The 72089-nt window shown below is 43.0% G+C and overlaps 1 protein-coding gene and 1 long non-coding RNA gene across 4 annotated transcripts; one reads left to right on the forward strand and one right to left on the reverse strand.

Moving 5' to 3' along the window:
* Window positions 1-29879: 29879 nt before the first annotated feature.
* Window positions 29880-36926, forward strand: LOC125508265. Of its 2 annotated transcripts, XR_007283340.1 has the most exons (3): window positions 29925-30139; window positions 30256-30440; window positions 33074-36926. It is a non-coding gene; the product is annotated as an uncharacterized LOC125508265 (long non-coding RNA). The 2 variants fall into 2 exon arrangements; XR_007283339.1 differs by having other exon boundaries at window positions 29880-30440.
* Window positions 36927-61781: 24855 nt separating this feature from the next.
* Window positions 61782-63542, reverse strand: LOC125555786 (transcription factor bHLH68-like). Of its 2 annotated transcripts, XM_048718631.1 has the most exons (3): window positions 62710-63542; window positions 62159-62211; window positions 61831-62066 (listed from the first exon to the last, which is right to left on the reverse strand). In XM_048718631.1, the coding sequence occupies exons 1-3, from the start codon at window positions 63204-63206 to the stop codon at window positions 62032-62034; spliced, it is 585 nt and encodes a 194-aa protein (XP_048574588.1). In that variant the 5' UTR covers window positions 63207-63542; the 3' UTR covers window positions 61831-62031. The 2 variants fall into 2 exon arrangements, with proteins under 2 accessions (XP_048574589.1, XP_048574588.1); XM_048718632.1 differs by lacking the exon at window positions 62159-62211 and having other exon boundaries at window positions 61782-62066.
* Window positions 63543-72089: the final 8547 nt, after the last annotated feature.

A 72089-nucleotide genomic window follows, 5' to 3' on the forward strand; every position in this document is an offset into this window, starting at 1 on the left:
TTGCAGCTCGTCCAAAATAACCTCAACAGAACTAGTCCACGATTCCTCTTCAAAACCCACCCCCTCAGACCAGCGAATGCTTTTAGGTATGTCAATCAGATCAGTGCATTTGGCCTTAACAAAAACCTTGCCTCTATGAGCATCTTCCTTTTCCCAATTAATGATACGGCCAAACTTAGCTATGGCCAGAGTAATATCTTCAGTATTGTAGTCGTCAAACGGGACCCCCACAATCAATAGCCAGCAAATTCTATGAAAGTTAAGCCTCCTCCAGTTTCTACCCTGATCATGCGGCACAAAAAACATAAAAAAAACATCTCCAAAAGCATGCAGACTCTGACAAATGAGTCTATCTCTATCTCTAATGTGGATGAACTGCACATATGCCTCACCAAAAGAGCAAGGCCAGATACTACCATGGCCTACTTGTTCTACGCCCTCCAAGAACTCCTCAACAACCTCATAGACATTTTGGAAATGTACCTCATCCGGAAGCGACTGGATAGTCACAATCGCCCACTCTTCATGGCGGAAAGGATGGCACGACAATACCACACGAGCTACTCCATTATGGCCCTCAATCTGTTGAATCTGAAACCCAGGAGGGACGAATGGATGCGGATCAATCAGAATATTGGCCATCGCTGGAGAGACCTCACCGGAGACGCGCAGCTGGGGCGGGGTTTGTGGCGAGCTTGTCGAAAAAGAGTTGGTGGGCAGAACAGAGGCAGAATGTGAAGAGGCAAGGAGCGGTCTCGGCTGGATGTTTGGAAATAGTCCTGAGACGAGCTCCTAAATGATGTGACTTGACAGTGCGGCTCACTGGCCCGAAACAAGCCACTAACCACCCCCGGGGCCCAAGCCCACTCTAGTGGGATGGGTAAGGAGTCAAAACGGAGAAAAGGCCACAGCCCAGGGAGGTTTGGCACCGGACAATTGCGCGCCAAATGGCCCAGTTCCCCGCATGCATATCACACGACATGCACGTAGGAACGAGAATCACATGGATCAGAGTAAACGGATTGCACCGTTCGAGACTCATTGACAGGCTCAATAAGACATGGTGTAATTGAGCTTGAACCCTGATTTGGCTCATCATGAATGTGCCCCGATAACCGCTCAAAAATTGACCGGCGGCAGCGGGGGGGAGGCACAAGGACTCCGGCGATCGCCACCGGCCGGAACCATGTATTTACCATTCTTTCCGACTAAGGTCCATTCACGATCCTCATCGGCATAAAAAGCAGCCTCTTCACGGATCCAGTTAGGACCCCTATTGCCCCAAAGACTAAAAGCAATATCAAACTCCTTTTCGCTAACTCTACCAGCACTGTAAATAGCAAAACCCACAGATTTTGAGGCCACCGAGAACTTGAAGGAGTGATCCTTAAGATGACGAACACGAAAACCCATGGCATAGCCCCCAAAAGAAGCTTGAAGCGCCACACTAACCGTATGCACATCCAACTTGAAGGAAGCTCGGTAGAACAAAATGACAAGGATGAATTCCTTGCGCCTGAATCCAGGAGAGAAAACCACGGGGTGCCCAAACTTGGATCTCATCTCCACCTGGAAAAGCTTGCCACGATCAAAATTGAGGGCAAAAGGAGCCCTGGTGCTGACCAGAGAGGGAAGGAGCACGGGAGGTGGACCACCGAGGCTGGAGTGACCAAACGACGGGAATGAGGTGGCCGCCGGGGCCGGAGTGGCCACCGGTGCAGGTCATCGTCCTAGTCGTCGGCCAAGTCACAACGGTTAATAATTGTCTTACATATTCAGGATAAATTAAAATGCCACATGCGGCAAGGCCCAGAACACTCACGACGTACATATGCATACAATTATAATAAAATATAGGCGAAAAGGCTGAGTTGGTGGCCTTCCGACGGCGGTGTTCTCGGACTCCATGATCATCATAGCACCCTTGCGGCCGTTCACTCCAAGTGTCCCGACCCGCCTCTGCCTATGGAGCGGCTGGCGCCGGGAGGCTCTTGGAGCTGTTGGGCCTCTTCCAGAAGAGCTTGACAGAATGCAATTGCACGCATGATATCTCCACGAAGCTGCTCCATTTCCATGTCTCTGGCCTGGTAGCAAATTCCCTCCATCACCTACATCCTCAAGATAACACGTTGGCGATGTTCTACTTCGTCGGGGACGTAAACTCCACCAAGGATGCGCTCGAGCCTAGCCACCACATCATCGGGATCGAGGTTGACACGGCCGCCGTGGGCAATGATGAAGCCACAGGCTTCCTGTCTCTTGACTGAATCGCAGAGGTCCTCTGCCCATTCCTTGCGGGGCATCAGGCTCTCGATGAGCACTGGTGACGGCGGCTCTTTGGGTGGGTCGTCGATCATGCCGCCGAGCAGCTCTGGATCTTTTGCATGGTGGATGGAAAACTGCTCATCACACCTCTTCTGCAATATGTCGATTGCGCGCCCAAGGATTGTCACGCCGATATCGCTGCCGATGGGCCATGGTGCCTGCATCGGCCGATGAAGCTCTTGCTCCCCGACCTACTCCAGCTCGTTCTCCTCGCCGAAGATGTAACACAGGTAGGCGTCGACGTTGAAGCTTTGGTCGTTGTCTGGCACATGCTTGCAATAACTAATGGTAGATGGGTGAGGACTAGATCTGCGCAGAGTGTCGCAATGGTGCGTTGCCACCTGGGTTATATGCAGCAAGCCATTAGCTGGTGGCGGGAAACTGATGAGGGAATAGGCGTGGATTTTATAATTCACCCATGTGGAGCGCGAGAAGACTAAGTGGAACACACACACAACCCGAATACCGTATCCGATGCCATGTGTTATTTATCACACATGTGTTAACATAAGGAAACGTTTGTGTAACTTACTAATCATCGCACACGAGTACTCGCAGACGCATCGTGTGTGATACTCCTAGCCACCACAAGCAACTAGTTTGCATTTTTCAAAGTTTTTTGTACACACAGAATCACACACGAACTAACTGTATTAACCGTCTATGTTGTAATTTCTCATCGCAAACAGTTCATCTAAGTCGGTTGTTTGTCACGTATCACACACGTCTTGTTAAATTGAATTGTTTCTGTTGTGTTCCCTAATCGAAAACAGTTCGTCCGAGTGAACCGTATGACGTATATCACACACACCTTGATCTGGCTAACCATTTCTGTTGCACTCCCTAATAGAAAACAGTTCATCGGAGTGAACTGTATACCGTATATCACATGCACATTGATATGGCTGCCCGTTTCTGTTGTTCTGCCTCATCGCAAACAGTTCGAATGGATTAACCGTGTGCCCTGCATCGCATGTGCAACTAAAATCTGAACCGTGTTTAATGGCTCCGCCATCGCAAACGTTTTGCACCTTTTTTGATGTTTTTTTACATCCCCATTTGCGATTAATGCATCGCACATAGTTTCGTCAAAGGGTCTCTGATCGTAGTGTCGCGTTAGCAGCATCCTGTAGTAGTGCTAACTCTGTAGACAGGACAAGGTGCATTAAATGCACCGCTTAGTGTCACATCATGGATGTAGCCCGGCAAGCCTTGCCGCGCCATTCTGCCACCTTCTCGCCTGCCTGTGTGACATGCCCATGGACGGTTGTCATTTAGGGGTGATCTTCCTCAGAAATGGCCACCACGTGCCAAATGATAGCCACTTATTCACTTGGGGGCTCGACACCGCACTGATAAGTGACTTGCGTCGCTATGAGGTGGAGCGGTGGAGCCTTGGCAGGGAACCAGGCCTATAGTGTCCCGGCAACCCTTGCCGGGGAGGTCCTGTGACTTGTTCTTGGAGTGGCCTCGACCCGACAAAGCTCGCCTGCCTGGCAAGGGAGGTTTTTCCTTAGCGATATTTTGCTCCTTTGGCTTGTCTTGGTCTTCTTGATCCGCCCTTTGATTTCTCAGAGAGCTATCTCTTCTGCTTAGCCTTGTCTTGGATATTGTAACCTTGCCCTTGAGCTTGTGTACAGTCCGGGTAACATACACCAGGGTTTGTTGCACCAACAGGAGCCCCCCGGCCTGGCCCGAACACGCTGCCGAGTGTCGTCGGGGTAGGCCCTATCTGGTACACAGGCAGAGAGCTTGTGGTAGCTCATTCCTTGAGATTTTATTTGCTTCTTCATTAACCTGTGCTTGAGTCAATTTCCTGTTTTCCCGCGCGTCATGTGATGCCAAACATGGTGGGGCCATCTCCGTAATGGCCCTTGAATGACTTTAACCCACGGGGGAGTAATTGCCAATTCACTCATCCCACCATACCCTTATCCTTTGCCACGTATATCACATCCAGCGAGTGGGGTAGGTAATGGAGGCGCGTGGTGCGAAAAAATGCTTCATGGCACAGACCTGAACCTCTTGGATTGGTGTAAGAGGGTGGCCAATGTGTTCGGCCATTGTCCGCAGCTCGGGCAGGTCGAACTCAATGGAGCCACCCTGAGTAGGTGGAGGATCAGCCTCTGGCCCCGGCTCACCTATAAAAAGGGGAGCACTTAGGGGGGTTGGAGGTATCCATCCATGCACTTCCGCCTTCTTCTTTGTCATGCTGAGGGGGGAAGATCGGGGCCAAGCTCCGGTTCTTTGTTCGGGAATGATGGCCTTTGGAGGCTAGCGCCATTGCTCAGGAAGTGAGTCCGGTCCAGGGCCACGGGAAGCGTGGTGATCGCGGTTTGTGACGACATGTGGGAAAACGCCGCATCGACCACGGTGTGGAGAGTGCCGAGTTTCTCCATGATGGAGAAACGCTTGCCCTCCCCACGCGAGCTCACCGCCCAAGGAGGGAGCATCATTCCTGCCGTAAGTTGGTGGAGTTCGCCGACCCGTCAGCGGAGCCATTAGGGCCTCTAGTGCTCACCCGCGGTGATGTGCTCGGGATATTGAGTAATCCCGGTATCGCTCCTTTTGGCGAGGTTGGGTATGACGCTGAAGACGGCGGCGCCTCCTGCCCGCCAAGGTAGGTAGTGGTGCTCCTCGTGCACCTGGAGTGCCGTCGCCACCGTCAGTCACTTCAGGGGAGGCGACGGGCCAACGACTCAGCGTCCTCCCTGAGAGACAGTGACGAGGAAAGAATAGGTGGGGACAGAGAAGGCGGGTGGCAGGCCATCAGGTCGGAGTATGATGGCACCGACGCCTTCGTCTCGTATTGCTGGCCCGCTGCTTCATCTTTCCGCTCCTCCCCTCCCTCCCCGGCACCATCCTCACCGGCTTCTTCGGGCGGTAGCCGAGGAGGGGATGTTCTCTTCGTGCCCTCGCCTCCTCTAGCAGTTTTCTAGCTAGTTGCCGGCAGGCGCTCCCTGCCGTGGCCTGTGCTGGGGTGTCTTGTTAGCCCTGATGGTGGTGACCAGGGCACCGCCGATCTTCTACCCCCGTCCTCCTCCTTCTCAGCCTCGCCACTCCCGATCTTGTCAGGCTGCTCCCCGTGGGGCCTGACGGGGTTCGGCTGGGCTTCTGTGCAAACACTCTTTTGCCTCCTTCGCCTCCCGCTGTAGTTCCTAGGAGGAGAGGGACAAGAAAGGGATTACAGGGCACTTATCTTTTTTTAGTTTAAAATATGTAGGCACTTGCCAAACTTTAATCTTAATCATGTAATCTTCTTTATCCATGTTCATGCTCTGTAAGATCTGTACTTGTTTATCTGCATTTTAATGATAAAGACAAGTCTTGCCGGGTACTTGTGCATGTATTACGTCCATGCAGAGGTGGAATGCCTCTAAAAGGATTTAGGGTATCATCCACTGGGCATCAAAATTCGTCACCAGTGATCATAAAATGCAACCAAGAAGCAGATTACAAAAACTGGGCATCAAAGGTCCTGCCATTGTAGCACAACAAAATAATACTAAACCAATACCACTTCCAAAACAGTTCAAGAAACATTAGCCTTGGGCGGGAGCTGCTGCGCAAGCAGCTGAGCAAGGCAGTGATACCGGCGTAGCATGTCGGTCATATCTTCCAGCCGTAGCTGTTTAACAATGAGGTTCTTGTTGCAAATATGCCCTAGAGGCAATAATAAGATAGTTATTATCATATTTACCATTCATGATAAATGTTTATTATTCATGCTAGAATTGTATTGACCGAAAACTCAAATACATGTGTGAATACATAAGCTACACCGTGTCCATAGTATGCCTCTACTAGACCAGTTCGTTGATCAAAGATGGTTAAGGTTTCCTAACTATATACATGGGTAGTCATTTGATAACGGGATCACATCACTAGGATAACTAGCAAAGTGGCCCGCTCGATGCACGGGCTAGAATTTTAAAATGTTTAATGATGATAGCCTAATATTTCATTTGTCCAAAGAATTTTTTAAACCAAATGTGATATCATTTTCAAATATAATCATTTTGCAATCATATTTTTGTCTGTGGTGTGTTTATGTATTTATTGATATATAATATATTTGTTATCACATCATCATTTTCTTGCTAATTACATGGCTTACGTACACTTTCTTTTATCATCAGTCGCGTTGGTCAAATTTTAGTTTTATCATTTCTCTTATGTTCCTTAGTTTTTTTCTCTTCTGTATAAACATAAGTTTAGTAGTTCTCATTGTTTTGATGTGGTCATAGGCAAATTTGCTAATGCTATTTAAGATTGACATATTATTTTTAGTGATTTTTTCCTGTAAATGATTTAGTTTATTTATATAATATACATATCCATAAAAACTCTTTTGGTAGGTATTTGCTTCCAATGATTTTAGTTTTTTAGGGTGCTAGTGGATTTAGTTATGACACGTACAGTTAACAGTACGAAAGGTGGCTTATATTTTCCTGTTACATAGTTTGATCTCGTAGTGTGACAGTGCCCACACTACTACATGCACAAAGCGTTATTGGTTTAATGGGTCCCAACAATATATTTCCTCACTTTCCCAATTCTATAGTCTTCTCGACTTCTTCTTCCCCATTCTCCACTTTCGCACAGTGACATGTTCCTCTGGCCTTAGGCTGCAAGTGGGATTGCATATGGGAGTCCCACCTTGAGCCCACTTAATCCCAATACAGTTAGTGGGAATAACCGGACATCCCGTCACAAGATACAAAAATTATATGGGCACAAGTGGGATCCCAGTTAGCAAATGCACATACACACTAGTTTAGCATTCGTATGTTACTCACACTCTCACACCCTCGCTAGCCCTCGTAATCCTTGCTATAGCTACAGCCAACGATGTCTCCTCCCGCATGCTCCCATCTACTCATCTGCGACGCACTACGACGACAGGTTGTACCCGGCGCTCTGACTTTTCATGCTCGCCAACGTCCCAGACCTCCACAAGTACCATTCAAGAACGTCATCTGCACAGCCGTCACGCACCCAGTCTGTGGTGACCACCATCTCCGCCGACAGCTCCGCCTACCTCCACGGGAGATCCCTCAGCGTGCCCGACCATGTTGCCGTCTCCGACTGCATGGGTCTCCTCATGGCCACCATGGAGGCATGGACGACCTCGTGGCCAATACCGTAGACGGCCAGTACCATGAACCTGCAGTCCATGGCGAGCCGACCAATCATGGAGCATGAGTGCACGACATGACGGTCCGGTCCGGTCGCGGACTGAGCCAGCCTTTGGACCGGCCGCGAGCAAGCAGGCTCGGGACCCGACTGACGACTGAATGGTCTCCTACTTCGAGACCGGACCAGCGTGCTCTAGCTCGAGCTGGACCGAGCGGCTCATTCGATGGTGGTGCAGGAGCAGTCCTCCGTGCATGCATGAGACACGAGGAGATGCCATGCAGCACAGGTGCAGCCGTGCGCCTGTGCATGCAGCTATGGAGCTCTCCATTATCGGCCCGTGCTCTTCCTTAGTTCCTCCACACCTCGTTGATGCCTCTCGCGAGTAGGCGAGTTGCGTCTCCCGTGTCCTTCATCTTCAAGGAGTCAAGGACGTGGTCAATCGTGGTGCTTGGAGACACCCGTCGGCGGCTGATATGTCTCTAACGTATCTATAATTTTTGATTGCTCCATACTATATTATCTACAGTTTTGGATATTATTGAGCTTTATTATACACTTTTATATTATTTTTGGAACTAACCTATTAACCGGAGGCCCAGCCCAGAATTATTGTTTTTCTTGCCTATTTTAGGGTTTCGAAGAAAAGGAATATCGAACGGAGTCCAAACGGAATGAAACCTTCGGGAATGTGATTTTCTCACCGAACATGATCCAGGAGACTTGGACCCTATGTCAAGCAACCAACAGGAAGGCCACGAGGTAGGGGGCGCGCCTACCCCCCCCCCCCATAGGCGCGCCCTCCACCCTCATGGGCCCCCTGTTGCTCCACTAACGTACTTCTTCCTCCTTTATATACCTACGCACCCCCAAATAATCAGATACGGAGCCAAAACCCTAATTCCACCACCGTAACTTTCTGTATCCACGAGATACCATCTTGGGGCCTGTTCCGGAGCTCCGCCAGAGGGGGCATCGATCATGGAAGGCTTCTACATCAACACCATAGCCTCTCCGATGAAGTGTGAGTAGTTTACCTCAGACCTACGGGTCCATAGATATTAGCTAGATGGCTTATTCTCTCTTTTTGGATCTCAATACAAAGTTCTCCCCCTCTCTTGTGGAGATCTATTCGATGTAATCTTCTTTTGCGGTGTGTTTGTTGAGACCGATGAATTGTGGGTTTATGATCAAGTTTATCTATGAACAATATTTGAATCTTTTCTGAATTCTTTTATGTATGATTGGTTATCTTTGCAAGTCTCTTCGAATTATCAGTTTGGTTTGGCCTACTAGATTGATCTTTCTTGCAATGGGAGAAGTGCTTAGCTTTGGGTTCAATCTTGCGGTGTCCTTTCCCAGTGACAGTAGGGGCAGCAAGGCACGTATTGTATTGTTGCCATCAAGAATAACAAGATGGGGTTTATATCATATTGCATGAATTTATCCCTCTACATCATGTCATTTTGCTTAAGGCGTTACTCTGTTCTTATGAACTTAATACTCTAGATGCATGCTGGATAGCGGTCGATGTGTGGAGTAATAGTAGTAGATGCAAGCAGGAGTCGGTCTACTTGTCTTGGATGTGATGCCTATATACATGAGCATACCTAGATATTTTCATAACTATGCTTAATTCTGTCAATTGCTCAACAGTAATTTGTTCACCCACCGTAAAATACCTATGCGCTTGAAAGAAGCCACTAGTGAAACCTATGGCCCCCGGGTCTATCTTCATCATATTAATCTTCCAATACTTAGTTATTTTCATTGCCTTCTATTTTACTTTGCATCTTTATCATAAAAATATCAAAAATATTATCTTATCATATCTATCAGATCTCACTCTTGTAAGTGACCGTGTAGGGATTGACAACCCCTTATCGCGTTGGTTGCAAGGATTTATTTGTTTTGTGCAGGTGCGAGGGACTCGCGCGTAGCCTCCTACTGGATTGATACCTTGGTTCTCAAAACCTGAGGGAAATACTTACGCTACTTTGCTGCATCACCCTTTCCTCTTCAAGGGAAAACCAACACAGTGCTCAAGAGGTAGCAAGAAGGATTTGTGGAGCCGTTGTCGGGGAGGTCTATGCAAAAGTCAACATACCAAGTACCCATCACAAACCCTTATCTCCCGCATTTCATTATTTGCCATTTGCCTCTCATTTTCCTCTCCCCCACTTCACCCTTGCCGTTTTATTCGCCCTCTCTCTCTAACCTCCCTCTCTTTCTCTATTTGCTTCTTTTTGCCCGTTTCTTTTTTGCTTGTGTGTTGGATTGCTTGCTTGTCACAATGGCTCAAGATAACACTAAATTGTGTGACTTTACCAATACCAACAACAATGATTTTATTAGCACTCCGATTGCTCCTCTTACCGATGCTGAATCTTGTGAAATTAATGAAGCCTTGCTGAATCTTGTCATGAAAGATCCGTTTTCCGGCCTTCCTAGTGAAGATGCCACTACTCATCTAAATAGTTCCGTTGATTTGTATGATATGCAAAAGAATAAAGATGTGGATAATGATATTGTTAAATTGAAGCTATTTCCTTTTTCGCTTAGAGATCGTGCTAAAGCTTGGTTTTCGTCTTTGCCTAAAAATAGTATTGATTCGTGGAATAAGTGCAAAGATGCTTTTATCTCTAAGTATTTTCCTCCCGCTAAGATCATCTCTCTTAGAAACGATATTATGAATTTTAAGCAACTTGATCATAAACATGTTGCACAAGCTTGGTAGAGGATGAAATTAATGATACATAATTGCCCTACTCATGGTTTGAATTTGTGGATGATTATACAAATTTATTATGCCGGATTGAATTTTGCTTCTAGAAATCTTTTAGATTCGGCCGCGGGAGGCACTTTTTTGGAAATCACTTTAGGAGAAGCTATAAAATCCTAGATAATATTATGGTTAATTATTCTCAATGGCACACTGAAAGATCTACTAATAAAAAAGTGCATGTGATAGAAGAAATTAATGTTTTGAGTGGAAAGATGGATGAACTCATGAGATTATTTGCTAATAAAAGTGTTTCTTCTGATCCTAATGATATGCCTTTGTCTACTTTGATTGAGAATAATAATGAATCTTTGGATGTGAATTTTGTTGGTATGAATAATTTTGGTAACAACACGTATAGAGGAAACTTTAATCCTAGGTCTTATCCTAGTAATTCCTCTAATAATTATGGTAATTCCTAAAACAATTCTTATGGAAATTATAATAAGATTCCCTCTGATTTTGAATCTAATATTAAAGAATTTATTACTTTGCAAAAGAATTTCAATGCTTTGATTGAAGAGAAATTGCTTAAGATTGATGAGTTGGCTAGGAACGCTGATAGAATTTCTCTTGATGTTGATTCTTTGAAACTTAGATTTATTCCACCTAAGCATGATATCAATGAGTCTCTCAAAGCCATGAGAATTTCCATTGATGAGTGCAAATAAAGAACCGCTAGGATGCATGCTAAGAAAGATTCCTTTATAAGAGCGTGTTCTTCTAGTTTCCATGAAAATAAAGATGAAGATCTAAAAGTTATTGATGTGTCCCCTATTAAATCATTGTTTGCAATATGAAACTTGATAATGATGGGACTGATTATGATCCACCTTTACCTAGAAGGCGTTCCAAAAATTTGGAGTTTTTAGATCATGATGCTAAATTTGATAAGAGTAGGATTGAAGAGATCAAAACTCTAGATGTTAATGAACCCACTATTTTGGATTTCAAGGAATTTAATTATAATAGCTGCTCTTTTATAGATTGTATTTCCTTGTTGCAATCGGTGCTAAATTCTCCTCATGCTTATAGCCAAAATAAAGCTTTTACTAAACATATCGTTGATGCTTTGATGCAATCTTATGAAGAAAAACTTGAGTTGGAAGTTTCTATCCCTAGAAAAATTTATGATGAGTGGGAACCTACTATTAAAATTAACATTAAATATCATGAATGCTATGATTTGAGTGATTTGGGTGCTAGTGTTTCGACGATTCCAAAGACTTTGTGTGCTTTGTTAGGTTTCCGTGATTTTGATGATTGCTCTCTAAACTTGCACCTTGCGGATTCCACTATTAAGAAACCTATGGGAAGAATTAATGATGTTCTTATTGTTGCAAATAGGAATTATGTGCCCGTATATTTTATCATTCTTGACATAGATTGCAATCCTTCATGTCCTATTATTCTTGGTAGACCTTTCCTTAGAACGATTGGTGCAATTATTGATATGAAGGAAGGAAATATTAGATTCCAATTTCCGTTAAGGAAAGGCATGGAACACTTTCCTAGAAAGGAAATTAAATTACCTTATGAATCCATTATGAGAGCCACTTATGGATTGCCTATCAAAGATGGCAATACCTAGATCTATCTTTGCCTTTTTTTATGCCTAGCTAGGGGCGTTAAACGATAGCGCTTGTTGGGAGGCAACCCAATTTTATTTTTATTCCTTACTTTTTGCTCCTGTTTAGTAATAAATAATTTATCTAGCCTCTGTTTTGTTTGTGTTTTTTGTGTTTAATTAGTGTTTGTGCCAAGTAGAATCGTTGGGAAGACTTGGGGAAAGTCTTGTTAATCCTGCTGTAAAAAACAGAAACTTTAGCGCTCACGAGAACTGCTGCCATTTTTATTTGGAAAGTGATATTTAGTTAATTCTTTTTGAAGATGATTAATAGATAAATTCCTCACGTCCATAAATTTATTTTAGAATTTTTGGGGGTTCCAGATATTGCGCTAGCTACAGATTACTACAGACTGTTCTGTTTTTGACAGATTCTGTTTTTCGTGTGTTGTTTGCTTATTTTGATGAATCTATGGCTAGTAAAATAGTTTATAAACCATAGAAAAGTTGGAATACAGTAGGTTTAACACCAATATAAATAAAGAATGAGTTCATTATAGTAACTTGAAGTGGTCTTTTGTTTTCTTTCGCTAACGAGCTCACGAGATTTTCTACTTTAAGTTTTGTGTTGTGAAGTTTTCAAGTTTTGGGTGAAGATTTGATGGATTATGGAACAAGGAGTGGCAAGAGTCTAAGCTTGGGGATGCCCATGGAACCCCCAACATAATCTAAGGACACTTAAAAGCCAAAGCTTGGGGATGCCCCGGAAGGCATCCCCTCTTTCGTCTACTTCTATCGGTAACTTTACTTGGAGCTATATTTTTATTCACCACATGATATGTGTTTTGCTTGGAGCGTCTTGTATGATTTAAGTCTTTGATTTTTAGTTTAACACAATCATCTTTGCTGTACACACCTTTTGAGAGAAACACACATGATTCAGAAATTATTAGAATACTCTATGTGCTTCACTTATATCTTTTTGAGTTATATAGTTTTGCTCTAGTACTTCACTTATATCTTTTAGAGCGCGGTGGTGGATTTGTTTTATAAAAACTATTGATCTCTCATGCTTCACTTAGATTATTTTGAGAGTCTTAAATAGCATGGTAATTTGCTTAAATAAGCCTAATATGCTAGGTATACAAGATTAATAATAAAATTCTCTTATGAGTGTGTTGAATACTAAGAGAAGTTCGATGCTTGATGATAGTTTTGAGATATGGAGGTAGTGAAGGAAATATGCCCTAGAGGCAATAATAAAGTTATTATTTATTTCCTTATATCATGATAAATGTTTATTATTCATGCTAGAATTGTATTAACCGGAAACATAATACATGTGTGAATACATAGACAAACAGAGTGTCACTAGTATGCCTCTACTTGACTAGCTTGTTAATCGAAGATGGTTATGTTTCCTAACCATGAACAAAAGAGTTGTTATTTGAATTAACGGGATCACATCATTAGAAGAATGATGTGATTGACATGACCCATTCCATTAGCTTAGCACCCGATCGTTTAGTATATTGCTATTGCTTTCTTCATGACTTATACATGTTCCTATGACTATGAGATTATGCAACTCCCGTTTGCCGGAGGAACACTTTGTGTGCTACCAAACATCACAACGTAACTGGGTGATTATAAAGGATCTCTACAGGTGTCTCCAAAGGTACATGTTGGGTTGGCGTATTTCGAGATTAGGATTTGTCACTCCGATTGTCGGAGAGGTATCTCTGGGCCCTCTCGGTAATGCACATCACATAAGCCTTGCAAGCATTGCAACTAATGAGTTAGTTGTGAGATGATGTATTACGGAACGAGTAAAGAGACTTGCCGGTAACGAGATTGAACTAGGTATTAAGATACCGACGATCGAATCTCGGGCAAGTAACATACCGATGACAAAGGGAACAACGTATGTTGTTATGCGGTCTGACCGATAAAGATCTTCATAGAATATGTGGGAGCCAATATGAGCATCCAGGTTCCGCTATTGGTTATTGACTAGAGACATGTCTCGGTCATGTCTACATTGTTCTCGAACCCGTAGGGTCCGCACGCTTAACGTTTCGATGACAGTTATATTATGAGTTTATGAGTTTTGATGTACCGAAGGAGTTCGGAGTCCCGGATGAGATCGGGGACATAATGAGGAGTCTCGAAATGGTCGAGACGTAAAGATCGATATATTGGACGACTATATTCGGACATCGGAAAGGTTCCGAGTGATTCGGGTATTTTTCGGAGTACCGGAGAGTTACGGGAATACGTATTGGGCCTTATTGGGCCATACGGGAAAGAAGAAAAAGGGCCTCAAGGGTGGCCGCACCCCTCCCCTTGGTCTGGTCCGAATTGGACTAGGGAAGGGGGGCGCCCCCTTCCTTCCTTCTTCTTTTCCCTTCCTCTTTTCCTATTCCATATGGGAGGTGGAATCCTACTAGGACTAGGGAGTCCTAGTAGGACTCCACACTTGGCGCGCCCCTCCTAGGGCCGGCCTCCTCCCCCTTGCTCCTTTATATACGGGGGCAGGGGCACCCATAGACACACAAGTTGATCCATGTGATCATATTCTTAGCCGTGTGCGGTGCCCCCTTCCACCATAATCCTCGATAATATTGTAGCGGTGCTTAGGCGAAGCCCTGCGACGGTAGTACATCAAGATCGTCACCACGCCGTCGTGCTAACGGAACTCTTCCCCGACACTTTGCTGGATCAGAGTCCAGGGATCGTCATCGAGCTGAACGTGTGCTAGAACTCGGAGGTGCCGTAGTTTCGGTGCTTGATCGGTCGGGCCGTGAAGATGTTCGACTACATCAACCGCGTTGTGGTAACGCTTCCGCTGTCGGTCTACAAGGGTACGTAGATCACACTCTCCCCTCTCGTTGCTATGCATCACCATGATCTTGCATGTGCGTAGGAATTTTTTTTTGAAATTACTACGTTCCCCAACAGTGGCATCCGAGCCTAGGTTTTATGTGTTGATGTTATATGCACGAGTAGAACACAAGTGAGTTGTGGGCGATATAAGTCATGCTGCTTACCAGCATGTCATACTTTGGTTCGGCGGTATTGTTGGACGAAGCGGCCCGGACCGACATTACGCGTACGCTTATGCGAGACCGGTTCTTCCGACGTGCTTTGCACAAAGGTGGCTAGCGGGTGAAAGTTTCTCCAACTTTAGTTGAACCGAGTGTGGCTATGCCCGGTCCTTGCGAAGGTTAAAACAGCACCAACTTGACAAACTATCGTTGTGGTTTTGATGCGTAGGTAAGATTGGTTCTTGCTTAAGCCCGTAGCAGCCACGTAAAACTTGCAACAACAAAGTAGAGGACGTCTAACTTGTTTTTGCAGGGCATGTTGTGATGTGATATGGTGAAGACATGATGCTAAATTTTATTGTATGAGATGATCATGTTTTGTAACCGAGTTATCGGCAACTGGCAGGAGCCATATGGTTGTCGCTTTATTGTATGCAATGCAATCGCGCTGTAATGCTTTACTTTATCACTAAGCGGTAGCGATAGTCGTGGAAGCATAAGATTGGCGAGACGACAACGATGCTACGATGGAGATCAAGGTGTCGCGCCGGTGGCGATGGTGATCATGACGGTGCTTCAAAGATGGAGATCACAAGCACAAGATGATGGTGGCCATATCATATCACTTATATTGATTGCATGTGATGTTTATCTTTTATGCATCTTATCTTGCTTTGATTGACGGTAGCATTATAAGATGATCTCTCACTAATTATCAAGAAGTGTTCTCCCTGAGTATGCACCGTTGCGAAAGTTCTTCGTGCTGAGACACCACGTGATGATCGGGTGTGATAGGCTCTACGTTCAAATACAACTGGTGCAAAACAGTTGCACACGCAGAATACTCAGGTTATACTTGACGAGCCAAGCATATACAGATATGGCCTCGGAACACGGAGACCGAAAGGTCGAGCGTGAATCATATAGCAGATATGATCAACATAGCGATGTTCACCAATGAAACTACTCCATCTCACGTGATGATCGGACATGGTTTAGTTGATTTGGATCACGTAATCACTTAGAGGATTAGAGGGATGTCTATCTAAGTGGGAGTTCTTAAGTAATATGATTAATTGAACTTAAATTTATCATGAACTTAGTCCTGGTAGTATTTTGCAAATTATGTTGTAGATCAATAGCTCGCGTTGTTGCTTCCCTGTGTTTATTTTGATATGTTTCTAGAGAAAATTGTGTTGAAAGATGTTAGTAGCAATGATGCGGATTGGATCCGTGATCTGAGGTTTATCCTCATTGCTGCACAGAAGAATTATTTCCTTGATGCACCGCTAGGTGACGGACCTATTGCAGGAGCAGATGCAGACGTTATGAATGTTTGGCTAGCTCAATATGATGACTACTTGATAGTTTAGTGCACCATGCTTAATGGCTTAGAACCGGGACTTCAAAGACATTTTGAACGTCATGGAGCATATGAGATGTTCCAGGAGTTGAAGTTAATATTTCAAGCAAATACCCGAGTTGAGAGATATGAAGTCTCCAACAAGTTCTATAGCTAAAAGATGGAGGAGAATCGCTCAACTAGTGAGCATGTGCTCAGATTGTCTGAGTACTACAATCGCTTGAATCAAGTGGGAGTTAATCTTCCAGATAAGATAGTGATTAACAGAATTCTCTAGTCACCATCACCAAGTTAGTAGAACTTCGTGATGAACTATGATATGCAAGGGATAACGGAAACGATTCCCAAGCTCTTCGTAATGCGGAAATTGACGAAGGTAGAAATCGAGAAAAACATCAAGTGTTGATGGTAGACAAGACCACTAGTTTCAAGAAAAGGGCAGAGGGAAGAAGGGGAACTTCAAGAAGAACAGCAAGCAAGTTGTTGCTCAAGTGAAGAAGCCCAAGTCTGGTCCTAAGCCTGAGACTAAGTGTTTCTACTGCAAAGGGACTGGTCACTGGAAGCGGAACTACCCCAAGTGATTGGCAGATAAGAAGGATGGCAAAGGTGAACATAAGTATATTTGATATACATGTTATTGATGTGTACTTTACTAGTGTTTATAGCAACCCCTCAGTATTTGATACTAGTTCAGTTGCTAAGATTAGTAACTCGAAACGGGAGTTGCAGAATAAACAGAGACTAATTAAGGGTGAAGTGATGATGTGTGTTGGAAGTGGTTCCAAGATTGACATGATCATCATCACACACTCCCTATACTTTCGGGATTAGTGTTGAACCTGAATAAGTGTTATTTGGTGTTTGCGTTGAGCATGAATATGATTTGATCATGTTTATTGTAATACGGTTATTCATTTAAGTAAGAGAATAAATTGTTGTTCTGGTTACATGAATAAAACCTTATATGATTACACACCCAATGAAAATAGTTCGTTGGATCTCGATTGTAGTGATACACATAATCATAATATTGAAAACAAAAGATGCAAAGTTAATAATGATAGTGCAACTTATTTGTAGCACTGCCGTTTAGGTCATATTGGTGTAAAGCGCATGAAGAACTCCATGCTAATGGGTTTTTGGAATCACTTGATTATGAATCGTTGATGCTTGCGAACCATGCCTCATGGGCAAGATGACTAAAACGCCGTTCTCCGGAACTATGGAGCGAGCAACTGACTTATTGGAAATAATACATACTGATGTATGAGATCCGATGAGTGTTAAGGCTCGGCGGGTATCATTATTTTCTGACCTTCATAGATGATTTGAGCAGATATGGGTATATCTACTTAATGAAACACAAGTCTGAAATATTTGAAAAGTTCAAAGAATTTCAGAGTGAAGTGGAGAATCATCGTAACAAGAAAATAAAAGTTTCTACGATATGATCGCAGAGGTAAAATATTTGAGTTACGAGTCTGGCCTTCAGTTAAAACAATGTGAAATAGTTTCACTACTCACGCCACCTGGAACACCACAGCATAATGGTGTGTCCGAACATCATAACCGTACTTTATTAGATATGGTGCGATCTATGATGTCTCTTACCGATCTACCACTATCGTTTTGGGGTTATGCATTAAAGACAGCTGCATTCACGTTTAAAAGGGCACCATCTAAGTACCATCTAAGTCCGTTGAGACAACACAATCTGAACTGTGGTTTGGCAAGAAACCAAAGTTGTCGTTTCTTAAAGTTTGGGTGTGCATGCTTATGTGAAAAAGTTTCATCCTGATAAGCTCAAACCCAAATCGGAGAAATATGTCTTCATAGGATACCCAAAGGAGACTATTGGGTACACCTTCTATCACAGATCCGAAGGCAAGACATTCGTTGCTGAGAATGGATCCTTTCTAGAGAAGGAGTTTCTCTCGAAAGAAGTGAGTGGGAGGAAAGTAGAACTTGATGAGGTAACTGTACCTGCTCCCTTATTGGAAAGTAGTTCATCACAGAAATCTGTTCTGTGACTACTACACCAATTAGTGAGGAAGCTAATGATGATGATCATGTAACTTCAGATCAAGTTACTACCGAAACCTCGTAGGTAAACCAGAGTGAGATCCGCACCAGAGTGGTACGGTAATCCTGTTCTGGAGGTCATGTTACTTGACCATGACGAGCCTACGAACTATGAGGAAGCGATGATGAGCCCAGATTCCGCGAAATGGCTTGAGGCCATGAAATCTGAGATGAGATCCATGTATGAGAACAAAGTATGGACTTTGATTGACTTGCCCAATGATCGGCGAGCCATTGAGATTAAATGGATCTTCAAGAGGAAGACGGACGCTGATAGTAGTGTTACTATCTACAAAGCTAGAATTGTCGCAAAAAGGTTTTCGACAAGTTCAAGGTGTTGACTACGATGAGAGTTTCTCACTCGTATCTATGCTTAAGTCTGTCCGAATCATGTTAGCAATTGCGCATTTTATGAATCAGCAAATGGATGTCAAAACTGCATTCCTGAATGGATTTCTGGAAGAAGAGTTGTATATGATGCAGCCGGAAGGTTTTGTCGATCCAAAAGGAGCTAACAAAGTGTGCAAGCTCCAGCGATCCATTTATGGACTGGTGCAAGCCTCTCGGAGTTGGAATAAACGCTTTGATAGTATGATCAAAGCATATAGTTTTATACAGACTTGCGGTGAAGCCTGTATTTACAAGAAAGTGAGTGGGAGCACTACAGCATTTCTGATAAGTATATGTGAATGACATATTGTTGATCGGAAATAATGTAGAATTATTCTGCAAAGCATAAAGGAGTTTTTGAAAGGAAGTTTTTCAAAGAAAGACCTCGGTGAAGCTGCTTACATATTAAGCATCAAGATCTATAGAGATAGATCAAGACGCTTGATAAGTTTTTTTTCAATGAGTACATACCTTGACAATATTTTGAAGTAGTTTAAAAATTGGAACAGTCAAAGAAAGAGTTCTCTGGTGTGTTACAAGGTGTGAAATTGAGTAAGACTCAAAGCCCGACCACGGCAGAAAATAGAAAGAGAATGAAAGTCATTCCCTATGCCTCAGCCATAGGTTCTATAAAGTATGCCATGCTGTGTACCAGATCTATTGTATACCCTACACTGTGTTAAGCAAGGGAGTACAATAGTGATCTAAGAGTAGATTACTGGACAACGGTCAAAATTATCCTTAGTGGAATAAGGAAATATTTCTCAATTATGGAGGTGACAAAAGGTTCGTCGTAAAAAGTTATGTCGATGCAAGTTTTGACACAGATCTGGATGACTCTAAGTCTCGATCTAGATACATATTGAAAGTGGGAGCAATTAGCTAGAGTAGCTCCGTGCAGAGCATTGTAGACATAGAGTTCGCAAAATACTTACGGATCTGTATGTGACAGACCCGTTGACTAATATTATCTCACAAGCAAAACATGATCACACCTTAGTACTCTTTGGGTGTTAATCACATAAACGATGTGAACTAGATTATTGACTCTAGTAAACCCTTTGGGTATAGGTCACATGACGATGTGAACTATGGGTGTTAATCACATGGTGATGTGAACTATTAGTGTTGAATCACATGGCGATGTGAACTAGATTATTGACTCTAGTGCAAGTGGGAGACTGAAGGAAATATGCCCTAGAGGCAATAATAAAGTTATTATTTATTTCCTTATATCATGATAAATGTTTATTATTCATGCTAGAATTGTATTAACCAGAAACATAATACATGTGTGAATACATAGACAAACAGAGTGTCACTAGTATGCCTCTACTTGACTAGCTTGTTAATCGAAGATGGTTATGTTTCCTAACCATGAACAAAAGAGTTGTTATTTGAATTAACGGGATCACATCATTAGAAGAATGATGTGATTGACATGACCCATTCCATTAGCTTGGCACCCGATCGTTTAGTATGTTGCTATTGCTTTCTTCATGACTTATACATATTCCTATGACTATGAGATTATGCAACTCCCGTTTGTCGGAGGAACACTTTGTGTGCTACCAAACGTCACAACGTAACTGGGTGATTATAAAGGAGCTCTACAGGTGTCTCCAAAGGTACATGGTGGGTTGGCGTATTTCGAGATTAGGATTTGTCACTCCGATTGTCGGAGAGGTATCTCTGGCCCCTCTCGGTAATGCACATCACATAAGCCTTGCAAGCATTGCAACTAATGAGTTAGTTGTGAGATGATGTATTACGGAACGAGTAAAGAGACTTGCCGGTAACGAGATTGAACTAGGTATTAAGATACCGACGATCGAATCTCGGGCAAGTAACATACCAATGACAAAGTGAACAACGTATGTTGTTATGCGGTCTGACTGATAAAGATCTTCGTAGAATATGTGGGAGCCAGTATGAGCATCCAGGTTCCGCTATTGGTTATTGACTAGAGACGTGTCTCGGTCATGTCTACATTGTTCTCGAACCCGTAGGGTCCGCACGCTTAACGTTTCGATGACAGTTATATTATGAGTTTATGAGTTTTGATGTACCGAAGGAGTTTGGAGTCCCGGATGAGATCGGGGATATAACGAGGAGTCTTGAAATGGTCGAGACGTAAAGATCGATATATTGGACGACTATATTCGGACATCGGAAAGGTTCCGAGTGATTCGAGTATTTTTCGGAGTACCGGAGAGTTACGGGAATATGTATTGGGCCTTATTGGGCCATATGGCCGCACCCCTCCCCTTGGTCTGGTCCGAATTGGACTAGGGAAGGGGGGCGCCCCCTTCCTTCCTTCTCCTTTTCCCTTCCTCTTTTCCTATTCCATATGGGAGGTGGAATCCTACTAGGACTAGGGAGTCCTAGTAGGACTCCACACTTGGCGCGCCCCTCCTAGGGCCGGCCTCCTCCCCCTTGCTCCTTTATATACGGGGGCAGGGGCACCCATAGACACACAAGTTGATCCACGTGATCATATTCTTAGCCGTGTGCGGTGCCCCCTTCCACCATAATCCTCGATAATATTGTAGCGGTGCTTAGGCGAAGCCCTGTGACGGTAGTACATCAAGATCATCACCACGTCGTCATGCTAACGGAACTCTTCCCCGACACTTTGCTGGATCGGAGTCCGGGGATCGTCATCGAGCTGAACGTGTGCTAGAACTCGGAGGTGCCGTAGTTTCGGTGCTTGATCGGTCGGGCCGTGAAGACGTTCGACTACATCAACCGCGTTGTGCTAACGCTTCCGCTTTCGGTCTACAAGGGTACGTAGATCACACTCTCCCCTCTCGTTGCTATGCATCACCATGATCTTGCGTGTGCGTAGGATTTTTTTTTTGAAATTACTACGTTCCCCAACAGGTAGTGATATTAAAGTTGTGCTAGTTGAGTAGTTTTGAAATTGAGAAATACTTGTGTTGAAGTTTGCAAGTCCCGTAGCATGCACGTATGGTAAACGTTATGTAACAAATTTGAAACATGAGGTGTTCTTTCATTGTCCTCCTTATGAGTGGCCGTCGGGGACGAGCGATGGTCTTTTCCTACCAATCTATCCCCCTAAGAGCATGCGCGTAGTGCTTGGTTTTTGATGAATTGTAGATTTTTGCAATAAGTATGTGAGTTCTTTATGACTAATGTTGAGTCCATGGATTATACGCACTCTCACCCTTCCATCATTGCTAGCCTCTTCGGTACCGTGCATTGCCCTTTCTCACATTGAGAGTTGGTGCAAACTTCATCGGTGCATCCAAACCCCGTGATATGTGTGACGCCCCCGATTTAATCGTACACTAATCATACCGCAAACGTGTACGATCAAGATCAGGGACTCACGGGAAGATATCGCAACACAACTCTACAAATAAAATAAGTCATACAAGCATCATATTACAAGCCAGGGGCCTCGAGGGCTCGAATACAAGAGCTCGATCATAGACGAGTCAGCGGAAGCAACAATATCTGAGTACAGACATAAGTTAAACAAGTTTGCCTTAAGAAGGCTAGCACAAACTGGGATACAGATCGAAAGAGGCGCAGGCCTCCTGCCTGGGATCCTCCTAACTACTCCTGGTCGTCGTCAACGGGCAGCACGTAGTAGTAGGCACCTCCGAGTGTAGTAGGAGTCGTCGTCGACGGTGGCGTCTGGCTCCTGGGCTCCAACATCTGGTTGCGACAACCAGGTAGAAGGGATAGGGGGAAAAGAGGGAGAAAGCAACCGTGAGTACTCATCCAAAGTACTCGCAAGCAAGGAGCTACACTACATATGCATGGGTATCAAATGGAATAAGGGTATCATATGTGGACTGAACTGCAGAATGCCAGAATAAGAGGGGGATAACTAGTCCTTTCGAAGTCTACGCTTCTGGCAGCCTCCGCCTTGCATCATGTAGAAGAGAGTAGACCGTAGTCCTCCAAGTGGCATCGCATAGCATAATCCTAACCGATGATCCTCCCCTCGTCGCCCTATGAGAGAGCGACCACCGGTTGTATCTGGCACTTGGAAGGGTGTGTTTTATTAAGTATCTGGTTCTAGTTGTCATAAGGTCAAGGTACAACTCCAAATCGTCCTCTTACCGAAGATCACGGCTATTCGAATAGATTAACTTCCCTGCAGGGGTGCACCACATACCCCAACACGCTCGATCCCATTTGGCCGGACACACTTTCCTGGGTCATGCCCGGCCTCGGAAGATCAACACGTCGCAGCCCCACCAAGGCACAACAGAGAGGTCAGCACGCCGGTCTAAACCTAAGCGCACAGGGGTCTGGGCCCATCGCCCTTAGCACACCTGCACGTTGCGAACGCGGCCGGAAGCAGAACTAGCCCCCTTAATACAAGAGCAGGCTTACGTTCCAATCTGGCGCGCGCCACTCAGTCGCTGACGTCACGAAGGCTTCGGCTGATACCACGACGCCGGGATACCCATAACTACTCCCGCGTAGATGGTTAGTGCGTATAGACCAAATGGCCAGACTCAGATCAAATACCCAGATCTCGTTAAGCGTGTTAAGTATCCGCGAACGCCGACCAGGGCCAGGCCCACCTCTCTCCTAGGTGGTCGGAACCTGCCCTGTCGCTCCGCCTCAAAACTCCACTCGCGGGTGCTCCTCAAGCCGACCCGTCTTTAGTCACCACATGTATCATGTATAAAGTATATAATATATACCCGTGATCAACTCCCGAGTGATCACGGCCCGATAGTATAGCAAGGCAGACGGACAAGAATGTAGGGCCACAGATGGAAATACTAGCATCCTATACTAAGCATTAGGATTGCAGGTAAAGGTAACAACAGTAATAGCAAGGACAGGCTATGCATCAGTATAGGATTAACGGGAAGCAGTAACATGCTACACTACTCTAATGCAAGCAGTATAGAGGAGAGTAGGCGATATCTGGTGATCAAGGGGGGGGCTTGCCTGGTTGCTCTGGCAAGAGAGAGTGGTTGCCAACACCGTAGTCGTACTGGGTAGCAGCGGCGTCGGTCTCGGTGTCTAGCGAGAGAAGAGGGGGAAGAAACAATAAATATTTAAGCAAGCAGGTGCATAGCGATGCATGACATGACAAGTAACGGTGTTAGAGGTGCCCTAACACGGTACGCGATGATACCGGTGAAGGGGGAAACATCCGGGAAAGTATCCCCAGCGTTTCGCGTTTTTGGACAGAGGAGCCGGAGGGGGAAATTTGCGAGTTCGATAGGTTAGGGGGATGTGGCGGACGAACGGGTTGCGTATCCGGAATCGTCTCGTCGTTCTGAGCAACTTTCATGTACAAAGTGGTTCCATCCGAGCTACGGTTTATTTATCATTAATTTTAAAAGATTTAAATCATTTTTAGGATTTTTTTTAATTATTTAAAATCAACATTATCCTTAACAGTGCATGCTGACGTCAGCATGACGTCAGCAGTCAAAATTGACCGTTGACCCGGTCAACCTAATGTGTGGGTCCAGTGGGACCCACCTGTCATTCTCTGTTTAGTTAATTATCAGTAGTTAATTAGGTTAATTAGTCATTAGGTTAATTAAACATAATTAGCTAATTTAATCAGAGTTAATTAAATTAATTAATTATTTTTAATATTAATTATTTATTTACATACATATTTTTTTAAACGTCCTGGGGCGTGGGCCCACTGGTCAGCTGCCCAGAGGGCTTAACGGGCGCGCGGTGAGGCGGGTTGCGGGCGCCGGGGTGATACGAGCACCCAGACCGCCCGGGCGCACGCCCAAGGCCGCAGCAACGGCCACTGCAAGGGTGGGCGCGCGTCGGCTGGCGAGTAGGAGGGGCCGCAGGCAAGGACCGGCAACATCGGCCGCCAGCGCGACAACATGTGGTCAGTGGGCGGAGGAGCCAGAACTCCGACGGGCGCGCGGGGAAAGGCACCGGCGGCGGCGGCAGTCATACGCAGCAGCACAGCAGAGGCAGGGCAGGGAAACGACAGTGGACTGGGCGGCGGGAGCGCGGGCAGTGGACGCGGTGCTTGCGCCAGGATGACCCGGGGCACGCACTGCCGCGGGCAGCGAGGCGAGGACGGACACGGGGCCGGCTGTGCGCGACGAGGACAGGGGAAAGGAGGAGACGGGGGTTCCTCACCCGCGTTGCAGGGGAGGCCCGATGCAGGGCGAACGCGACGGCAGGGAGCGGTGGAGTCGAGGAGGCGTTCCGGCGGGGTCCGACGACGACGCGTGGCGATGCGGCGCCGGCGTCGAGCACGTCGGGCGGGGTCCCGCTTCAGCGTGGTCGTGGGCAGGTGGCGAGGGAGGCCGGATCCGCGGCAGGGCCCCCGGGATCCGTCCCCTCTCCGGCAAGGAGGCGGCTTGGCGATGGCGGAGCGGTGGTGGCGACGGGCGCCAGGGGCGGCGGGGGCTAGCAAGGGGGGGCGTTGCGTCCCGATCTGGTTCAGGGGGGAGCGAGAGGAGGGAGGGTGAGGGGAGAGTGGGGATCGATGCTAGGTCACGGGGAGGGGAGGAGGCCTAGTAGGCCAGGGGGTGCGGGAGTGGGTCGGCTGGGCCGGCCGGGCTAGCCCCGTGGCCAGCTGGGCCGAGGCCCAGCGAGGGGGGGCTTTCTCTTTTTTTTGTTGTTTTGTCCTTTTTCGTATTTTCTTTCTTTTATTTATTTTCTCTTGTGTTTCAATTCAATTTAAAACATTTATGCATTTTATAAAACTGGGTCTCCTACACCACAATTATCTATATAAAATTTAGTACAAACCGAACATTTTTATCTCAATGTTTGAAAACTTTTATTATTTACCAAAGTTTGAATTTGAATTTTGGTCCGGTTTTGATCTAACGATCGATTAGCAACAGTAACGTAGGTAACGTGGCTCCATTAGCGTGGGATTACTGTAGCTTAATTACCCGGGCATTACAATATGATACGCTCTTTCACACATAAACCTCCTTATATCTTCCTCAAAACAGCCACCAAACCTACCTATTATGGCATTTCCATAGCCATTCTGAGATATATTGCCATGCAACTTTCCACCATTTCGTTTATCATGACACGTTCATCATTGTCATATTGCTTTGCATGATCATGTAGTTGACATCGTATTTGTGGCAAAGCCACCGTTCATAATTTTTCATACATGTCACACTTGATTCATTGCATATCCCGGTACACCGCCGGAGGCATTCATATAGAGTCATACCTTGTTCTAGTATCGAGTTGTAATCATCGAGTTGAAAATAAATAGAAGTGTGATGATCATCATTTAATAGAGCATTGTCCCAATAAAAAAAGAGAAAGGCCAAATAAAAAAATGAAGGCCCCAAAAAAGAAATAAAAAGGGACAATGCTAATATCCTTTTTCCACACTTGTGCTTCAAAGTAGCACCATGATCTTCATGATAGAGAGTCTCTTGTTTCGTCACTTTCATATACTAGTGGGAATTTTTCATTATAGAACTTGGCTTGTATATTCCAACAATGGGCCTCCTCAAGTACCCTAGGTCTTCGTGAGCAAGCAAGTTGGATGCACACCCACTAGTTTCTTTTGTTGAGCTTTCATACATTTATAGCTCTAGTACATCCGTTGCATGGCAATCCCTACTCCTTGCATTAACATCAATCGATGAGCATCTCCATAGCCTATTGATTAGCCTCGTTGATGTGAGACTTTCTCCTTTTTGTCTTCTCCACATAACCCCCATCATTATACTCTATTCCACCCATAGTGCTATATCCATGGCTCATGCTCATGTATTGCGTGAAGGTTTATAAAGTTTGAGATTACTAAAGTATGAAACAATTGCTTGGCTTGTCATCGGGGTTGTGCATGATGAGAGCATTCTTGTGTGACAAAAATGGAGCATGACTAAACTATATGATTTTGTAGGGATGAACTCTCTTTGGCCATGTTATTTCGAGAAGACATAATTGCTTAATTAGTATGCTTGAAGTATTATTATTTCTATATTAAACTTTTATCTTGAATCTTTTGGATCTGAATATTCATGCCACAATTAAGAAGAATTACATTGAAATTATGCCAAGTAGCATTTCACATCAAAAATTCTGTTTTTATCATTTACCTACTCGAGGACGAGTAGGAATTAAGCCTGGGGATGCTTGATACGTCTCCAACGTATCTATAATTTTTGATTGCCCCATGCTATATTATCTACTGTTTTGGACATTATTGGGCTTTATTATAAACTTTTATATTATTTTTGGGACTAACCTATTAACCGGAGGCCCAGCCCAGAATTGCTTTTTTTTTCTTATTTTAGGGTTTCAAAGAAAAGGAATATCAAACGGAGTCCAAACAGAATGAAACCTTCGGGAACATGATTTTCTCACTGAACATGATCCAGGAGACTTGGACCCTACGTCAAGCAACCAACGGCGAGGCCACGAGGTAGGGGGCGCGCCTACCCCCCCCCCCCATAGGCGCGCCCTCCACCCTCATGGGCCCCCTGTTGCTCCACTAACGTACTTCTTCCTCCTTTATATACCTACGCACCCCCAAATAATCAGATACGGAGCCAAAACCCTAATTCCACCGCCGTAACTTTCTGTATCCACTAGATCCCATCTTGGGGCCTGTTCCGGAGCTCCGCCGGAGGGGGCATCGATCACGGAGGGCTTCTACATCAACACCATAGCCTCTCCGATGAAGTGTGAGTAGTTTACCTCAGACCTACGGGTCCATAGTTATTAGCTAGATGGCTTCTTCTCTCTTTTTGGATCACAATACAAAGTTCTCCCCCTATCTTGTGGAGATCTATTTGATGTAATCTTCTTTTGCAGTGTGTTTGTTGAGACCGATGAATTGTGGGTTTATGATCAAGTTTATCTATGAACAATATTTGAATCTTTTCTGAATTCTTTTATGTATGATTAGTTATCTTTGCAAGTCTCTTCGAATTATCAGTTTGGTTTGGCCTACTAGATTGATCTTTCTTGCAATGGGAGAAGTGCTTAGCTTTGGGTTCAATCTTGCGGTGTCCTTTCCCAATGACAGTAGGGGCAGCAAGGCACGTATTGTATTGTTGCCATCGAGGATAACAAGATGGTTTTTTTATCATATTGCATGAATTTATCCCTCTACATCATGTCATTTTGCTTAAGGCGTTACTCTGTTCTTATGAACTTAATACTCTAAATGCATGCTGGATAGCGGTCGATGTGTGGAGTAATAGTAGTAGATGCAGGCAGGAGTCGGTCTACTTGTCTTGGACGTGATGCCTATATACATGATCATACCTATATATTCTCATAACTATGCCTATATATTCTCATACCAATTGCTCAACAATAATTTGTTCACCCACCGTAAAATACATATGCTCTTGAGAGAAGTCACTAGTGAAACCTATGGCCCCCGGGTCTATCTTCATCATATTAATCTTCCAATACTTAGTTATTTTCATTGCCTTTTATTTTACTTTGCATCTTTATCATAAAAATACCAAAAATATTATCTTATCATATCTATCAGATCTCACTCTCGTAAGTGACCGTGTAGGGATTCACAACCCCTTATCGTGTTGGTTGCGAGGATTTATTTGTTTTGTGCATGTGCGAGGGACTCGTGCGTAGCCTCCTACTGGATTGATACCTTGGTTCTCAAAAACTGAGGGAAACACTTATGCTACTTTGCTGCATCACCCTTTCCTCTTCATGGGAAAACCAACACAGTGCTCAAGAGGTAGCAGCGGCGAGGAGCTGGACCGCGCCTGGGCCATGCCGGTACAAGCCGTGGCCGTGCAACTCGCGAACCGCATCTCCAAGGTTCTCTCGATTAGATTGGCGTCAGTCATCGACTCCATCATCTCACCGACGCAGATGGCATTCCTGAAGTCGAAGTGCATCCACGACAGCTTTCTTTTCGTACAGAACTCCGTCCACGCCCTTCACCGTCGCAAAACGCCGGGCCTACTAGTTAAGTTAGACATAGCAAAGGCGTTCGACTCCGTCTCCTAGGAATACCTGCTGGAGCTGCTCCAACAGCTAGGGTTTAGTGCACGATGGCGGGACTGGGTGGCTCGCCTGCTCGTCTCGGCTTCTTTAGCGGTCTCTCTCAACGGTTCGGTTGGCCCAAGCATCCTCCATCACCGTGGGTTACGCCAGGGAGACCCGCTCTCCCCCTTCCTCTTCATTTTGGCAATCGACCCACTGCACCACCTCATCACGGCAGCGGTAGATCATCAGCTGTTACATCGCCTCCCAGGCCACGACCTGGCGCTTCGTGTAAGCCTCTACGCTGATGACGAAGTTATCTTCATAAACCCTAGACGAGAAGAGGTAGATTCTCTGCTGCACATCCTTAGCGACTTCGGCGAGGCAACGGGGCTCTGCATCAACCCGGCCAAATCCACGGTCTCGCTGATCCGTTGTGAGAACATCAACGTCGAGGAGGTGCTCCAGGGTTTTGCAGGCTCCATCGCTCCCTTCCCAATCAAATACCTTGGGTTGCCGGTCTCTACGGGACGCCTTCGCTTGGTCCACCTCCAGTTCATCATCGACAGAATCAAGGCAAGGCTTGCGGGCTGGAAGGGCAAGCTGCTACCGATGGCCGGCCGCCGCGTCCTCGTGCGATGCCCAGGCCTCCTTGCTCCGTCGGGGCACAGACCGCCGGCCAGTTGACCTTGCAGTTGGCGCCCGAAACCTCGTCGTCCTGGCACTAGAGGAAACGTCACCTAGATCTGCCAGGGCTGCCTCTCGCAGCAATTCCCAAGGCTGTTCAGCTACTCGCGGCGCAAGAACAGATCAGTGCGGGAAGCCCTCAGTGACGACACTTGGATCCACGACCTAGCCCACGGCAACAACAACCATCTCCTGCCGGACGCCCTTGCCCTTCATCGCCTGCTCCAGGGGACGGACGCGCAGCTGCAGCCAGGAGTGCCAGACGACCTGATGTGGTGCAGAGCCAGCTCAAGAAAGTACACAGCAAAATCGGCCTACCTGGCGTAGTTCTAGGGTAGAATGGTGACCCATTTTGACCGTTTGGTGTGGAAGGCCTGGGCGCCGGGCAAAATCAAAATATTTGTCTGGTTTCTCCTCTGGGATCGGCTCTGGTGCAATAACAGACTCCAGCGGCGAGGCTGGACAAACGCTTACTTCTGCCAACTCTGCATCAGAAACGTGAAGTCATCGCACCACCTCTTTTGAAGAAGCCGAACGAGTATGGGCCGAGCTGGGACTGTGGAATGGTTGCTCGGGGGGGAGTTTAGATGGGACCCCACAGTTTAGATGGAACGAGTGTGGGCCAAGCTGGGACCCCACAGTTTAGATGCACGACTCTGGCCCGATCCCCTTTCTCATTTCCTTATTCACTCTGCTCACTCCAAAATTGATGCTACTCGATAGCTCCCATCAGCTTGCTCTCTTGATTTGCTGCCTTGAGGTCGTTCGTGCTCACCTGTAGCCACGTCCGCAGCTGGTGCTTCCAGTGTGGCCATCGACCGCGGTTGGTATGGTTCCTCGTATCCTAGGATTTTGAAAGGCGGTGGAGGGATAGTAGGCCCCAAGGATCAACTGCAGCAAGGAGGAGGCGTGGTGATTGACCTGCAAGGTGCCGTTGTTGTAGGTGTCCGTGCAATTGATTTGGGCGTGGATATCGTCTCCCGCAGCTTGCTTGGATCCAGCTTGAGTGTTACTCCCCAAGTGCGCAGGCTAGGCACATCGTCGGTATTCCCGCTCGAGGTAGCCGGCAACATCGTCGTCATCCTCCACGGCGTCAACAATCTCCGAAGTTCGAAGTCCGACCTGCAGGTCCCCCTTCTTCTTTTCTTAGTCATATATTTCCCTTTTTTATTTTTAATCTATTATCGAATCACCTAGAGCATCATATCTCAATTTCATCCAAATAGTAAGTGGCTTACCACACATACCATGTGGTTTTTTCTTAACATTTTGATGTGTTTGTGCGATCCAACCAATACAATGTAATTAAGAAATGCTTGTTATTGGTAAATATTTCATCATTTTTCTTTCAAATTTTGGAAAAACTTGGACCGAGATACTATAATTGTTGAATGCGAGTCTTTTTGTAAGTGCTCTATAATTGTTGAATGAGGTAGATACTAATAGGTTTTTTTTTTTCGAGAAAACGCAAAGGACCTTTGCATTTCATTTCATGGAAAAGGTAGAACAATCCTCCTAGGAGGTAAGCAGTACATAGAAAAGCACAAAATCAGTGGACATCCCAGGTTGTGGGCAGAACAACCCGAAGTCCCTGGGCTCCTGCTTTAGCCCAACACGGGGTCTCGTCCTTGATCCTATCCACTAGTGATTCGATGGATGGCGTGGCGTTGTCGAAGACACACGCATTCCTGTGCTTCCATAGCATCCAGGGCACAAGCAGCGCGATGGATTTGAGGGCCTTCCGATGCGCCGGCGGCGCGAGCTCTTTCGCGCTCAGCCACCACTCCGTGACCGTGTGCTCCTGATCGGGGACTTGGACCGAGATACTAATAAGTTAGTTCTGTAAAAATGTAAGTATATGTGTGAGCAGACACGCCAATGCAAATTAGTACATTCGATTGACCTATGGTGAAGGTACTCAATGATGATAGGATTCTTTTTATATTATAGAAAATACAACTTAAGGCGTGTTGTTAATTTGTTTATGCCCCCTTCACTTTTTTCCGGGCCTGGGACCGGCATTGGCAATGTTAGGCATTAATATTCAACAAACTTTAGAAATAATTAGTACATTTGTGATTAGCCATAGTTTTAATATTTCCCAAGGAAAAATAAGGTTTAATTACTAAATATGAAAATAGGTATGATCGCATTGTACATATGAAATATAGCAATCTCCTGATGCTCTCACTATTGGTTTGCACTAAATAATAAGATTGTGTAATAAAATATCACATAATATATATGTCAATGTTTGGTAGTGATGAACCATTTGGACCAAATGTTGATGCATGTTTGCAATACTTTGGCATGTTAGTAGACTATATTCGTCCTACCATATCATGTTAGCATAGTTAAGTCGGTATTTATTTTTAGGATAGTTTGAAGTGTAACAATTTTTTACTTAATTATATGTGACTTTCGTGTAACGAAATTGAAAGAATCTTTTGTTCCTTGGATTCCCAGTACGACTTTTGATAAACTATTTCAAAATAATAAAATGTACATGAGCATACCTCTTCAATTCTTCCGTTGAGATATTCCATCTGAAGCTTACCGACAGTCTAAAAAATGCAGCTCACTTTAAAATTCTCCATGTACTCCAGTAGGTAAGGTCTTGAATAACGGTTGGGATGGTGTTTGTGAATCCATCATGTTGTTCTAGCAAGGTAGATGCACATATGTTGCCTAAGCGTCTTTGTGCTACCTCATTAAACATGAGAAACGTTGTGTTGCTATCTCATCGCTTACCTTGAGTTTACGTATGTACCTAATATGATGGAGAGTATACTCACTGTATATCTACATTTTCAGCCACTCGTTACATGAATTGCAAATAGTTACCGTATTCCTTTCTTGTCGCAGAAGCAAACTTTGCATACAATGTACCACCAACCTTATCATTTATAATCTCATAAATTCTTGCTCTTGTTGTGCATACAAATTATTAATTTAATAGCAGACAGTCAGATCAGATAATGCTACAATATTAGAAAAAGGTATATTATAGCAGAGACAAATCTTTTTTAGCATCATCATACCGCAATTCTATCATTGCCCCAATGTTTTTCTGTTAAAAAACATTTGTTGTTAAGTTTTTCCTTTGGTGCTTTCATCAACTTCCATCATTGTTTTATAAACATCTCTTTCAAAATAAATTACATGCATTTATTGTGTGCAACACTAACCCTGTTATGGATAAACGATTAAGAACATTGGATTTGGGGGGTATTGAAAAGAGTTTAAATTTCTCACTTTTAATTTCTTTGATAAAATTTGGAGTGACAATCATGATCTTCTCTTTCTGCAAAACCTCCATTTACCATATTTGTTAAAATATTTCCCCATAGAGCAATCCATATATTCTCACCACCGAAAGAATTTAACCATGTAAAAGTAATGTTAAAAGTTTATATGTGTAATTTGAATATCTGACTCTAGCAAAAGGGCTTAAATCTCGCGGATGTTTCAACTTTGCTCTCTCCTTGTCCACCTGTTTTTCTGTAGTTTCTCTATTGGTTTCATCATGGTAAGCAACCCAATGATATCTCCACATAAACATATTTATAAATCTAGTTCATTTGAACTTGTTCTCCAATATATATAAATCTCGTTGAACTGAACATGTTTTACCAATATTTACCCTACTCTCTCTGGTATCTCCATCAGCAACTTATTTATTGATCAAGTGTCGTTTATCCATTAATACATTCATCAATTTGGCATACAATGAATCATGCAAATGACTTGATTTCGTGCAGAAGATGATACCTGCTAGAGGTGTTGTTGTTTTTGGACGCCGGACGGAGTTAATACTGTAGGTTGCGACGTCGCTGGCTAGTGTTGATCAGACAATCCTCAATATTACATACAATGTTCTTGAAGCACAATATTGGTAACTGAAGTAAAGGTAAGTGTCTTACCTCTTGCTAACTTGAAAATCCTTCTCTGGTGACTTTCACAACACTTGTAAGCCAAGTAATCATTTTTGGCATGGCTTCTTCACCAGGATAAAATATTAGGCATAACATCTCACTGTAAAGAACTTCACAACTGCACAAAGAAGAACTATGCATTGCTAGGTAGTTGACATATATTTCTTTAAAGTAGTGCAGCTGACAAAACAATTATTAGCTTTGGGAGTTATCTTGAGCATCAAACTTCTTGCATCAAACTATATGGACTATTTGCGAGTCTGACTAACAAATACATACATTTGTCAAATTAAACTTTTGGGGCAGAAAAGTATGTGGACTGAGATGTCTATCAGTACTCTAATCTAGTAGTGAATCAATAGTTTTTTCTCCGATGCATATGCATATTTTGTTTTAATGTACCATTGTGATAGAAAAGAAACATGGTGTGCTTCATTGTCGATACATCATATTTTGGCAATGCACAAATCAACTTATATATGTGCTATTAATTAGAGAATAGAGGAGTTCGAAGAAAACAATGAAGACACATAGATTGGCCCCCGCCCCCGTGTCGCCCAGCTCGGGTGGCACGGGGGAACCCTAGCCGCAGCGAGCGAGGCCCCTCCCCTGCCCTCACCTAGCGCCGCCGCTGCCGGCCGGCGAAGCCGCGCCGGACCCCAGGAAGGTGGCGGCGGGGCGGATCTGATCCTCACGCCCCCAATCCCCCACCTGCAACCCACCACCCACATATCCCCCTCCTGGCGGCTGCCTGCTGGCCCGGTGACGCCAGCTCCGGTCCCTCGCCGGCCTGGCCCTCGCCGCTCCGGCCAGCATTGCCCTTCCCCCTCCGCCCGCCCTTGGCCGCCGCGGACGCCCCCCTCGCGCGCACCTCCTCTCCGCCCGCGCCCCGCGTCCCCGAGATCCCGTCTGGCGTCTCTCGGGTGCCCTCCACCAACCGCTGCCCAAACTTGCCGGCCGGCGGCAGATCCGGCGCTCTTGGCCTTGCCATGGGCGCCCCCCTTTGCAACCTCCCTCTCCACGATGGCGTGACCCAGCCCTGCTGGTGTTGTTGCCGGGCGTGAGGCCTACGGCTGGAGGTGGAGGCGTCCGCGGCCTGCCTTTCGTGCAGGCGCCCCCCTTCATCTCCGGTGGCCCTCCCTTTCCCCGAGTCACGGTGACAACTCTCGTGTGGAGGCATCGATGCTTCTATGGTGTGGCTGGCATGGGCTCCTCGCGGCGGATCATTGCTGGTGCTGCTCCGGTCCCGGTTGCCTGGGGCCCGCGTCTCTCCGGTGTCCCCTGCTGCCGGCGTCCTCTGCCGGGCAGCTCCGACCTCGGCGACCATGTGGCTGCGTCCCCTCCAGCTCACTCGGCTTGCCGACGTCACGGCGGCTAAGGCCACGGCAGCTCAGATCTGCGTCCCTCCAGTCCTAGCTTGCCGGCGCTGCTGGACGCCGCCGCCCCAGATCTGCTCGCGAGGTTTTGCTTCGTCTCCACCCCTACCCTGTATGCCTCAAGGCTCCACCTTTTGCCAGATCCAGTGCTCGTGGGTTCATGGGCGATGCCACCCACCGACGGCAAGTGCAGCCCTGCCAACCCCCTCCAGACATGGTAGTTCCGACCAACTTTGGCTTCCACAACTTCAATTCCGGACTAGGCGGCTATGGGATTGCTCAGCTTCAGGCCAGGGAGAGATCCCTGCTCGGCTTGCGGTGCTGGCAGCGGCGGCGCCCGCGGGTGTCGCTTCCTTCTTGGAGGCGCTGTCAAGGCCTTCAGCTGCGCCCCTCTTCGAGCTCAGGGGAAACCCTAGGTCCGACTCCCTCGGACCGGATATCGATGGCGTCCCGGCGTCGTCTTCCTTCTTGAAGGCGTTATCTTGCGAGCTCGCGGTGTCCCCGATTCTGGCTTGGTAGATGTTGGAATTCTTGTGTTGGTTCGGCGTTGCCGCTTGGTTCGGGTTTGGTAGGTCTAGTTGTGATGTATCCTCCATTCGGGCCGAGCATCCCCTTCTCTCTGCTCCGGGCACCATGTTCACGCCTGCCCGCGTCCGTGTCATGTGTTGTACCCCCTTTGTACTCATTCTACTTCTTCTATCAATGGAAAGATACGCAAGCTTTGCGTATTCGCGAAAAAAAAGAAAACAATGAAAGGGGGTATATGCAAATGATGGGTGCTATATCTTCATAATGCATATGAACTTCTAGGTGTGCTACAAAGTATTATTAATTAAAGAACAGAACAAATCCTAGAAAAAAGAGGAGGTTGATGTGACAGTCACCAGTCACCTGAGAGGGGCTAGCGCAGCGCAATCAGGGCTGGCCCCGGGCCAGGGCTGCAGGGGTGACGGCCCGGGGCCCAGTCAAATTAGGGGCCCCGACCTAGTGCTGCTATATATAGATATGGGCCTTGATGAAATGCTAAATAAAAAAGAAAGATTCTGTAGGCAGGGAGGCCTATCTCCAGCAGAAGCCCAACTGTGAAGGCAGGCAGGCACGCACACGGGCACAAGGGCAGTTGCTCAGAAAAAAAAGGGGGCACAAGGCCAACAACAACCCGCTGAGAATGAGACCACAATTGAGGAAAACAATGCCCATATGAGACTCCTATAAATATTTGAGTGGCTGTGAGAATCCTGCAAGTGTAGATGAACAAGGATCTTCTCCTTTTGATATCTATGACCCTAGAAACTGGGACACTCTTGACAATAAATCAAGAGATATTCTGATTATAAAAAGGGCATACAAGGGAACAAAATCTTGTGTTTGAAATAGACTACATTTATCTTGACAGTTTCATTTCATGATTTTGCATCAAAAAATGCACAGAGCCATTTCTCATGATTACTGGAGGCTTGGAGGTTCGCTAGTATGTCATTTCTTTTCTGTTATGCTCCATGACTTTTATGATGTTTGATTTACACCTAAAGTATGAAATTGTTATTTATGACTTGGAGTGATATTTACCAAGGAAAATTACCGTTGTTTATTATAGCTTTGCAATATATTTTTTTATCAATGTATGGAATCAATTTTTTCCTCCAATGCTGTCACTGGGCCCATTCATTTGAGTTCGCCCCGGGGCCCCCGTAACTCCAGGACCGGCGCTGAGCGCAATTCCAATGAAGATGGTGGACATGCTAGGGAACGCTAGTTCCTATATACTGATTCGTCCAGTCCGACACCTGCGTCCAGCAGCCGTCCATGCTTGTGATGGAAGAGGCCGGTGTTCAGCCCCTGGTGAAGGTCGTGAAGTTCATGGTGTACCTCTGAGTCCAAGCCGTCGCTATGTGGATGGAACTTCAAAATCCAAGACATCGTGTACGTCTGCGTCCAAGTTGTCGCTATGTTGGATGGAACTTCAAAATCCAGGGCATCATGGAGTTGTGGAGAAGAACAATGCTAGGATTCTCTCGAGGAAGTTTTTTCTCTCGAGGGAGTTTTGGTGCATGGGTGGAGCAGGAAACCCCAATGATATCTTCAAGCAGATATTTATTTCCAGTAAAATATCGGTACGGAGGACAACTTCCTTTTTTGAGTTGGGATGTAATTTTATTCTTTTTCATACCTTCCTATGTAAGGGACGTGAACGGTCTTTTTTAAAAGATCTTCCTATGTATGGGATCTGAGAGATCCGATTCTACTTCCTTTTTTGAGTTGGGATGTAATAATTATGGGATTTTTAAAGATCTTCTTGTGTATGGGACGTGAGCGGGCGTGAATCATTTTTTTAAAGAGCTTCCTATGTAGGGACTTGACTGGGCGTGGGGTGGATTAATGAAATTCATTGGCTGATATCTAATTAATGATAATGGCTTATTAGATTCAACAGTTAGATCATGAGATTTATGTTGTGGGATGGTCTAATAGCCCAACCTAGGCCCTGTTTGGTTCATAAGTCCTAGGACTTTTTTTAGTCTCAACTGTTTGGTTCATAAGTCTTAGGACTTTTTTTAGTCTCAACTTATAAGTCTTAAGTCCCTAAAAAGTCCCTATCTGTTTGGTTTCTGAGACTTATAAGTCTCTATAAGACCATATTACAACTATAAGTCCCTATAAGTCCCTCCTTGAGAGTCTTATTTCATATGTCCCAAATGCCCACTTTTAAGTCCCTATAAGTCCCTCCTATTTGGTTTAGATGAGACTTATAGGGACTTATTTAAGTCCCTAGATCAATAAATCCCTAGAAACAAACACCCTCCTATTTGCTTTTTTGACTAATTGTGGGATGGTTTGATAGCTCAAACCTGTTGGGATCGTGATATTTAAAGGTCCAACCAGTTGAGATGTGACCGCATGAGCCCATCTGGTTTACGAAGATCTAATGGTTGTATGTGATTGATTAGAAATAGACACATCGAATTAAAGGTCCGATATTTCTAATTATTGTGAAATTTTCTAAGCTAATTATCTTTATTCTAATGACCCCGTCAAGTAATTTTTATAGATAAATAGATAATATAATGGACAAGACCCAACCATAAGCTTAGCGCCAGATCGTTTAGTTATTTGCTACAGCTTTCTTCATGTCAAGTTTCTTCGACCATGAGATCATGCTACTCATGGATACCGAAAGAATACTTTTTGTGCTATCAAACGTCACTTTGTAAATGGATGATTATAAAGATGCTCTATAGGTATCTCCGAAGGTGTCTGTCAGGTTGCATGGATTGAGACTGGGATTTGTCGCTCCATGTGATGGAGAGATATCTTTGGGCCCATTCGGTAATACAACATCATAAGAAGCTTCATGTGACTAATGAGTTTGGTCATGGGATCTTGTATTACGGAACGAGTAAAGAGACTTGTCTGTAACAAGATTGAACTAGGTATGAAGATACTGACGATCGAATCTCGGGCAAGTAACAGATCGCTGGACAAAGGGAATTGCATACGGGATTGACTGAATCCTTGACATCGTGGTTCAACCGAGAAAGATCTTCCTCAAATATGTAGGAATCAATATGGGCATCTAGGTCCCGCTATTGGTTATTGACCCGAGAGGAGTCTCGGTCATGTCTGCATGTTCCGAACTCGTAGGGTCGCACACTTAACGTTCAGTGGCGCTAGGTTACTATTAAGACATTAATAGTGAAAAGTATGAAGGTTGTTTGGAGTCTCAGATGGGATACGGGACATCACGGGGAGCTCCGGAGGTAAATATTTACATATGAAAAGTTGTTTCGGGGTTCCAGAAAAAGTTCGAGTTTTTTCAGTATTGTACCAGAAAAGTTCTAGAAGGTTCGGAAGTGGGGCCCACCTGCATGGGGGCCCACATGAACATGGGTAGTGCAAAAAGTCACCACAACCCTAGTCTTGGTGCACCAAGATCCTCCCTTATAAAGTAATAGTATCATATCCTGAAGGGATAAGATCAGGATCCCTAAAAAAGGGGATAGCGATCGATGGGGAAGGAAAGGAGGGATTTCCTTCCTCCCCTTTGACCAACAACCCAAGGGCCTTGAAGGGCAAGCCACCAGCCCCCTCCATGCCTATATAAAGGTGGGGTGAAGGGGGGCGTTGGGGGCAGCCACCATTCGACCCTTGAACATTACCTCTCCCAACTCCTCCCACGTTTCATCGGTACGCGCTTGGCGAAGCCCAGCTGGAATTCCGCTGCCACCACCACCACACCATCGTGTTGGTTCAGATCTCATCTACCGCCTCTCCCTCACTTTCTGGATCAAGAAGGAGAGGACTCTGCCTAGCCATACATGTGCTAAACTCGGGGGTGCCGTCCATTTGGCACTAGATCGGATTAGATCATGATTGGATCGTGAAGAGTACAACTACATCAACCGCGTTACGATGCTAACGCTTCCGGTCTACAAGGGTATGTAGACACACTCCCGTCTAATTGCTATACATCTCCTAGATTGGATCTTGGATGTTTCATAGGAATTTTTTTTGATTTTCATGCTTCGTTCCCCATCAGTTCTCATTGGAGTTCTCCACAATCTTCCTTAGAGATTGGACTTCAAGTCGAAATTGTGTTGCATAATGCCTTTCTGCTTGAAGTTGAGACTGAAGAATTCGAACTGATTCAGGCAACGAATTATGTGAGCTTGTGTGACTGCTAGTCTCGACTAACTTGAACACTGCATCAGGACATGACTTTGGGGTTGTCTCACTATCTTCAAGATATTTTACTTTCTTTGCTGCAATATATATTGGGTTTATCTCACAACCTTCAGCAGGCTTGTGCATGCCATCAGGCATATATATCAACCTGAAACAAACAGATAGATCAATTTTTTTGCATGTATATAAACAACGATGGTAACTGCACTGTCAATTCCATCCAAATTCATACTACAAAATAAAGAGACAATTCAAAATGTTAATAGCATAATTTGGCATTGTTCATAATACGGGGAGTTTCACCACACTACCGGATTACATATCAACAAAACAGGCATAGATGCAGGGCAAAATACAATCATTGTATCTCTTTTGGTTAATGTGCATGGCATGTTGTTCATATCATTACCCACATCAGTAAGATAAAGCAGGAAATGACAAGGTGCAAATGTGGGCAGCTTCACCACACACTGAATTATAGATCAACAAAACCAAGCATACATGTAGGTATAAAGAAAATCATTTGATCTGTATTGAATAATGTGCATGGTATGAATAATGAATTTGGTTTTATGACTAAAACTTGGAACCTACAGTTGTTGCGAATATGCATTTCGATAGAAACAACAAACTAAATAGCAGTTGAGATGATATGGAGTATGAGCAAATTAAACAGCAGTTGAGGATAAATGCTTCAGAAGGACTGACTTACATTAACAGTTAACACCAGCTCTATAATGACCTTCTCCATGTCAAGGGAAGGATAACTCAAGAATTTCAGCACAAAATCTTGTTCATAAGCATTGCTTGTACTCTACATTTTATAGAGGGTAACTATAGATATGATAATACTGGAACGAATAGAGGATAATGAAGATAACATGCAGATTGATGCTACATAATCAACTACCTATCCATGTAAGTACAAGCGTCACAAGACAAAATGTACTGACAAAGCAATGTGCTACACTTCTGCACTGGCATTGTATGTGTATTTAGCTTTTTAGTAAGATTAAATATAGATATGATATTTCTTTAGTAAATGGTGGGCGAGGGAGATAAGATGTAGAGTAATGCTACACAATGAACCACTCCCTACTTCCCATAATATAAGAGTGTTTTGTACACTCTGTACAAAACACTCTGTTAATGTAAGTAAAGTGATACATGACGTTCGGTCCTTACAAGAGGACTGCAGAGCTAAACCTCTTTAAAAGCATCAGTTGATTCTAAATTTATGTAGGATCCAATACAGATCTTATAATGTCTACCGAATGGAGGATAAGGAGGCTAACATGTGAAGTGATGCTACACAATCAACAAGCTATGAAAGTAAGTATGGTGATAAAGGGCAAGAGGTACTCACAAGAGGAATGCACTATGCAGTATAGTTGCGAGATTCTATGGTCCCTTGAGAACAAATATTCTTCTACAAATAGTTTTCGTACAAGTGAGATGGTAAGGCACATGCAGAAATGTAGTTCAAATTATGATGTGATATCATAGACAGTACCTTACGTTGCATATGAGACCAATGTGTAACAAGATTATTCCAGTCACTACCTAGTAAATGTAGCACCGGAGACTTTACAGAAATTTTGTTTAGAGGTTGCCATCAAAGTATGCTTGCCTCAGGTAGCAACGATACTTCATCAACGCGTGCTTGAAAAGCGCAACCAAGCTTTGCTTGTCTTGACTATCCAGGTTGTTCCTCGCCTATTTAAAAGAATGAAATCTTTTGTCTTCTGTCAGCAAAAACATAGGCACCAATTACCATGAATTACATTAGTACATTACTTACACGTAAGTTGCGGAGGAAGATTGGAAATTGTTCTTTATCTGTGGTATAATATTTCCATGAAGGAAATATGCACACAAAGTTCCTCATAACAATAAAAGCTTCGTCTTCTAAACTGGGAAGAAGTGGAACAAGGGTCCTATTTGCTGTAATTGAGACTCTCTCTCGTTCGAAAAGGGATTTGGCAACTGGAGTTGGTGTACTCTTTGTTGGAATGGGGGTTTTGCGTCATAGAGCTGGTGCTATGCCAACTGGCATCATCATATTATTTGCTGCAGTCGGGGTCTGCTGAGTTGGGGCATCGAGATGGCCAGTGGGGTAGGGCTAGAGTCTGCTAGAGTTGGGGACGTGTTTTGTGGGTCTGATGATATTGCCACTACACCTCATGTGTCACTACCTTTTCCAAATACTTTGTTTGTGCTCCTTCGCGGTCAACAATCATCCTCTTCCTTTTGAATGTTTGATACACAAGAAAAACATTTGAATGGAGAAATATGGTATGCTGACAGATGGAATATGCACTGAAAATGGATAGGCATAGCATATTCACATATACGATGTGTAAACCAAGCAAATGGTGATGCAACAAAGTAGAAGCAATGCAAAGCATCATTTTTAAGATATGTGCGACCAATATAACCTTGCAAAGTTAGAGCAAGCACCTTGATGGGTGAATAAGATAAGTCATCTACCTCTGACTCCTCCACTAGGGAGCTACATTGACTTAGGTCTCCCTCTAGCTCAGAATCATTGTTAGGATCATATTCTGAATATGAATGTATAGGTGGAGAGCATGTTCATTCCGTTGCATCCAGACTAGATCTCACTCCCTTAATGCTAAGTTTGACAACCACGACATTGTTCTGCTTTATTCTTCTCATGTGTGCAAGATCATAATCATTATGATGATGTTCAGTATCTGAGATTCATGATAAAAAAGTAGTCAGATTATCTATGGCATGCATTGCGGATTCTACTCCAACAGTGTCTCCTGACAAACCCCTGCGTATACAAAGTTCATCCCCAACCATGCTGACCAGACCACACACAGAAATACAAACCTCTTATGTCTCTATAAGGGGCGGACACACATTTCAAAACTGAAGTAGGAACATTAGCATCATATCAAATTCGTATTTGAACAAATAAACTTCAGAATTATGAGTGGCATAATGTTTAGCTTCAAGGGTGGAGTGCTGGTAGTGCGAAACAAAGCAAGTAGGTAGATTGTATTCCATGTAAAAGATCATAGTCTATGTAAAAGGTGGACATAACACTTTTCTTTCTATACAATGCAGTGTACGTTGCCCACACATGATGGAAGAGATCACAAAGAGAAATACTTTTCACTCATGTCTGCGTTTCCAGGATTTTGAAATAGGGTGGTCCATCTAAAACATATTGAAAAAATATATGACAAGGTAAGCATAGAGCTAGTGAATCAATCATTACTTGTGAGCTTACTAGGACAAGTATGCAAAATCATAACTGTAGTAAGAGAGCGTCCAAAATCTGAATCAAGAAGTTGGGCTAGCACTTATTTTTTGCAACTAATCAAAGTGAATAATTGGATATCGTATCGAATGAGTAAGAAAGGCAAGTAAAACTGTCAACAAACCTGGCCTATAGTAGTAATCTGGGTCAATGTCACTATGACCAACAATCCAACATGACTAGTGTTTGTTCCTAGGCTAGGAATTTTGAAACCCTATCAACTTTACAGGTACTAAAGATTACTGAAACATCTGAACCATTAAGTGTAGGTAGCACTTAGTACACAACAAATCCTAGCCTAATGAGTAATGAATCAATTAGAAAATGGGTGATGGGGAGTGGCTGCTGAGTGTAGAGGATGTATCTTAGGATAAATCGGGTTGGCCGAGTGGGTGCTGCACACCTGGGCCCTGAACAGACTGGGAAGGTAGGCATGCCGGCACGCCCGGGCAGCGGTGACGCTGTTGGGCGAGCGGCTCTTGACCTCCTGTTAGTCTGGCGTCTCCTCCTAAAGTCATGCCATCCGGTGACGGCAAGTCGCCGGTGAGGCAGGCGGCTGGGGGCGAGTAGAGATCGGAAGCGTGCAGAAGAACAGAGGGGAATCGGGGTCTGGGCCGACCCAAAATCCCAGGGTGTGCTGCGGCCCACCCTGGCCACCCTGTAGATCCGCCCTAGCGGCCTACATGTATTTGGAAACTAAATTCAGAACATTTAGCTGACCAATTAAATGAATCTGTTTTTACTAATATCAACATCATATTAGATTCATATTTGAACAACTAAGTGATGACCCACAAGTATAGGGGATCAGTCGTAGTCCTTTCGATAACTAAGCGTGTCGAACCCAACGAGGAGCAGAAGGAAATGACAAGTGCTTTTTAGCAAGATCTTTTTTGCGAGCACTAAAATAGTCGGTAACAGGTAGTTTGATAGCAAGATAATTTGTAACAGACAAGTAACGGGAACGGTAAATACAGTGCAGCAAGGTATCCCAATCCTTTTGTGGCAAAGGGCAAGCCAAAACGGTCTCTTATAATAAGCAAAGTGTTCTTGAGGGTACACGGAAATTTCATCTAGTCACTTTCATCATGTTGGTTTGATTCGTGTTCGCTTTGATAATTTGATATGTGGGTGGACTAGTGCTTGGGTCATGTTCTTACTTGAACAAACCTCCCACTTATGATTAACTCCCTCGCAAGCATCCGCAGCTACGAGAAAAGTATTAAGATAAAATCTAACCATAGCATTAAATATTTGGATCCAAATCGATCCCTTACGAAGTAGCGCATAAACTAGGGTTTAAACTTCTGTCACTCTAGGAACCCATCATCTAATAACTACTCCACAATGCATTCCCTTAGGCCCAAAGATGGTGAAGTGCCATGTAGTCGACGTTCACATGACACCACTAAGGTTATCAGAACATACATATCATCAAAATATCGGACACATATCAAGTTCACATGATTACATGCAACATGACTTATCTCGTGACCTCAAGAACAAAAGTAACTACTCACAAATTATAATCATGCTCAAGATCAGAGGGGTATTAAGTAGCATAATGGATCTGAACATATAATCTTCCACCAAATAAACTATATAGTAATCAACTACAAGATGTAATCAACACTACTAGTCACCCATAGGTACCAATCTGAGGTTCCAGTATAAAGATTGAACACAAGAGATGAACTAGGGTTTGAGAGGAGATGGTGTTGTTGAAGATATTGATTGAGATTGGCCTCCCAAAGATGAGAGGGTTGTTGGTGATGACGATGACTTCGATTTCCCCCTCCATGAGGGAAGTTCCCTCAGCAGAATCGCTCCGCCGGAGGGTAAAGCTGCTCCTGTCCAAGTTCTGCCTCTTGACGGCGGCGCTTCGTCCCTAAAGTCCTCCTCCTATTTTTTTCTAGGTCAAAATGGCCTATATACTAGAAGATGGGCACCGAAGGTGGGCTGGGCTGAGCACAACCCACCAGGGCGCTCCTGGGGGGCCTGGCGCGCCCTGGTGTCTTGTGCTCACCAGGTGGCCCCCCTCCGGTAGTTATTTGCTCCAGTATTTTTTATATATTCCAAAATAATTCAACGTAAATTTTCAGCTCATTTGGAGATGTGCAAAATAGGTAACTCTGGCGTAAAATTTTTAGGTCCAGAATTCCAGTTGCCGGTATTCTTCCTGTTTGTGTAAACCTTGCATATTATGAAAGAAAAGGCATTAGAATTACTTCATAAAGCATTATTATGCATAAAAATATTATAAAAATAGTAGGAAATCATGATGCAAAATGGACGTATCACTAAGCTTGTTTAGCTTGATGGTTGGAGCAGTGCTATTATGACATGAAGCACATAGGCTGATCATATAGTGAACATAAAAGGGGGACCCTAAGCATGATCAATTAAACCCTGTTATGACTATGCCATGGCAGATTTGAAGCTGCAAACTGCACAAAGGCTACTTAGCAACCAATGTTTGCTTTGAACTAACAACTAAGATTCTAAGATCTGAAAAGAAAGTACAGTAACCAAGTGATGATCTATTTTCTGGTTGAGATAAAAAAAGTTGAGAATATATGAAGGAGTACCACCTCTCTTGCGGCGTCGTGTAGGCATTGGTGGTGAGATTGCTGTCGGCGACGTGGAAGCAGATATGCAGTGGTAGACGGAGGCAACGGGGGTTAAGTTTCGTTGCGGTGGACGAGAAGGTCGTCGGAGTGGCCCCGACAAGGTGGAAGATGGCACAGATGAAGGGAGAGGACGCGATGCAAGGCTCCCGGTCCGGCATCATGGATGAGAAACGTCAATCTCTTGTAGAGGATGGCGTGGTCTAGGTAGGAGAGCCCGAACCTAGGTAAAAACCAATGCCCCTATTACCATTGTGTCAAGGATACTAGCTCGGGACCCCCTACCTGAGATCCGTCGGAATCGACTCCATTGCCTATCCTATAGCAATTGCCATTGTGGAAGTTGAAGACACACTAGTTGGGCCTGGTTCTTGGAGACACTGAAAAATGATCTAGGGATTGACAACACATATCCATGTACAATTATGCCAGTCAAGAAAAAAGTAAAATACCAAACCAAACTTGGGTACAAACATTTCTTGCACTTATTCTTCCTTAACATAATCGATAAGAAATATTGTTTTGTTTGTAGGGGCTCATAAATGCAGTCAATGATCAGTTCCTAGATTCATAGCATAGGTTTTATGTGACACACATGTGGCAAAATTTATAGCAAACTTCAATGGTGATGTGTTGACGAACTGGATGTGGACGATTTCTAGAAGCACGACTCTAACTAAGTATGAAGAATACATGGAAGAAATGAATATAATCAGCGCAGAAGCATATGAGTGGTTAGTAAAACATAGCCCTAGAACTTGGGTCAAGGCTTTTCAGAGTGACTTACCAAAGTGGGACATTCTCTAGAATAACCTTTGTGGTAAAAAAAACCTTTGTGAGGTGTTTAATAAGTAAGCATTCAATCCTTGCTATCAATATGACATCACAGTTGTTAATCCTTACATACAGATGATTTATAATCCTTATATACATATGATTCCCTAGGAGGGAAATACCTTTCCCTAACCGTCATCGACGAGCGATGTTAGGACTCGTCAAGTACCCCTCATCGCAGGCATAGAAGGCTCAAGCATACCGACTGTTGACACCAGATTTTGGCATGGTCGAAAACATAATTAAGAATGTCTTAAATGGAAAAATGCTCAAAATGAGAAAGTTCCATATCATCAAAAAGATAAACTTTGATATTTGGGCCATAGCAATCCGGTCTCATCTCTAAGGCCGAAGTTCTTTTCGAAGTACTGAGATTTTCTATCCAAAACACTTTTCGGCTGATTACGCCCCCAAGATGGCCACGTATGAGAAAACTTTCTACATGAATTGTCTTCGTCTCGTCGAAACGGTTGATTTTTATATAAAAATTGTTCCAATCCAAGTTCGTATGCAGAAGTTATAGCCAAAATCGTGCACTGCAGCAGTGTGTGGCCGGATCATCCGGGTCGGGTCCGGATCATCCGGGAAATTGAAGCACCAAGACCACAAAAGTTTTGTGGTGAAGCCGGATGATCTGGGTCCAGTCCCGGATGATCCGGATGGAGGCCGGACAATCTGGGTAGAAGTCCGGAGGTCCGGACAACTTTTTCTGCTACAGATTTTATAAAACAGCCAGAAACACCATCAAGATGGCCTCGGATCGAAAAGTGTTCTACATGAAAGTTGTGCATCTCGTCAAGACGGTTGACTTCGATATAAAAATCGTGCAAATCGAAGGTCGTATGTGGTTTCTAGATCCAAAACAGTGAGGTGCTATCACAAAATTGGGCTAGGCCGGATCATCCGGGCCTTGAGCCGGACATCCGGGCCGGAGGTCGTGAATAGTCCGTGTTTTGTTAGGTTTTGATGATTTGGATGGCTAGGAAAGTCCTTTTCTTGTACGGGAAATCCATCCACCTCTTACATACACAAGAGGTGACGGCCGATTGAACAACAACACACAATCGCAAAGCCCATCTACTTTTTACCCTAGTTTTACATCCCTTCCTTGTTCTTTCTCTCTCTTTCTTCGTTCGTTCTTCATATTGAAGGGCAGCGATCCTCGAGGCTCTAGGGGCGGGCGAACCGACCTAGGGTAGCCCATAGCCGGCGTACGTCCAGACGGGTTCCCTCCCAGGCGCGTGGAGTTTCGGGTGCTCAAAAGCGCTCGTCGGATTGCTTGCGTACCGCGCTTCCGGACGGATCTCCTTCGGCGTGAGCTGCGGTGCGTCACCCTTGGCGTTGGAAGTACACGGCGACGTGTTCGTGTGCGAACACACTTTTTTGGCGACTCCGCTGGGGAAGAAGCTTTGAACGGTCTCCGTCCCGTTCTTGCTATGAAGAGATCGTCATCTAGGGTTTGCAATCTACAAAGGTAACATGAATACCCAATTCACATATGTAGATGCAAATGATGCATATGTTGTTGCTAGATCGTTTAATGAGCATAATGTACCGGCTAGCCCTAGCTTTATCAATCATGCATCTAATTATGTGCAAGAGCTGATGCAACAAAATCTCCATGCTTCTACCTCATATAATTTTAGCAACATGGAACATATGTATACAAACTCCCATGCATCGGCAGCCCCACAAATCCATATGCCGATGAACAACATGCTGAGTTTTGTTAATCAAGTTGAAACACTTCACATAGGAACTTCTGATAGTATGCAACAAAGTGTTTCAACTTTTTATTCATTGGCAATGAGCTTGCAATATGTTAATCAAAACATGCTGGTGGATACGGGAATTGGCCATGCTACTACTAGTTATCCGGCCAATTACCCTCAGTCATCATATGCTACACCTCATGCTACTAATTTTTTGGCACCATATGCAACTATGGGTATTCATAATTTGGCTTCGCACCTTCACGCTAATAGCCGAATAAGTGAAAATTCTATAGGATCACATGTGTCTTCACCTAGTATCATAGCATTCAATGTTTTCCCTGCAAAATTGCAGAATTTTGGTGACATCTCATTACCAAAAGAGTCTCAAAGTGTCAGGGGGCAGTTCTATCCAGATTAGGTCATTAAGAAGAATCTTACGTCTTTTTGGGACGAATGCAATGTTGTTCTACATGAATTAATAAAAGAGGGAAAGCTTGTTAATTCTGCTGCAATTCAAGCTAGATTATGTCAAAAAGAGAAAGCATTGGGTGTGGATAGAATTATCAAAAAAGGTGGTGATTCGGATAACAAAGTTAATTCAGCTATTGAAAATACCGAATCAAATATTACGTATGCCAAATTTATTCTAGAAAAACAGGATGACAAGGTGTTGGGAAGCTATTCGAAAGATGAACAACATATCGTTCAAGTAACGCAACCATCATGCTCTCCCTACGTGTTTGAAAAGGTTTGTCTAGCAAGTGATTTACTTATCTTCCGATTTGGTCGCAACTTTATTGTTGATGCTTCTATAAGAGAAATTCTCATAAGTAATTTTGAAATACCAATGAAGAAGGGAAATTTACTTGTTAGCAATAAAACTATAATAGAACACATTGGTCAATCTATTGTGCCATTTATAAAGACCGATAGTGACCTATTACTACAGCCAAATTTTTCCCCATTGCTTTATCAAAATTTCATATCTAATTGGGTAGCTTTTCTTGTTTCATACTTGGCTTGCACTTGGTCTCAACTGAGACATGTGTATTCTAACTATTTTTGTTTCAGAAATTTAAAGCCAATATCAAATTCTTTTGAGAAATCCGATGCTAATATTATATCTTATCCAAATACATCGGAGATAGGGTGCAAAACACAATGCATAGCCGAATGGGGAGATTCTAAATCTGAACCATTCGTTTGCTTACCTCCAAAGCCGTTCGCACACCAAGATCGGCTAGAAAACAAAACATATACCTTCGATTCAAACATGTGTGATCAAATCTTTGATTTGTTGTTGAAAAATAATTACATTAGAATTCTTGATCACCATGTCAAGCCATCTATCCATGGACGAATTTATTGTAAGTTGCATGATTTGTTCAAGCATAGTATTGAGGATCGCAACATGTTTCATCAAATAGTTAAATCGGCCATTGATAAAGGACGATTGAAATTTGTTGAGACACCAAGAGATGACGAGTCTATTCTAATTGGTCCCGATGGTAAAAGGTTTTTGCATTGGCTAATTCAAGCTGATCCATTTAAAGAGAAGGTAAAAACTGCAGGTGATGGGATCAAGTTTTCAAGTAAAGAAGTTGTTGAAGAGCATAATGAACATAATCTTTAGGGAGAGAATTCCATCGAAGCTACAATGGAGACGCCAAGGATTGGGGGGAAACAAGAAAATCCAAAGATCGGTGCAAGCTCAACCAAAGAAAACAAAGGCCGATGTAAGCACAAAGGTAAAAAGCCAAAAGTCACTTTCGTGCAACTATTGGAAAAATATCAGAAGATAAGTGAGAAGAACAGTGCTTATCGGCCAACTAATGCAAAAGCATCAAGATCACCCCCTAGACGCAAATCCAAGGATCGATATTGGCAAGAAGAGAATTTGAATGCAACTTGTTCATATCCTTATTTTGGGCCACCAATGCCAATGTCATGGATGCCTCCCTATGCTCACGTAAATCCATATCCATCATGGGACAAGTATGATACAAGGGCACATTCTCCGTATTATTATAAACCATCTCGCCAATATTATGCAACTCCAAGAAGACCAACGTTCAATGAGTAGTCATATGTTCAAGACTGTTTCAATAAAAAAGAGTCGGTCCGGAGCACAAGGAAGAATAAGGAGGTGGTTGAGCAAGTCTACCGCGTCAAAAGGGATGGTCGTAAGAGTGCCACATCAGATATGATCTCAAATGAAAAAGAGCCAATTAAAGTGCTGACATTGGCTACAAAAGGCAATGAGGCAAGTCAATCAAGTGCCAAATCTGAAGGGAAGAAGTTGAGAGTGCACAAGGTAAAACAAGATTTGCCATTACTTCAAACAAAATCGCAGCCGGGGTGCCCACTCTGCTTGTCGTATTGGCAAATGAAGAAGTTGCAAAAGCTTAGTGCACAAGAACTTGAAAAGAGAAACATGTCATGGGTTCCCAAAGAAAGTATTCAAAAAAAGAATTATGTGCAAGCTTCCTTTATAAGGAGTGCGACAAAGGTGAAGAAGAAAAATAGTGAAAACTATGAAGGACCAAGCCGAAGGTTTCAACATCTTCGGTCCACACATTATCAATTTTCTTCAACAATGTCGTTGATGCCTATGCCATGGAATTTGTCATCAGGTATGATTGGTTACCCTCAATGGGCTTATTTTAATCCATGGATGCAATATAATTTCTTACATCATGAAAGAGTATTACCAAATCATCATATGTTTGATTAGCTTCACTTTTGTTGCTAATCTAAATGGCTGATATATACTTATCGTCCTAAGCACGTACAAATGGCCGATGAAGTGTTGACATCATCCTTAGAAAGAGCATTGTGCAAGTTATTTTTCGGCATGGAAGCTTTACCGAAAAACAGGGGGGCATGTGTTGACACCAGATTTTGGCATGGTCGAAAACATAATTAAGAATGCCTCAAATGGAAAAATGCTCAAAATGAGAAAGTTTCATACCGTCAAAAAGATAACTTTGATATTTGGGCCATACACTACAAGAAATATGTCAACTTGTGACCTTGACTATTGGTCACTGAAAGGTCATTGTTTTTCATTTGCGACCTTTTTGTGACCAAAAACAGAAAGTCAAAAGCTGGCGGTTGTAAACTGAAATTAACAACCTTCTTTGTGAGAAGGTCGTAGACGTTTATGACCAAAATATGCCTATTGTTTTGTTTTGGTCACTAGCAACCTCCCCAGGCCACGTAGGCATCCAGTGTGTCAAGCTGACGTGGATAAGATTCAGCCCGGTCCAATTCGATGTTCTACATGGGCCGAGCCCATTAATTCGGCCTTGTTAATATATTTTTCTGTTAATTTTCGCTTGCTACATGGGCCTAGCCCAACAATTCGGCCTTTTTTCTGGGTGCGTCCTTTTAGAGTGTATGATCTTTTATTTTTCACCATTTTATTTTGGTGCTGGCCCCACTAGTCAGGTTGGTCCCGAATATCATAATCAAAATTTCAAATGCGCTCAAATTATTTTTATAAGTGGGTCACATGAGTCATGTTTCCATTGCACACATTTTCAAATCACATACATAATTACTATTTCATATGAAACAAAAATTGTAATTCTAAAACATACAACATTTCATTCAAAAACAGAGAGAAGATATATGAAATTCTGGAGTTCACAATGCCCATATAACCCAACTATTATTACATAACTTGCTATACAAAAATGTCTTGGTGCGTCTTTGAACATCTTCTTTCGTCTTGAATTTAGGCAAAATATCTGCCAACAAAAAAACAAAACAACGAGGATATAGTGTGAATAACAACAGCAACAAGTGACGGGGTGCTATTTAGTAAGATTAAGTCCAGAAAGAAACATGCATGGAAATTAAGAAGAGCTAGAGCAAGTCTGCATGTGGTTGCCGTATATGGAGTCGTAATATACTCATGGATTAATAATCTATAGTGGGAAGTGTTTTTTCAGCATGTCAGTTGCTTAGTTATTCATGAACTCGTAAGTGTTTATCACCAACTCTCCTCATACTAAATTTACATTGAACAAGAAAGGAATCAGTACCATATGACCAACTCTGCTAAAGTTACCATGCCCTCCACATGTTTATGTAATAAATTTACATTGAACAAGAAATGAATCAGTATCGTATCTCTTAATTCATTGTTGCACATCTAGCAAGAACAGATCAATACACATACCTAATAAGCAAACATCACAACATGGCATGACATCTGACCTTAATCGACTGGATCAAAAAATTAAGACCGCAAGACCATTGTCTCACACCCAGAAGCGAGCATTTCCCCGCAACAAACAGAAGCATAGCTACAACGAAACTGGGACGCCTAGATTTTGGGCACGCAAAATTTCAGACTTATCAGCAACATCACATGACATCAAATTGGCATGACTTCCCAGGAACCCGAGCAGAGCCGGGCATCGCCAATGGGAGGTAGGAAATGTTGGGAATCATAAACCAGAGAAAAGGGGGACACAGGAGGATCCGCGAACCTGCTTGTAGTTGAAATTGTTTGAGCGCCTGGAGCCGTCCTTATCTAAGAATCTTATACTAGCATTTTGCAGGTTGGGTACAAAGGTTTTGCTTCAATACCTTCAAAATCTGTTTGGGAAGAAGAAAAAATTAGTAACATTTCAATTCCTCTGTTTTAAATACTCCTACAGGCATCATAAGAGAAGTACTCGGCTGTAGCTAATGCAACATGATGGGAGCCCAAAAGAAAACAAAGATAATTGCTGAAAAAATTACTCCAGTTTATACTCCTCTTTTAGCATTACAGATTATACCTAATGCAACATCATGGGAGCTGATGTACAGGAGTATTTGCAAATCATACAAATGATACAACATCATGGAGTAGGATAACATGTTTTACCATCGTAGATTCATACCAATATTTGCACAGCAAGTTTATCGTCTAACCAAACACCCTCTTACAAGTAGAAATGTATTCGCTTATATACAGTGTATTTGTAGAATTACTATATGGTACTCTAGCTGTCTTAAGTCTTGACCACAATGGTAATTAATTTGGACATGCGAATCACAATACACATAGAGAGATATTAATTCCTCTATGGCACGCAGGGACGCAGCGATGCAAATCACTCCTACCATACCATGTGGCCAAGGAAGCTGTTCTGCTCCTCCAGGATGTGCACCTGCATGCATCACACTCCAACAGAGCCATATGCATGATCAATCACAAGTTCACAACTGCTTGTCTGCATCTTAAATCATTCTATTTCCGTTACGATTACAGCTACTTACCCTGTGGTGTGATTCATCTAGCTGCTCCTTCATCAGTTTATCCTACACATAAGTGATTTCTACTACACAACCTTCTTCTTGTAGACGTTGTTGGGCCTCCAAGTGCAGAGGTTTGTAGGACAGTAGCAAATTTCCCTCAAGTGGATGACCTAAGGTTTATCAATCCGTAGGAGGCATAGGATGAAGATGGTCTCTCTCAAGCAACCCTGCAACCAAATAACAAAGAGTCTCTTGTGTCCCCAACACACCCAATACAATGCTAAATTGTATAGGTGCACTAGTTCGGCGAAGAGATGGTGAAACAAGTGGTATATGGATAGTAGATAAAGGTATTTGTAATCTGAAATAATAAAAACAGAAAGGTAACTAATGATAAAAGTGAGCACAAATGGTATTGCAATGCTAGGAAACAAGGCCTAGGGTTCATACTTTCGCTAGTATAAGTTCTCTCAACAATACTAACATAATTGGATCACATAACTATCCCTCAACATGCAACAAAGAGTCACTCCAAAGTCACTAATAGCGGAGAACGGACGAAGAGATTATGGTAGGGTACGAAACCACCTCAAAGTTATTCTTTCCAATCAATCCGTTGGGCTATTTCTATAAGTGTCACAAACAGCCCTAGAGTTCGTACTAGAATAACACCTTAAGATACAAATCAACCAAAACCCTAATGTCACCTAGATACTCCAATGTCACCTCAAGTATCTGTGGGTATGATTATATGATATGCATCACACAATCTCAGATTCATCTATTCAACCAACACATAGAACCTCAAAGAGTGCCCCAGAGTTTCTACCGGAGAATCACGACGAGAACGTGTGCCAACCCCTATGCATAGGTTCCCAATGTCACGAAACCCGCAAGTTGATCACCAAGACATACATCAAGTGTTCTCAAGTCTTTAAAGACTTAATCCGATAAGATAACTCCAAAGGGGAAACTCAATTCATTACAAGAGAGAAGAGGGGGAGGAGAAACATAGGATCCAACTATAATAGCAAAGCTCGCGATACATCAAGATCGTATCATCTCAAGAACACGAGAGAGAGAGAGAGATCAAACACATAGCTACTGTTACATACCCTCAGCCCCGAGGGAGAACTACTCCCTCCTCGTCATGGAGAGCGCCGGGATGATGAAGATGGCCACCGGTGAGGGATCCCCCCTCCGGCAGGGTGCCGGAACAGGGCCCCGATTGACTTTTGGTGGCTATAGAGGCTTCTGGCGGCGGAACTCCCGATCTAATCTTTGTTCTGGAAGTTTTAGGGTATATGGAGTTATATAGGCAGAAGAAGCACGTCAGGGGAGCCACGAGGGCCTCACGAGGCAGGGGCGCGCGCCCTAGGGGGGTGGGCGCGCCCCCCACCCTCGTGGGCAGCTCCCGTATCTTCTGACGTGGGGTCCAAGTCCATCAGGTGTGTTTCCTTCCAAAAATAACTTCTCTAGTTGATTTCGTTCCGTTTCGACTCCGTCTGATATTCCTTTTCTTCAAAACACTGAAATAGGCATAAAACAACAAATCTGGGCTGGGCCTCCGGTTAATAGGTTAGTCCCAAAAATAATATAAAAGTTGATAATAAGGCCCAATATTGCCCAAAACAGTAGATAATATAGCATGGAGCAATCAAAAATTATAGATACGTTGGAGACGTATCAAGCATCCCCAAGCTTAATTCTTGCTCGTCTTTGAGTAGGTAAATGATAAAAAAGATAATTTTTGATGCGGAGTGCTACTTGGCATAATTTCAATGCAAATCTTCTTAATTGTGATATGAATATTCAGATTAGAAAGATTCAAGACAAAAGTTTATATTGACATAAAAATAATAATACTTCAAGCATACTAACAAAGCAATTATGTCTTCTCAAAATAACATGGCCAAAGAAAGTTATCCCTACAAAATCATATAGTCTGGCTATGCTCTATCTTCACCACACAAAATATTTAAATCATGCACAACCCCGATGACAAGCCAAGCAATTGTTTCATACAACTTTTTCAAAACTTTTTCGATCTTCACGCAATACATAAGCGTGAGCCATGGACATAGCACTATAGGTGTAATAGAATGGTGGTTGTGGAGAAGACAAAAAGGGAGAAGATATCTCACATCAACTAGGCGTATCAACGGGCTTTGGAGATGCCCATTAATAGATATCAATGTGAGTGAGTAGGGATTGCCATGCAACGGATGCACTAGAGCTATAAGTATATGAAAGCTCAAAAAGAAACTAAGTGGGTGTGCATCCAACTTGCTTGCTCATGAAGACCTAGGGCAATTTTGAGGAAGCCCATCATTGGAATATACAAGCCAAGTTCTATAATGAAAGATTCCCACTAGTATATGAAAGTGATAACATGAGAGACTCTCTACTATGAAGATCATGGTGCTACTTTGAAGCACAAGTGTGGTAAAAGGATAGTAACATTGTCCCTTCTCTCTTTTTCTCTCTTTTTTATTTTTTATTTGGATCTTTTCTCTTTTTTATGGCCTCTCTTTTTTTTGGGCTTCTTTGGCCTCTTTTATTTATTTATTTTCGTCCGGAGTCTCATCCCGACTTGTGGGGGAATCATAGTCTCCATCATCCTTTCCTCACTGGGACAATGCTCTAATAATGATGATCATCACACTTTTATTTTCCTTACAACTCAAGAATTACAACTCGATACTTAGAACAAGATATGACTCTATATGAAAGTCTCCGGCGGTGTACCGGGATGTGCAATGACTCATGAGTGACATGTATGAAAGAATTATGAACGGTGGCTTTGCCACAAATACGATGTCAACTACATGATCATGCTAGCAATATGACAATGAGGAAGTGTGTCATAATAAACGGAACGGTGGAAAGTTGCATGGCAATATATCTCAGAATGGATATGGAAATGCCCTAATATGTAGGTATGGTGGCTGTTTTGAGGAAGGTATATGGTGGGTGTATGATACCGGCGAAAGGTGCGCGGTATTAGAGAGGTTAGCAAAGGTGGAAGGGTGAGAGTGCGTATAATCCATGGACTCAACATTAGTCATAAAGAACTCATATACTTACTGCAAAATCTAGAAGTTACCAAAGCAAAGTATTACGCGCATGCTCCTAGGAGGATAGATTGGTAGGAAAAGACCATCGCTCGTCCCCGACCGCCACTCATAAGGAAGACAATCAATAAATAAATCATGCTCCGGCTTCATCACATAACGGTTCACCATACGTGCATGCTACGGGAATCACAAACTTCAACACAAGTATTCTTTAAATTCACAACAACTCAACTAGCATGACTTTAATATTATCACCTCCATATCTCAAAACAATTATCATGCTTCAATCTTTTCTTAGTATTCAACACACTCAAAAGAAAGTTTCACAAATCTTGAATACCAAGCATATTATTATTAAGCAAATTACCATGCTATTAAGAGACTCTCAAAATAATTTAAGTGAAGCATGAGAGATCAATAGTTTCTTTAAAATAAAATTACCACCATGCTCTAAAGGGTATAAGTGAAGCACTAGATCAAATGACAAACTACTCCGAGAAATATAAGTGAAGATCAATGAGTAGTCAAATAATTATGCAACTACGTGAAGACTCTCTAACATTTAATAATTTCAAATCTTAGTATTTTATTCAAACAGCAAGCAAATCTAAAGAAAATAAAATGACATTCTAAGAATGGCAAACATCATGTGAAGAAGTAAAAACTTACGATCAACCGATACTAACCGATAGTTGTTGAAGAAGAAAGGTGGGATGCCAACCGGGGCATCCCCAAGCTTAGACACTTGAGACTTCTTGAAATATTATCTTGGGGTGCCTTGGGCATCTCCAAGCTTGAGCTTTTGTGTCTCCTTAATTCCTCTCATATCACGGTCTCCCTAAATCTCAAAAGCTTCATCCACACAAAACTCAACAAGGACTCGCGAGATAAGTTAGTATAAACCATTGCCAAAACCTTATCATACTCTACTGTAGCAAATCACTAAAATTATTATTCAACATTGCATACTAAATGCCTCTGCATATTTAATAGTCCTATCCTCAAATAGAATCATTAAAGAAGCAAACATATGCAAACAATGCAAACATAACAGCAATCTGCCTAAACAGGATAGTCTGTAAAGAATGCTGCAACATCCATACTTCCCTAGCTCCAAAAATTATGAAAGAAAATTCCCACTTTAGTAAATTTATCAGAGCTTAATATGCAAAATGTTTCAACATTTTATAACATTCTGACTTTTCTAGGGAATTATTGCAACAGCGGTAAACTTTCTATTTTCAAACAGCAACATATATACTTGTAACACAGGCAAAGTAAAGGCTATCAATGCCACTTTTATTGAAATAAAAGTTGCAAAACATTATTCTAAATAACAGCAAGAAAATCCTAACAAAATAAATTGACGCTCCAAGAAAAACACATATCATGTGGTGAATAAAAATATAGCTCCAAGTAAAGTTACCGATGAACGAAGACGAAAGAGGGGATGCCTTCCGGGGCATCCCCAAGCTTAGGCTTTTTGGTGTCCTTGTATATTACCTTGGGGTGCCCTGGGAATCCCCAAGCTTAGGCTCTTGCCACTCCTTATTCCATAGTCCATCGAATCCTTACCCAAAACTTGAAAACTTCACAACACAAAACTTAACAGAAAACTCGTAAGCTCCGTTAGCGAAAGAAAACAAAACACTACTTCAAGGTACTGCAATGAACTCATTCTTTATTTATATTGGTGTTAAACCTACTGTATTTCAACTTATCTATGGTTTATAAACTATTTTACTAGCCATAGATTCATCAAAATAAGCAAACAACACACGAAAAACAGAATCTGTCAAAAACAGAACAGTCTGTAGTAATCTGGATCAAACGTATACTTCTGGAACTCATAAAATTCTAAAATAAATTGCTGGACCTGAGTAATTTATCTATTAATCATCTTAAAAAATAATTAACTAAATAGCACTCTCCAAATAAAAATGGAAGCAATTCTCGTGAGCGCTAGAGTTTCTGTTTTTTTTTACAGCATGATCAACAAGACTTCTCCCAAGTCTTCCCAAAGGTTCTACTTGGCACAAACACTAATTAAAAGCATAAAACCACATATAAACAGAGTCTATATTAATTATTTATTACTAAACAGGATCAAAAAGCAAGGAACAAAAATAAAATTGGGTTGCCTCCCAACAAGCGCTATCATTTAACGCCCCTAGTTAGGCATGATGATTTCAATGATGCTCACATAAAGGATAAGAATTGTAACATAAAGAGAGCATCATGAAGAATATGACTAGCACATTTAAGCCTAACATACTTCCTATGCATAGGGATTTTATGAGAAAACAACTTGTGGGAATAAGGATCAACTTGCATAGGAAGGTAAAACAAGCATAACTTCAAAATTTTAAGCACATAGAGAGGAAACTTGATATTATTGCAATTCCTACAAGCATATGTTCCTCCCTCATAATAATTTTCAGTAGCATCATGAATGAATTCAACAATATAACCAGCACCTAAAGCATTCTTTTCATGATCTACAAGCATAGAAATTTTATTACTCTCCACATAAGCAAAATTCTTCTCATGAATAATAGTGGGAGTATCATAAGAGACTTGAATATTATAAATTCTTTCCACATTAAAAGAGTAATGTTCAGAAAAGGGGTAACCATAATCATGACAAGTTTTATAAATATAATCCTCACTACTTTTTATAGCATATGTATCATCACAATAATTATCATAAGTAGGAGGCATGTTATTATCATTATGAGTTTGCATATCAAAATTTGGTAGACTAAAAATATCATCATTATTAAACATAGCATCCCCAAGATTGGGACAAACATTAATTGCAGCAAATATATTCTCAAATATTTAATCCTCATCAAACATAGCTTCCCCAAGCTTGGGCCTTTTCATATCATAAGCATAATCACTCTCATCATTAATAGTATGGATAGCACCAATAGTATAGCAATTATTATATTCTTCCAAGCAAGTGCCAAAAAGATTTTCAAGATCATAAGAAGTATCATTATCTTCCCAATCATAATCATCACAACAAGCAATAGGCATAACGAGATCATCATCAAGTGTATCATCTTCATTTTCATGAGGCACAACAATAATAGGAGCAACTTTATTTGGGAGAGATACCTTTTTACCTCTCTTCCTTTTTCTTTTCTTCCTCTTCACCACATCATGTGGGGGTTCAATCCTCTTTTTGGAGCTCCTTATTAATGAGATTGGTTGACTAGAAGGCTCCTCCTCGTTACCTGATTCATCATAAGAAATAATAGGAGGATATTGGGAAGTCTCTTCCCTTTCATTAGTATTCTCTTCATCTTCTATTTGTTTTTTTCTTTATGTAATTGGCAATATAAGGATATTCAATGCAATTCACTGCACAATACATATAAATATCTTCCAGATCAATATCGAGGAATTTCTTGAGGTTATATTCTGGAATATGCTTAGTTTGATGCTTCAATTCTTCATAACCCAAAAGCAAACTTAGTTCATTATAATGCGCAAGGGAAATCAAGTCATCACAATTTTTGGACACGATTCGATCATGAAACAATTTGCATTTGATATTTAAATGACCATGTTCATTGCAAAGTTCACAAGTACGGTAAAGATATTTTGAATTTTCAGCACTCACATCAAGACTTTCTTGCAACAATTTAGTTTCTAAATACTTATGCCTCTCGCAATATCTATCTTCTCTATTTGGTGCGTACTTGCAAACCCAATGCACTCCACAAAAATTGACTTGTTTATAGGAGGCATTTTCATCATAACTAGTGCAATCATCATTAGCATCATGGATATTCAAAAAATTCGTACTAACAACATTGCAATCATGCTCATCATTCACATATTTAGTGCCAAACATTTTATAGATTTCTTCTTCTAGCACTTGAGCACGATTATCCTTTCCATCATACTCACGAAAGATATTAAAAAGGTGAAGCGTATGAGACAAACTCAATTCCATTTTTTTGTAGTTTTCTTTTATAAACTAAACTAGTGATAAAACAAGAAACTAAAAGACTCGATTGCAAGATCTAAAGATATACCTTCAAGCACTCACCTCCCCGGCAACGGTGCCAGAAAAGAGCTTGATGTCTACTACACAACCTTCTTCTTGTAGACGTTGTTGGGCCTCCAAGTGCAGAGGTTTGTAGGACAGTAGCAAATTTCCCTCAAGTGGATGACCTAAGGTTTATCAATCCGCAGGAGGCGTAGGATGAAGATGGTCTCTCTCAAGCAACCCTGCAACCAAATAACAAAGAGTCTCTTGTGTCCCCAACACACCCAATACAATGGTAAATTGTATAGGTGCACTAGTTCGGCGAAGAGATGGTGAAACAAGTGGTATATGGATAGTAGATAAAGGTATTTGTAATCTGAAATAATAAAAACAGAAAGGTAACTAATGATAAAAGTGAGCACAAACGATATTGCAATGCTAGGAAACAAGGCCTAGGGTTCATACATTCGCTAGTGTAAGTTCTCTCAACAATACTAACATAATTGGATAACTATCCCTCAACATGCAACAAAGAGTCACTCCAAAGTCACTAATAGCGGAGAACGGACGAAGAGATTATGGTAGGGTACGAAACCACCTCAAAGTTATTCTTTCCCATCAATCCGTTGGGCTATTCCTATAAGTGTCACAAACAGCCCTAGAGTTCGTACTAGAATAACACCTTAAGATACAAATCAACCAAAACCCTAATGTCACCTAGATACTCCAATGTCACCTCAAGTATCCGTGGGTATGATTATACGATATGCATCACACAATCTCAGATTCATCTATTCAACCAACACATAGAACCTCAAAGAGTGCCCCAAAGTTTCTACCGGAGAATCACGACGAGAACGTGTGCCAACCCCTATGCATAGGTTCCCAATGTCACGAAACCCGCAAGTTGATCACCAAGACATACATCAAGTGTTCTCAAGTCTTTAAAGACTCAATCCGATAAGATAACTCCAAAGGGGAAACTCAATTCATTACAAGAGAGAAGAGGGGGAGGAGAAACATAGGATCCAACTATAATAGCAAAGCTCGCGATACATCAAGATCGTATCATCTCAAGAACACGAGAGAGAGATCAAACACATAGCTACTGGTACATACCCTCAGCCCCGAGGGAGAACTACTCCCTCCTCGTCATGGAGAGCGCCGGGATGATGAAGATGGCCACCGGTGAGGGATCCCCCCTCCGGCAGGGTGCCGGAACAGGGTCCCGATTGACTTTTGGTGGCTACAGAGGCTTCTGGCGGCGGAACTCCTGATCTAATCTCTGTTCTGGAAGTTTTAGGGTATATGGAGTTATATAGGCAGAAGAAGCACGTCAGGGGAGCCACGAGGGCCCCACGAGGTAGGGGGGCGTGCCCTAGGGGGGTGGGCGCGCCCCCACCCTCGTGGGTAGCTCCCGTATCTTCAGACGTGGGGTCCAAGTCCATCAGGTGTGTTTCCTTCCAAAAATAACTTCTCTAGTTGATTTCGTTCCGTTTCGACTCCGTCTGATATCCCTTTTCTTCAAAACACTGAAATAGGCATAAAACAGCAAATCTGCGCTGGGCCTCCGGTTAATATGTTAGTCCCAAAAATAATATAAAAGTGGATAATAAGGCCCAATATTGCCCAAAACAGTAGATAATATAGCATGCAGCAATCAAAAATTATAGATACATTGGAGACGTATCAATAAGAAAGTCAAGTAACCATTGATTATCCTGTACTGAGAGTGGCATGCGAGCCGAGGTGAATATTGTGCAGTGCAGGGTGTTGTAACAGCACACATACCTTCGTTTCACGGACTTTACCCAGCGCACACTCTAGCTTGTGCTCCAGACCGCGGAGCTCTGCCGCGGTTGCGCCAGACGGCAGGTCTTCTCCTGTCTGCCTCCTCACGCTGGCCTCCAGGTGGTCACGCTCATGCCTCAACGTTGCGATATCCGCCAACAGTTTCTGTGTGCAAGAATCATACAGATGAATCAGAATGCAGTTAACTCTGAGTGTAAAATAACTAGTACTATGAGTAGATGTGTTTGTGTATTAACTAGATATCCACCATGATTTTATGCCCTCGTAGCGCTCGATTAAGTCACTCCAACTGAACAAGTGACAAGTGAAGGAGTTTGTCAGCACTATACACTAGTACTATTAATTGTAGAGTGGATATACAGAGACAAATAATCAAATTTATGCATCATGTACAAGTTTCAGCACTATACGACTATGCATGTAGTGTAGATATTGAATGCCGGCAACTGGTACTTGTTGAACTTGAGGCTGTGTGTGCTTGCATTAGACCCAATCGCAGGTGGGTACAGGAGCAGCTGAATCTAACAGCAGGATTACAGTCAGAGGTAAATCAAAAGCATCGTCTGACTAAGTGGTCACCGAACACAAGGAGAGCACCCTCCCCAATACTGTAGCTACGTCTGAAGTCTAATGGCATGCCAAAGTTTATTATACCATAGAGTAATTCTACAAATACACTGTAGAGTAATTTGGACATGCGAATCACAATGGTAATTGGTAAATTACTTCTGATCAAACCGGGAGGGAGCACTGAAATAGCAGGGGATTCACTGATCGGTGAACGTACCCGTCGTTGGTCCTCGAGACGAGGTTGGGCTCCACGGCGGCGTCCATGATGTGGCTGAGCTCCTCGTGCCGCCACTGGGAGAAGCGCAGCAGCGCTTGGAACACCGCATGCTCCTGCCTGTTCCCCATGATCCCGTGCGCGCGGTGCACGAACCCGCCAAGCACGCTCTGGCGTATGTGCCCGTGCTCGTCCCCCTCGACAAGCAGGCGGACCACGAATGCGGAGGACTCTGGGCTGGACAACACCAGCTGCTCCAGCATCGTCGGGGAATCAAGCAGCTCCGATCGAATCTCCTCCAGCCTCGGGTCTTCAGGAATCGGTGGCTCTGACGCTTCCGAGCTCGAGCTCGGCGTCTCGTCCCGCGGTGGCTCCGGCAAGGTCTGCGGCGGCTCCGGCAAGGTCTGCGCCGCGTCGGAGCAGGCCGGGAGACGAGCGCCACGGTGCAACCGCCACCAGCACCTGTCGCCACGGGGAAGGGAAACTCTCCACCGCAGCATGTCGCGGACGGAGGGGGGTCGATTCCGCGAGGCTCGCGTGTGGGGGCGGGCGGTCGGGCCACTGGACTTGCACCCACTGGCTGTAGGCCATGGCCGGGATCGACGGCGCCGGGGACGCCCCTGCCGCTCGGCTGCCCGAGTTCGACGGTGGGACGCGGGAGCTTTGAGGAGGGAGAGGGGGGAGCTCCATGCGATCTGAGATCGAGGGGAGGGTCGGGCGCCCTCAGTGGTGGCGGCGAGGGCGTGAAGGGGGCGGGGCTGGATCAAGAAACTCTGGGGAGGGGAGGGGGACGGCGGCGGCGTGAGGGTGGATTTGGGGGCGGGGGAGAGGCGGCGGCGGTGGGAGTGGATCGGGGGAGAGAGGAGGGGATCTAAGTTAGGGTTTGGTTAGTTGGGCTGCGGTTGGGTGAGAGGGTGAGGGGATGAGGGCTGCCGTTGGATCCGGAAACATCCGATGGCGGTTGATGCATGATCCGCGTGATATGCCCATGGACCAATCAGAACGCAGCAAATCATTTGATGACCTTATGACCATATAAATTGGTCGTGATTGATTCAAGATAAAAATTTCATTCCATTTTTCAATGCTCAAAATGAGTTTTTTGTGAAAGTCCTATCAAATATTTGTTCAAATGGTATTATATTTTGCACAAGTTTACATCTTGGATTTGCAAAACAATATTGATAAAGGGAGTTTTCATTTTCATTGAACGAAAAAATCATTTTCCATTTTCTGAGTGCCTAAAATGAGTTTTTTTGTGAAGGATATACCATATATTTGTTGCAAATTTGTTCCAAATCAATTTTCTAAAATAGTAGGTCATATTTAATGCACAATTGACCAAATGGTTGGGTGTCAAAAGTTTTTATCCACCTCTCATGAAAAAGACAAATTTCTACCGATTTAGCTAGAAGCGGGTCAAATTTGAACTGCAGCTGCCTCATAGTTTGCTCTTTATTTTTTCCAAAAATCATTTTTAGGTACAAAAGTATCTATTCAATTAGAAAAACACCAAAATTTTTCCAAGATTCAACCACTAGCTAGGAACGGTTAAGCCTGCCGTTTTGACCGCATTTCGAAACGGGCATAAAATTTTCAAAAAAAAAACAAAAAATTGAAAAACCTTCATGTTGTGTCATTATATGTGGCCAAGTTACCAGGAAAAACAATAAACTTGTAATACGATAATTATTTTAGAAAAGTGTTCTCAGAAACGAGCTATCATGTGTGGGGATCAATGGCTTTCAAGCCAAATGATCAATCTTATGGTCACATTCATGGCATAGTTTGTTAAAGTGATATCATATTGTGCACAAGGGTTCATCTTGGAATGGCAAACAATGTTGCCTAAGGAGTTTTTATTTCCTTTGCACAAAAAATCAATTTTCCATTTTTCGAGTGCCCAAAATAAGTTTTTTTGTGAAGGACCTATAATAAATTTGTTGCAAAATTGGACCAAATCAATTTTCTAAAATACTAGGACATATTTAATGCATAATTGACCAAATGGTTGGGTGTAAAAAGTTTTGATCCACCTCTAGTGAAAAAGACAAAATTTCGCCGATTCAGCTGGAAGCGGGTCAAATCTGAACTGTAGCTACCTTGTAGTTTGCTCTTTATTTTTTTCCAAAAATAATTACTAGGTACACAAGTATCTATTTAATCAGAGAAACACCAAAAAAACTCCAAGATTCAACCACTAGATAGGAACGGTCATTTCCGCCGTTTTGACCGCATTTTGAAACGGGCATAAAAAATTCAAAAAAATCAAAAAATTGGGAAACCTTTGCATTGTGTCATTATATGTGGCCAAGTTCCCAGAAAAAATAACAAACTTGTAATACGGCAATTATTTTAAAAAAGTGTTATCAGAAACGAGCTATCACGTGTGGAGATCAATGATTTTCAAGCCAAATGATCAATCTTATGGCCACATTCATGGCATAGTTTGTTCAAATGATCTCATATTGTGCACAAGGGTGCATATTGGAATGAAAAACAATGTTGCCTCAGAAAGTTTTCATTTTCTTTGGACGAAAAAACCATTTTCCATTTTTTGAGTGTCCAAAAGGAGGTTTTTTTGTGAAGGACCTCCCAAATAATTGTTGCAAAATTGGACCAAATCAATTTTATAAAATACTAGGACATATTTAATGCACAATTGACCAAATGGTTGGGTGTAAAAAGTTTTGATCCACCTCTCGTAGAAAAGACAAATTTCCGCCGATTCAGCTGGAAGCGGGTCAAATTTGAACTGTAGCTGCCTCATAGTTTGCTATTTATTTTTTCCAAAAATTATTTCTAGGTACATAAGTATCTATTTAATCAGAGAAACACCAAAAAAAATTTAAGATTCAACCACTAGCTAGGAACGGTCATTCCCGCCGTTTTGACCGCATTTTGAAACGGGCATAAAAAATTCAAAAAAATCAAAAAATTGGAAAACCTTCGCATTGTGTCATTATATGTGACCAAGTTTCTAGGAAAAATAACAAACTTGTAATACGGCAATTATTTTAAAAAGTGTTTTGAGAAATGAGTTATCATGCGTGAAGATTCATGGCTTTCAATCCAAATGATCAATCTTATGGCCACATTCATGGCATAGTTTGTTCAAATGATCTCATATTGTGCACAAGGGTGCATATTGGAATTCCAAACAATGTTGCCTAAGGGACTTTTTATTTTCTTTGCACGGAAAATTCATTTTCCATTTTCCGAGTGCCCGAATTAAGTTCTTTTTGTGAAGGACCTACCATATATTTGTTGCAAAATTGGACCAAATCATTTTTCTAAAATACTAGGCCATATTTGATCCACAATTGACCAAATGGTTGGGTGTCAAAAGCCTTGATCCACCTCTGGTGAAAAAGACAAATTCCCGCCGATTCAGTAGGAAGCGGGTCAAATTTGAACTGCAGCTGCCTCATAGTTTGCTCTTTATTTTTTCAAAAAATCATTTCTAGATACATAAGTATCTATTTAATCAGAGAACCATCAAAAGTTTTCCAAGATTCAACCACTAGCTAGGAACGGTTAAACCCGTCGTTTTCATCGCATTTCTAAACGGGCATAAAAAATTCAAAAAAAAATCAAAAAATTGGGAAACCTTCGTATTGTGTCATTATATCTGACCAAGTTTCCAGGAAAAATAATAAACTTGTAATACGGCAATTATTTTAAAAAAGTGTTCTCAGAAATGCGTGAAGATTCAGGGCTTTCAAGCCAAATGATCAAACTTATGGCCAGATTTCATGGCATAGTTTGTTCAAATGATCTCATATTATGCACAAGGGTGCATCTTGGAATTCCAAACAATGTTGTGTAAGGGAGTTTTCATTTTCTTTGCACGGAAAAATCATTTTCCATTTTTTTGAATGCCCCAAATGAGTTTTTTTGTGAAGGAGCTACCATATATTTGTTGCAAAATTGGACCAAATCATTTTTATAAAATATTACTCCATATTTAATGCATAATTGACAAAATGGTGTGGTGTCAAAAGTTTTGATCCACCACTTGTGAAAAAGACAAATTTCTGCCGATTCAGTAGGAAGCGGGTCAATTTTGAACTGCATCTACCTTATTGTTTGCTCTCTTTTTTCCAAAAATCATTTCTAGTTACATAAGTATCTATTTAATCATAAATACATGGTTTGGTGGCGATACATTGAGGTTTGGATGTGGCCCAGGGCCCCAACTCCAAAGCACGTAAATTCGCATGCCCGCCGCGTGGTCACCGCGTGACCTTGGCATTGACATGCATTCTGGGAGGCCTAGGCATGTCTAGTTGGTTGGGTACTCCCCAGGTAGGTGCTAGGAAGAAAATTACAACAGAAGAATCTCATGAGGAGACTGACCTATGCTCAAAGATGAATTAGCAGCCAAGTGTTTGATTAGCGGTATGGGAAATGCACATGGCCAATTGGCGTGAGTTTTGGCTGAGGATGATCATCTACTAAAGAGAATGTCTTCACAAATTTTTAGCTCAAAAGGAGGATCCTAGGTGATACTTGCTTTGCAAAGTACCACGCTGGACAAAAATATGAATGTTGAAGCTGGGCTCAAAATAATGAATGAATTGAGCTGAAATTTGGTGGAGGATGGTTATTTGGCATAGGAAAGCATTGTGAAAATTGATACCATTTGGACATGCCAAAGTAGTACTTCCTTCACAATGCTCTTCTATGGACAGAAACTTGGGAAAACTAGCAAGAGAGATTGGATGAATGAAATGAGCTCAAAATTGGTGTAGGCAAGTTACATAGGTATGGTCATGCACTGGGAAATTTTCAGATCATTTGGGTAAGCCTAGCTAGTACTTACTTCACAAAGCTTCTCTCGAGGTAGAAACTTTGAAAATTTCCTGAGAAAGATTTACTAGGAAAATTGAGCTGAATATTATTATGTGGCAATGATTTGGGTATGGAAGAGTGGCCAAAAAGTTTGAGGGTAATAGGAGGGGTCTAGATAACACTTGCTTTGCAACGTGCCAATTTGGCCATAAAATATAAATTGAACCTGGGCTCACATAGATGATTTGACTGAGCTGCAATTTGGAGGAGGGTGATAATTTGGGCATATGAAGGAACTGTATAAATTTCATGTCATTTTGATATAAAAAAGGTACTTCCTTCACAATGCTTCTAGGTGGACAAAAACTTTGGAAATTTTCCGAGGAAGATTTGCTAGGAAAATGGAGCTGAATTTTGTTATGCGGTAATCATTTGGATAGAAATAGTGCCCAAAAATTCCGAGGGCAATCAAGAATATATAAATAGCACTTCCTTTATAAAGTGCTGTTGTGAACAAAATAGGAAAATGAATATTGTTGAATTAGTTTTGAACTAGGCAAGGAAGGATTTTTACATATTTGATGAATATATGACCCAAAGAATTTATGAGATTTTTTTGGGAATTTTGGGAATGACAGAAATATAGGTTGCTTCACAACCTAGGGCAAAAATTGACACATGGACATGACACATAGGCAAAACTGATGAGGTGGCGCCAAGTCATACCAATCCACCACAATTTGCAAGGTTATGACCATCTATATTGGTCATGATCAGCTAGAAGTAAGGCAGCGGACTAGTGCTGTCTGCTTTATGACCACTTCGTGTAAGGAAATTACGACCTTTCTGACCAAAATGGTCGCAATGGTTTAGGGTTTGGAGCCCCCCGAACAGCTTTTGACCAATTGGTCTCAAATGGTCATAGATCTATAACCAATTCTTCCAGGGTCACTGACAGAAGGTCACTAATTGACATATTTCTTGTAGTGATAGCCATCCGGTCTCATCTCTAAGGCCGAAATTGTATTCGAAGTACTGAGATTTTGTATCCAGAACACTATTCGGCTGATTATGCCCCCAAGATGTCCACGTATGAGAAACCTTTATACATGAATTGTCTTCGTCTCATCGAAGCGGTCGATTTTGATATAAAAATCGTCTCAATCCGAGTTCGTATGCAAAAATTACAGGCAAAACCGTGCACTGCAGCAGTGTTTGGCCGGATCATCCGGGCCGGGGTCCGGATCATCCGGGAAATTGAAGCACCAAGACCACAGAAGTTTTTTGGTGAAGCTGGATGATCTGGGTCCACTCCCGGTGATCCGGATGGAGGTCGGACAATCTGGGTAGAAGTCCGGACTTCCGGACAACTTTTTCTACTACAGATTTTATAAAATGGCCAGAAACACTATCAAGATGGCCTCAGATCGAAAAGTGTTCTACATGAAAGTTGTGCGTCTCGTTGAGACGATTGATTCTGATATAAAAATCATCCAATCCGAGGTCGTATGTGGATTCTACAGCCAAAACAGTGAGGTGATGTCAGAAGATTGGGCTAGGCCGGATCATCCAAGCCTTAAGCCGGACATCCAGGCTGGAGGTCGTGAATAGTCTGTGTTTTGTTAGGATTTGATGATTTGGACGGCTAGGCAAGTCCTTTTCTTGTACGGGAAGTCCATCTGCCTCTTATATAGACAAGAGGTGACGGCCGATTGAACAACAACACACAATCGCAAAACCCATCTACTTTTTACCCTAGTTTCACATCCCTTCCTTGTTCTTTCTCTCTCGTTCTTCGTATTGAAGGGCAGCGATCGTCGAGGGGCGGGCGAACCGACCTAGGGCAGCCCATAGCCGCCGTGGTCCAAACGGGGTCCCTCCCGTGCGTGTGGGGTTTCGGGTGCTCAAAAACGCCTGCCGGATTGCTTGCGCACCGCGCTTCCGGACGGGTCTCCTTCGGCGTGAGCTGTGGTGCATCACCCTCAGCATTGGAGGTACATGGTGACGTGTTTGTGTGTGAACACCGACAAGACCAATAACTCAATAGAAGACCACCAAGATCCAATTGTTGATCTGAAGGCTCATGATAACTTTCATGAGTTCGGCTCAAGGGGACTCTTATTGAAGGAATAACTAAAACTATATTGGGAGTTCCACCCAAGTCGTACATGGCAATCCATGTGGACAGTGGACAAACGTCAAAGATAGTCAAGACAAGTCAATGAGGCCAAAAGAAGTCCAAGCAAGCTACGTGGGTCAAAAGAATTCCAAGAAAGTCTTGACGATCAACAAGTCAAAGGAAGAAAAACAAATAAAAGAGTAAGTCAAACATGAAGGCAGAGGAGCAAAGAAGTTCAAGCCCAAGGAGAAAGCCTTCATATAGTGTAGGGAAATCCCCTGCCATGGGCCATAATTCCCCTCCTAGCTCAACTAGGAGCCCATATAGAGTCATGGACCAAAGATTACCTCATTCTATCGTCCCACCTCCTCATCTCAAGGGTAGCATCAGTCTTTTGTCAAGGATTCCTAGGCTATAAATAGTCTCCAGGGACAAGTAATTTATTTACTCACACTTTTTCTTCTTCTAAAAAAGATGGTAGCACCCCCGACCTCTGCATCAATTGAAGCACACATACATATATTATTGATTAGTTAACGACTTCATGTAACTCATTTACCCCCACTTGAATAAACTCGAGAGGGGAGCCACATTCATTTCCCGCTCCCTAGAACCAACGTTTGAAAGGGGATTTTGGGAGCCAGAATCCGATGGATCGACTTAGTAAAGCTCGGACTGTCTAGAGTCATGGGAGTTCAAAAGTGACCACATTTCATACATTATGTGCGCTAAGCACCGCACTCGGCAACTCTTCCTCATAGGATGTAGACTGAACTGCAATAGGGCAAGTGGACCTATTTTAAAAGCAGATGTACAGTGACCTTCTCTATAGGTCCGTCATACACACTCTCGTATACTTTTCACTAACCACACTACCGAGGATACCTTGTTGAAAGTCATTTCCACAACGACAACAATAAGTACGCGAGTCAACTTGCTTTACAAGACATCAGATATGAAGCCTATGTTTACAATACATTATACTTATGATGTTTAATCAACTGACAATCAAGAAACTACATTCCGTAGAAAGCTCAAAGCCTATGTTTTTCTTTTTCTTTTGAGAATTTGCCAAGCTTTATTGATCAACAAAAATAAACATCGGGATACAAATTGGGTCATGTGATTGTCGTAGACACATGTGCTCACCCTAAGAGAATGTGAAATCCTGGCCTATGTGTCTTTTTATATTTGTGTGTTTAACAAACGCGGACCCTTCTGAGTGGATCACATGCTTCAAATCCTTTATTTAGTACTTGGCTTACTATATTGTTCACATGTCATGCACAAAAAATAAATTGTTTCACATGATGTGTGGCCATTTTTATTACGAAGATTTTTTTACTGTGCAAGGCAGGAGCCGATTTTCATAAAGAGAGAAAAAGTAGAAACAAGGTGGCTCGGTTTATAAAGGAAACTAGGCCTAAAAACCTTACAACACAAAATTGAACAGAGGACAATCGAGAAACAACCCAACCAAGATTTAAACGCTACCCGTGTAGCAGAATAATCATGCCGTGAAACATGGGAACACAAATGCTTCAATATGTGGTGACATGCTTCGATTTTTCTTACGAGATCGTAGTCTATCTCAAGAGCCTATTAATTAAGGGGAAAACTTACGAGATTATGTATCTGCACCCATGTCCAAAAAATTTATTTGACGATGGAAATACACCAAAATATTGATCAGTAAAAACTGTGAGGATGTATATATACAAGAAGGGATCACATGCAACAAACTGCCCAAAGTGTAGGCTTCATTTACGTCAATCCGTATTCCACATAAATACGCATAATCATCATATTTTTTTTGAACATCAGTACAGACACAAGCGCTCATATACACGCGCATATACTCATCTCTATGAACGCACATACGCACACCCTACCCCTATGAGCACCTCCGAAAGACTGAGCCGGCATATCATCTTAAAATTTACGAAGTCACCGTAGGCACCTCGTCGTCGATGGGAACGTCTCCTCCTACTAAATGCGCATCACCGGAAATTCTGAAATAAATCCAAGAATAAATGCGAGCACCAAAATTTAAACTCTGGTGGGCTGGGATACCACAATCCCTCTAACCATCCAACCACAGATTGATTTGTGCATAATCATCATATAACGAACCACTTTCTCTAATAAAAATATATAACGAACCACTAATCAAATTACAGATACGTAGAGCAAATACGAAACTTAGGTAGCCTTATATAACAGAAAGAATCACACTTCATTTAGTTAGAAGCTTCGTAAAAAGTTAACCCATTGATTGGTAGACCCCACCATGCCACACACTATACTCCCACTCAGATCTGACAAGTGGACAAATCTTTAGAGGATCACAACCATGTATATACTAGTACAATTCTACGACCAACTTGCAGAAGTTGCAAGCTAGCTCTAAGCTACTACTCCATATACATCCATATGAACTTTTATTTTCTTTTCCCTTTTCATTTTAAAC

This window comes from Triticum urartu, chromosome 5 (genome assembly GCF_003073215.2).
Source record: "Triticum urartu cultivar G1812 chromosome 5, Tu2.1, whole genome shotgun sequence".
NCBI lineage: Eukaryota > Viridiplantae > Streptophyta > Magnoliopsida > Poales > Poaceae > Triticum > Triticum urartu.

Excerpts from the sequence above, each read along its gene's own strand:
- LOC125555786 (XM_048718631.1), bottom strand. The coding sequence starts at position 63,206 with ATGCTGCGGTGGAGAGTTTCCCTTCCCCGTGGCGACAGGTGCTGGTGG. Across the intron at positions 62,212-62,709 it reads GTCTCGAGGACCAACGACGG|TTGGAGTGACTTAATCGAGC; the intron begins GTACGTTCACCG and ends TCACTTGTTCAG. Across the intron at positions 62,067-62,158 it reads AAAATCATGGTGGATATCTA|AAACTGTTGGCGGATATCGC; the intron begins GTTAATACACAA and ends TCTTGCACACAG.